The following is a 72,089-nucleotide window of genomic DNA, read 5'->3' as shown; positions in this document are numbered from 1 at the left end:
AATTATCTAAAAAAGTTTTCACATGTGAAAGTGTGCCAGACAGTTGGCAAATTAGTGTTAATGATAGCCATACATGTGTATACTTTTGCTAGGAGTGTGTTGGAAATTTGGTAATTGAGTGTTGTGCAGTGAATTGTGCCTACAGTTTTGCAAAGTGTGTGTTACAAAATTGCAAACTGAGTGCAAAGCAGTTTTTGTGCTTTTAGTTTTGCAAACTCAGTGAGTGGTTTTGCTATAAGTCTGAATAGTTTTAGAGATTGTGCTACAGGAATCACAGTTAGGGTTTAAGCATTCAGAAAAAACTGTAAAAAAAAACCTGTCTGTATTTGTTTTTCACTTCATAAAAAACGTAGACAGTAAATAAATATGGTGATTTTTGTGATTTTTTGTTATTTCAGTTCCAAATTTCCAAATAAAAAATATATTCTTTAGATCCTCATTTGGAAAATTGCCACCTCAGTATTGTAAATCTAAAGAGCCGGATTAGAACATAAACACCGTAAATAATCCAGTTTTCACTGGATTTTGTTTGTACGGGAATCAGTTGAGGGGAGGGCAGTCCGTTTGCTTTTAAGACACAGAAGTAGAAAAAAAGTTGTGTGGAGACACTAACACGATTGTTTGGTCACAGTCAGCACAGTTGTTGTTGTGTTTAGAAGCCATGAAAAGTGAACAGACAGGCAGGGACAACATTTTGTACTTACTGGATACAGAAGTTTAGGTCTTTCTTTCTACCAATGAGAAGCGGTGACGGTAAGGCTGTTTGTCATAACAATTAAGGTCAGGGTTATATAGACAGTGACTGAATGGAATGAATGCGCTCGTCACAGTGGGCCATTGAATGTTTGTGTCTGTGGATTTGCATGCCTCTTACCGTGGCGGTAGCCATGAATTCCACGTCTCACTCGCTTCACTTTTCCTTTAGAAAGTCTCGTCATGTTCTATTTGTCATTAACGTTAAGGTCAGCCCTGTGGAGTGTTCACTTCACATTTGACTACCACTGAAGTTAAAAGTAAAATGAATTTATGTTTGTGTTTGCTGTTTCGAGCCTGGATGTGATAAGTGAGTGATCGAGGCACATATAGGCTAGTCCTATCAGACTGGTTACACTGTAAAATATGGGGAAAATAACCATCATGTAAAAATACAGAAAATGTCCATATTTTTACAGGATAATAACATAAGACACAACTGCTTTAGCTTTACATGAAAGTTTCTGTTTTTTAATTGTAATGTATAGTTTTTTGTGACTGCTGTGAATGATCCTTTTCCCTCCCTCAAAATTAGTTTTTGATGTTTTTACAGTAATTTTCGAGTGTTCCTGTGTCCGCAGTGTTTGTCCAAAAGTAAACACTGGTTGGTCTTATAAGGTCCATTTTTCCATCATTCACCTGGTACAAACTTAGAAATATTTAATTTTCCTCCGCTGAATTTTCTCTTGTTGCTGGATATTTGAAAAAAAAGCTTCACCTTCTCCTCCAAAGGGTGGAAATTTGCATAACATGCCCACATATGCAAACACACAATACAAACCTAACAAATCATAACCAATTACATAATAACATAATAAAAATGTCCCATAATCCACAATGGCTCCATGTGCTAATGTGAGTGATAGCTGCTGTTGATATTGCTGTACCTTTGTTTCTGTTTAAAATAATGATTGATCTCCACCCACCACCACTTCCCCTGCCGGTGGCGGACTCCCTCAGGTGTCGGTGTGTTGGTGGTTCTTTGTGTCTGGGGGTGGGCGTCCGGGTACACACCGGCTCACTCCTTGGCGGCCGCTTGTCGGGGCCTGGGGCCTGGGGCTCGCTCGGGCCCCTTTGGAGGTGGGGTGCCCCCGGCCTCTCGGCCTGGGGCTCGGTCACTCAGGCACAGCTGGGGGCCGGCGGAGCTCACGGGCGCGTCACTGCAACCCCCCCTGGCTTCTGCTCCACGGCTGCTGAGTGAGCCCTCATCTGGGACTCTCCTCAGCTCTTACTGGAACAGTGGCGCGGCTGCCCCTCTGTTGGTCTTCCATGGTCTCTTGTGTTCTGGGGGCCTCTGGATGTCTGGAGTTTTGATCTCCTCCATACCCGCTTCACACCCTGGAGGACGGGGCTGTGGCCCCCCCACACTCCCTAGCAGATCATTACATGGAGAAACCTTTGGAATGCAAGCATGCTGATCCACACAGGTATGCACACATGGGTATTCACAGACGCGGACTAAAGCTTTCTTGGCTGCTGCCTCAAAGCACACTGTGCGCTGTCTATCTTGCGTGCTGCACAATATCGTTTATTATTTAGTAAATATTGATATCTATGACTAGCTAGTTTATTGTGATGGTGCTTTGTTTTCTCTATTATTATGTTACTCTTTGTTGTTTGCTGTCTCCTCTGTTTGTTTTTTTTGTTTGTTTTTTTTTTTTTCTCCATACAGGTGACCCAGGAGTTCTTTTTTTTTCTTCTCTCTCTTCCCCCCCCTTCTCACCGTCTCTTCTCCCCTTTGGTTTTCTTTCTTTCTCTCCCCCTCTTTCTCTCATTCATTCCCCCTGTCCTATTTATTAAAAAAAAAAAAAAAAAATGACAAAGGATGAACTGAAGCTCTGCCATCACGTAATGTCGCATACTGCTGTTTCTGATGTCATTTAAAAAAAAAAATAAAATAAATAAATAAATAAATAAATAAAATAAAATAAAATAATGATTGATCGCTAAAATAATTAACCGTTTCACTTTTTGCTAATTTATCTGTATTATAAAAACAGAATATTAAGCACTAAGTATTTACAAAACTATTTTGACATTGTGTAACAAACTATTTTTAAACTTATCTAAAAAAATGTACAATAATACTAACTACATTTGTTATGACAGAATCGTGTCATTTTCAGAGGCATTTTTGGATATAAGTATATGAATAATATATGTTATGTTATATTATATATATTATATTATTTCTATTTTTATTCTTTTTCTGTAAATTACTGTAAGCATACATTTTGACACAATACTTGAAGGTTGTATATTAAAAAGAAAAAAAAATCGTACAATAGTTTTCCATCACTTATGTAGTGACTTCTATAATTACACACCATCTTTGAATTAATAAACAAACCCATGTAAATTTACAGAAAATGTCTGTCTTTTAATGGCATTTTACCACTCAGTGCGACACATTTTAGATATATATTTATAGCTAAATATATATCTAAAAATAAAACTAGAATTTATTTTGTATAATTAATTAATTATTAAAAATAATACTTTTAAAAATGATTAATAATTAGTTAATTTAGACATTTTGTCATTTGATTGATGTTCCATGTATGTAAAAATAACAGGAAAACTTTGTAAAATTCATATATAAAATTCTGTTTAATTACACAGAAAAGATGGATAGTGATTTGTCAGTCGTAAACCCTGCTTTATCCTCTTTTTTGACTTCATTGAGGACCCTAATTTACAAACTGTACATTTGTTTGATTTACAAACAATTTGTAAATTGAATAATGTGTTAAATTTACAATTTAAAAATGTTCAGTAAGACCTGAAACTCGCACTTAAGGTCATAAACTATGGAGTGCCTTGAGGTGACTGTCCTTCTGTTTTGGTGCTACATAAGTAAAATTAAACTGAAACCGAATTGAACAAACTAATCGTAAAGTGTTAAATGAGATCACTTTAAATCCAACTTTTAGAAAATAAAAAAATACTCACAGAATGATCAACTTGAATAAAGGTTGGAGTACTTGTTGTGCTTTGTCAAAGTATGTTCCAATAAGTTAGGCATTTCTGTTTTTCGGGTATTTACTAGGACAGGAGTACTGGCATATAAATTGGCAGAGGATCATAAATATTCCTTACTTTAGGTGCAGGGTGGATTATGTCTGGGAATATTTTGCTTCAGAATTTTGTGGTCATGGGCAGCACTTTCTACGTCTACAGCTGTCAGTGTAGATCTCTTCAGCACAGAGCTCACTGTAGGCTCACACACACACACACACACACACACACACACACACACACACACACACACACACACACACACACACACACAGAAACACACACACACACACACACACACACACACACGAACAGAAACACACACACACACGAACAGAAACACACACACACACACACACACACACACGAACAGAAACACACACACACAGGTATGAATACCCTCTTTAGACATATGTGATCTCTCCAACCTTCTTGTTCCCTTGCCTGATGTTTTATTCCTACTTGTTCTTGTTCCATGGACAGCATTTCTTCCTGGACATACGAAGATTGATTACTGTTCCTGTCAGATGTGTGTGTGTGTATGTATGTGTGTGTGTAGCCATATTGTTGCTGTGATAACTGGTCAAAGGAGAATTCAAGGACATCAGTTCTTCTAGAGGTAATAAGGTGTGTGTTACGAGGACACTATTTTCCAAATAGCAAATTAATGAAATGAATACATACGATGCCCTATAAAAAAGAATAAGATAAGATAAGATTAACAATATGATTTAAATCTGAGCTATTTAGTGACTTTATTCAACAAGTTATAGAACTCTGATGCTGACTGTTCCAACCTCCCCCAACGTGGTTTCATAGTGTCAGTTTGTGATACTGAAACGAAAAAAGACTGGAAAGATTTTTTATTACATTTTCTTCCAGTATTTGTTAGAGTTTCTTACAAGAATTAGCATGGACCAGTTTACTAGTTTACTAATTAGGTTGGCGAACGCATCACATTCTCCTCTTGTGGTTGTAAGTGCTTTGAGTGGTGAAATAGAGTAGAAATCATTATCGATATTATCAAGATATATATATATATATATATATATATATATATATATATATATCGATAGATAGTTTCTACCAATGAGAAGCGACATAGATAGATAGATAGATAGATAGATAGATAGATAGATAGATAGACAGACACTATATTGCCAAAAGTATTTGCTTGTCTGCCTTTAAACGCATATGAACACAGACACATCACTGTCTGTAAGGTTAGACACTGATGTTGGATAAGAAGACCTGGCCCGGAGTCTCTGCACAAATTCATCCCAAAGATGTTCTGTTGGGTTGAGGTCAGAATTCTGTGCAGGCCAGACAAGTTCTTCCACACCAAACTCGTTCATGTCTTTATGGACCTTGCTTTGTGCACTGGTGGGCAATCATGTTGGAAGAGAAAGAGGCTGTTCCCACACAGTTGGGAGAGTGAAATCCCCCTGCACCAAACTTTACACTTAGCACAATGCAGTCAGACAAGTTTGATACTCCTAGCAACCACTAAACCCGGACTCGTCTATTGGATTACCCGACGGAAAAGTGTGATTTGTCACTCCAGGGAACCGGTCTCCACTGCGCTAGAGTCCAGTGGCGGTGTGCTTTACACCACTGGATCTAACACTTTGCATTGTACTTGGTGATGTAAGGCTTGGATGAAGCTGCTTGGCCATGAAAACCCACCTGCCTTTATACACCCATGGCCAGGGAAGTGATTCCAATGCCTGAATTCAATGATAGGGATGGATTAGTAAATATTTTTCAGCAATATAGTGTACATACTCAATTTACTTAGAATATGTTATGTCTCTGCTGGTGACATTTCAGCTTTTGCATCTAGACGAGTGCCCAGGGATCCTCCCATGACCAGTCCTTTCTTGCAGCTTTTGCAATTTGCTGTGTTTTACTTTTTATGCATCGCATGTTTTCTTCTCTTTTTTTGACTGTTTAGTGGGCCTGGCATAATCACAACGTTTAATTCCAGAGACCCAGTTTTAACTGTCAGCAGTAAGAGCTAAGCTCATGTCTGACTGCCTGGGCTACATATAATAAACAGTAAACAGTTATAAAATCAATGCATCTTATCTGGAAATGTATCTTAATTGGAAATAATAATTTGAATATGAAACTACATAAGTTAATACATGTGCATGCAATTAATCCATCTAAGAGTACTTGATGGACTACTGCAGCAGTTTCCATAAGAATGCTTAAACATACACTGTTTATATATAATTATTGAAAACCTGTATAGAATCTGTATTTAGCATTACTCCAAGACACAAACAAGATGTGTATAATATTGACTGTACCTCTATTAGCAGCAGATTGCAATATGAAAATGCTTGAAAATTCAAATTGTGTTGTACAGAACATCTTGGTTTCAGCCCTCAGACAGAAAATATGAATCCTACCTGAAGGACACCACAGATACTGCTGGGCTATCTCAGCTTCTTGGAAAAATGTCTCATGTCCTTCAAGGGGCAATCCGAAGGCTTATCAAGGCATTTGACAGACTTCTTTGTGTGATGGATGGAAGTGTAGTCCCTCCTAGAAAGAAACCAAAATTGTCAGCCCTCCTTCACTTTCACCCTCATTGCTTGTGACTCATATATCTGCAGCCTGAAGCACATCTGGGGACTGGCTATGAGCTCCTTGAGGCCCTGAAGGAACTATCAGACTGGTAGTACTAATGTACTTCACATCCATGGGAGTACTTTTGTCAGGGAGAAATACACCTAAATCAGGGGGTCATTGAATCCAGGGGCACATCTGAGTCAGAAACACTCTGATAAAATTAAAGGAGGTAAAGACTGTCAAAGTATAACCCTTGGGAGTAGATTCTTTTGCCCCATAATCTTAAAAAATCAGGAATCATCTTTCAGTCACAGAGTTGAAATATGTTCATAATTACCTAAGGGAAATGTAGTCACACTAATGACTGGAAGCAATGGCCAGCTATCACAGAGCCAATTATAATTAGAGAATTTCATCTTCTTATTAATAGGTGTGTGTGTGTGTGTGTGTGTGTGTGTGTGTGTGTGTGTGTGTGTGTGTGTGTGTGTGTGTGTGTGTGTGTGCACATGTAAATGTGACTGTCAGGATCCATCTGTATGTAGGTGCCTGCTGTATGTTGGCTTTCTATACTCATATAGAAGAATGTGTGTGTGTGTGTGTGTGTGTGTGTGTGTGTGTGTGTGTGTGTGTGTGTGTGTGTGTGTGTGTTGTCTATTATACCTAATAATTACCAGCCCCATTAACATTTAAATGGAAATGTATGTAAAAATAATTACATCATAAGTCCTGATTTTTATTACCATGACCCCTGGCAAAATGCTGATGGAAGGTGGAAAGGACAGATTGATGGATGGATGTAAAGAGTTTTTAGGGAAAAAAGAAGAGAAGATAATGTGAGTCAAGATGAAATAGGACCAGGTTAATGGCAATACAATTTATCATGAAAGTTTTCCCTCAGCAAAACCTTTACAAGCAATGACACCCATAAGGATATAAACAATAATTTACAAACATAATGTATAAAAAGGAAAAAAAAAACAGTTTAAGAAAAGTCCAGACTGAAAAAACAATGAATCATCAAACATTATGTTAAATTGATTAAACATTGTGTCCATTAAAGTAAATCCTTTCAAATCAAGATGTCAAACATCAGAACATTTTTGTATTTTAGCCTGCAATTTTGATATTGTGGCTTCAATTACTCGGTCCTACATAGACAGATGTATGCCTTTTCTAATCACGTCCACACCAATAACTTTACCACAGGTAGATTCCAGTCAAGCTGTAGAAACATGACAGACGATCAGTGAAAACAGGACGCACCTGCTGAGATTAATTTATTTTATTTTACTGGCAAAACCTTAGTTTTTATAAGCTGACAAATATTGTAAATATGGATTGAGATCTAGATGTGGTTAGTACTTTCAAATAAGACATAGTAAATTTATAATATTATTAATGATGTTTAGAGTATTCACCACTCCAGTTTCCATTGTTTATGCCACGGCTAAGGGGATGAGCCTTTTGGAGAAAATAAATGAGGATCCAAGCACAGGCACTCGCTGAGATGCGAAGGTGGTTTAATATACAGGGTGGGCCATTCATATGGATACACCGTAATAACATGGGAATGGTTGGTGATATTGAAGTCCTGTTTGTGGCACATTAGTATATGTGAGGGGGCAAACTCCTCAAGATGGGCGGTGGCCATTTAGAAGTCGGCCATCTTGTATACAACTTTTGTTTTTTCAATAGGAAGAGGGTCATGTGACACATCAAACTTATTGGTAATGTCACAAGAACAACAATGGTGTGCTTGGCTTCAACGTAACTTTATTCTTTCATGAGTTACTAACAAGTTTCTGACCACTTATAAAATGTGTTCAATGTGCTGTCCATTGTGTTGGATTGTCAATGCAACCCTCTTCTCTCACTCTTCACACACTGATAGTAACACCGCAGGAGAAATGCCAGCACAGGCATCCAGCATCCGTAGTTTCAGGTGCTGCACATCTCGTATCTTCACACCATAGACAATTTCCTTCAGATGACCAGAAACAATTCACAAGGACGCTGAACTAAACCTGCACTAAACACGAGGACACAACATCTGAGAACAAAACCCTAAACCAGAATAAACTGAAACATAGAATATGATATTCAAAACAGGATAAGAAAAGAATCAGAACATAAATCATAATACAGAAGAATACCAAAACATAAGAAACTGAAAATGCTGGTTAAAAAGGCCCCAGAACCGTGATAGTTTAGGTGAGGAGGTTTGAGGTTTGATAGGGATTAAAAATGTGTTTCAATGCGTTACCTTTGGAAGAGAAGGAAAACTATTAATTCATTATTTTACTTTATATACAAATTATAATGGTGGATTTTCTTTAAATAGGACAGTCCGTGTGAAATTGTTACATCATGCTTTCTTTAAAATTGTTCTTCTTCAAAACTTTGAATTTTTTAGTATCCAAGGCTTGGTGCTACTGGCTGCAGGCGAGACTGGATCTTCGGATGGTTAGAGGTCAATCGGTGATGAAGGCGGTGCAGGATGGTGCTGTTGTGCCCCCCACAAGTCTGAATATGACAAGAATATGACATTTTTAACATGTACTCCACGTTCTTGATAGCTGAAATATTTTTACCATATTATAAATTGTGTATTATGTAGTCATCTACACTCCTATGCAAATCTACTGTATTCATGTGTATTATTCTTTTAAAAGTTACTGTTATATTAGTAAATACAAACAGGCAGTCTTTGATTTTGCAGTCCTGTTTCCTACTTATTACACAGAAACTACCACAGGTAACTGAGTGGTAATAACATATTTGTTTCTGTACTTGTTTCTTGTATAAAGTAGTCATTACTTTGGTAATTTAATGGTAATAACCATGCACACCTTGTTTCCCTACTATTACTACTTTGTTACCAAGCTGTAATAGAAAGTGCAACCCTTTTTATTATTTTTGTCATATTATAATCATATTATAATGATTATAACTACCGATGCTGGAAAAGGTTCTAACACCAATAGTTTCTGGAACACAAATGATTACAGAATGATACTTTTCTGTCTTTTACACAAATAATGTTCTTTGTGACTGTGAAAGAGAAAGAACGAGACACAGGGGAAAAAAGATTTGTGTGAGAAAACTGAAGAGGTAATTTCTTGCCCTGCCCCTGGTTTTGCTCTTTGCTTTATAATGGCAGCCTGTGGAACCATACAAAACTTCATTCAAGGAGCATTAGATGAGAGGAAAATGTCAGGGTCAGCCCACTTTGGGTCAAACTGAGTGAGCTGTTTGTGAGTGAGAGACAGACCTGCAGCTTTTGCTTCAGTTTAATTACTTTAGCATCAATAGAGGGAGGCAAAACAGAGGAAACCAGTTTCATTAAAACCTTTTAGTTGGTAATATAGGTACTGAAAACAACTCACTAATAAGAGGGAGCTACACAGGGTTAAACACTAGAATTTTTTCAGGTTTCTATTAACAACAACCAGATGCAGAGGATGCTGATCACTGCAGTGTCATTACTACAAGGATCATTACGTTTCAACTCAACCACGTCTTCTGCTCGAGCATCTCTTATTTGCATAAAGGTTTTATGGTAGAGAATTTCAACATGATTGCTGTAAAATTGGGATGGCTGTAGCTCAGGAGGTAGAGCAGGTCACCTACTATTCAGAAGTATGGTGGTTCGATCCCTGACTCCTCCCTGCATTTCAAGTATCCTTGGGCAAGATACTAACCCCAAGTTGCTCTCCGATGCATCCATTGGAGTGTGAATGTAGTTAGAAAGTGCTTCTGAGAATGGGTGCAATTGGGTGCATGTTGTATAGAGCACTTTGAGTACTCTGGGAGAGTAGAAAAGCGCTATAAAAGAATCAGTCCATTTACCATAAAACTTCAGCTGCTTACTTTTGGACAGATGCATCAATAAATGTCCAATAACTGACCAGTTGACATATGAAAAACAAAACAAAGTAACAAAAAAACCCATCAAACACTCCTTTGCCATATTTGAGCACACATCATTAAAAAAATGTAATTGGAAAAGACAACAAATGACAATTGTTATTTAGTTGGATTAAAATCCTATAAAATGAAGCATTTAGAATTCTGTTCAATGTCCTTAAAAAACATGATAATGTAATAATAAAAATCCTCCATGAAGTCACAAAAATGAAGAAAATGCCATTTTCATTCAACTTTCATGTTAGATTCAGCAAATATAACAAGTTGTAACACAAAAGCACGACAATAGCTTGTTTCCACTCAATACTCTAATTATAACTCAGAAATAATTTAATAAGCCTTTGATCAATGATCAGTCAGTGGTTGGTGATCAATGGTCATGACAATTTGCATATTAATGATCAAGGATCTGACCTCTCAGCCCATTGTTCATTCAGTGGTGCTAGTTTCAGTCATTGTGCAGATGTACTGTTTATAAGGTTGGAAACCTGCAGTCAGCTGAGACTGAAGAAGTCACCTGGATGATTGTCCACTGAAAATGTCCAGATGGATAGAATCAACGTTTCGGGATTTCCTTACCTGGATGACTGAGCATGCATCGAAACACTTCCTGTCTTTCAGTCAGCACCACTGTTTCCAGCGTGTACATCATACCTGACTCGACTACAATCTTGAAAACCTTCCCTTTCACTTTTTCTGCTGTCCTTCTGTCACTGACATTGACACTCGCTTAATCCTGCATGAACTTTCTTCATCAACCCTCTCAAAGTCCATTGCTTTGGTTGTTTTTTTAAACTCACCTGCTTTGACTTTATCTGCATGTTCACCTTTAAACCTGTCTCCCTCTCACACATATATTCTGTCTTGCTTCTACTGACTATCATTATTCTTCATTCTAGAGCAGGGGTAACCCTGGGCAAAGGTTAACTGATGGCACGACCATGTGGGCCGAAGTTTTTTGTTTTGTTTTGTTTTTTGTAATGGTATAAACAATGAAAGGCGTTGGACTGGCCAGATGGTGGCAGATGTGTACAAATAACTCAGTTGTTTGGTGGTTTCTATGGCGGAGCTGCCACAAGAGGCCAGCAGGTGGATGAGGGAAAGGGGAGGCAGGAGGAGGAGAGCCCCGAGGCGGCCGCCAGTCCGAGTGTCAGGTGAACTGAACCTCAGGTAAGAAGTTATGACCTGCAGTCTCTCTGGGTCAGATATAAACCAAGTTCAGGTGGAGTTTATTTTCGTTGTGCTGACTTTTTACAGTCAGTTACAATAACTCGTACTGCTACTAGCTCGCATGACGGAGTTTCTTTACAGCTGGGTGGGTGCTATGATGTTACTGATAGTGAACTTTATTTTATTCATAAGGTTAGTTAGTAGAGTTGCCAACCGTCCCGTAAAAAACAGAATCGTCCTGCATTGAGAGAAAATATTACGCGTTTCATATTGAGCTGAAAAGGAACACAGTTTGTCCCGGACTTCAGCTACAATGAAAAAAGACACAAAGCTGGAGTTATTCTGCATCTTTACGCTGCAGCTGCCTCTTCTTCTCTCATTCAATCATGAAACTGATCAATGATCAGCTGATCTGCTTTTCTCTCTTCTTTGTTTATCGCCCACTTTGTGCCAGAAAGAGGAAACCAGCGATGTCACGCTAAACAACAGCAGCACGTTTAAGCTTGATCAGCTGTTGTTAGAATTTATTTAATATTAATTTCAAGTATCAGCTGATGTTTGCTGGAGCCACAGCTGTAAAGCTGCTGGTCACGATGTCGGTTTGGATATGTGGTGAGATGGAAACATGAAGATGAAACCATCTGAATCATCAGAGCTGAACAGTGATGGAGAAACAGGTTTACCTTTTAGGACATGGATGAGTTGAAGTTATGAACTGTTTCTGAGAGACAAATAACACCAGGATCCTTTTCTGTGTAGCTGACAGCTGGTAACTGTGCAGGGGCGGGTCTAGCAAAGTGTTGCCAGGAGGCAGGTAGGGCATTAACAGGGAGAGGGGGGCACAAAGAAACACTTTTCTTTCTTATTCTCATTTAAAATGTCTCACTTTTAATAAATAATTATGTGAATCTCGCAACCAACGTTTTTATCTGATGTACAATGTATAGAAATCTTACATATACCAACAAGACTGTACATCACTGTCACAACAGCATCTGCTTTCATTCAAAGGCTTTATGGCTTTAATACCTGGGGGGCCGGTCTCTAGTGAAAATGCCTGGGCCGTTTTTTTGTCCCTGGACACGACACGCAGTGAATTAATCTTAGAGGGTGCATTAAAAAATAAATGGCCGGGCCACCGGTGCACATCGCAAATTAGCTCGCATACACACATTAGTTGTGCTGCTTCTTAATGATGGTATCTTAGCTAACAACCCCAGCTACCAGATTCAACTTGTAATTGGCTAAAAATCACTTAGCCTACTGGTGAGAGGGATGTTGCTAGCTCTCAGTTTTTTCAAGTGATGTTGAAATTTCCACATTGCGACACTTCAAATGCTTCAGTAGCTCTCCGCTCAGCGCAGCAACTGTTAATATAGAGCATTATTAAATTTATTGCTAATGCAATTATATGGGACATTGACTTCTGAGGAAATTTTAGATAGCACTCGTAATCAAAAAGGTTGCCTACCCCTGGTCTAGAGCATACCTCCACCTCTTCAGGCTGCTCCCTACTCTCACTAACAATCACAGTGTCGTCACCCTTCTGTGGAGCGTCCACGGAAACTCCTGACATCATCAGTCAACCTGTCTGGGGCTCAGATCCCTGATGTAATCACATCCTCACCTTGAACCCATTTGTAACACACACCACCATACATCTCCTTCACCACCGTCATGTACTTCTTTAACACTTTTGACATTAATAAAAAAAATTTAAAGTCAGGAGTGGCAAAGCTGACTTCAGTTACACTTGTCAAACAGACTTTATTATCAGACCTGGTAAATAAAGAAATCAGAACTAGAAATAGAACCTGTCCGACAAAGCAAAGTAGGCTAAAAGATCTCAAACAGCAACACGGCATGGCACAAAAAAAAAAAATCAGCCGAGAAACAAAGAGAGCAAAATTTATGAGCGTACAAAGGGTTACAAAGCCATTTCTAAGGCTTTGTGCTATGAAACCAAGTCTGACCCATGAGTGGATGTCATGTGGCATCAGCTGCATATGCTGGATAGAGGCAGCTGCTGTTGGGAAATGTCATCCTATTATGTGGCTACTGTCCAAAAGTGTTTGGGTTAGAGAAACTAACAAAAATCGTATCCACATAAAGTGTAGTTATAGTATGTAACTAAGAGTATAAGCATGGTACTGGTTTAGCTCAGTGGGTGAGCAGGCTATCATATGCTGTCTGGGTGGAGACCAGTTGGCCTGGGTTTGAGTCTGACCTGCAGCCCTTTGCTGCACGTCTCTCTCTCTCCTGTCTCTCTACACTGTCTCTATCCAATAAAGGCCAAAAATGAAATACAATAACTGTGAGCAACAATCTCCTAAAAGTATGCTGCATTGTAAAGATTTGATTAATGTTCTTCACCTGCAGTAGTTTCAATGTTGTGTCCACATATTAATTATGAGACTCTGAATCTAATGATGGTCCTGAAGCTTGACTGCCTCCTAACCAAAACAAGAACCTCCCAAATGCCTCATCCTATATTTGGTCTCATATTAAAAACCGCTGTGGATGGCCAGTGGGGCAAGTGCAAACGTCTGATTTCCTTTGGGGGACATGTCATTGTCAAATGCACTGGTCCCTGTCTGTATACATGACAAATTATTAAATAACCAAACAAATAAATACATTGGCTAGTTCAAGTTATTTCAATGTGTCAGCACAAAAGAGCCAAAGTGGTCATGGAGTAACAATGTTTAGATGTCCCAAAATAAGAACAAAGAAGACTGTTTGCTGTATTTATCATCCGACTTGAAAGTACCAATGCTCATAAACCCATAATGAAATGTCTGACAACAACAATATGTAATAGGGCAGCTATGAAGGTTAAGTGAGTCATCTACCAATTGGAAGGTTGGTGAATTGATTACCCAGCAACTCCAGCCTGCATGCTGAAGTACATTGGAGCAGGATAGTCAACCCTGAGTTGCTTCCAATACATCCATCAGAGTGTGAGTTTGCACGTTAATGTTAAACAAGTCGCTTGTATGAAAGTATATGTGTCACTGGGTTAATGAGACTTGTAGTAAGACTGCTTTGAGAGTTCAGCATGGAAAAGCATGGTACCAGTTCATTTATTATAATACATAATTCACGCACTAAGATCTATGTAGTTAAGAAAAGAGTGTTGTTATGTTATAGGAAACCACGACCGAGTTTTGCAAGAGACGCTATTGTTAACAGCCTTGAACATTCATTTCACCCAATCACTTGTATTAGTAAGACTCAATAAGACTCAAGTGATCATAGAGAGGGAAAAAGTTAAGGATCTGTTGTTTGACAGGGTACAAGTAACACAGACTGCTTACTGTCATATAAATGAGCTGTTAGTGTGAATGATGAGGGATAGACAATGTAGTATCACAGCCCAGTTGACAAACAAAGCATAACAAAGCATAACAGGTTTAAATCTGGGACTCCCCACCATTTGACCTTAGAACTGAAGAAGCTTCTCGGATGAGAGGTGAAACGTCTTCAAGCAACTTAAAGAAGTCCAGACGCTTTTCTTTGCAAGCTCCTTTGACTACGATGACCTGGATGACTGAGAACCTTCACAGACAAAGCATAACGGGGGCGATCGTAGCTCAAGAGTTGGTCGTTCGCCTTGTAATCGGAAGGTTGCCGGTTCGAGCCCCAGCTTGGACAGTCTCGGTCGTTGTGTCCTTGGGCAAGACACTTCACCCGTTGCCTACTGGTGGTGGTCAGAGGGCCCGGTGGCGCCAGTGTCCGGCAGCCTCGCCTCTGTCAGTGCGCCCCAGGGTGGCTGTGGCTACAATGTAGCTGCCATCACCAGTGTGTGAATGGGTGGATGACTGGATATGTAAAGCGCTTTGGGGTCCTTAGGGACTAGTAAAGCGCTATATAAATACAGGCCATTACCATAACAAAGTAAACTGTCAATCAAAATGAGCAGTTAACAGTATTACCCTTTTTATTATTTAGCTTTTCAGTATATAGATTGTATATAGACATTTCATAAGTTTTCATTTATATATTTTTTATTTCATAAAAAATATGAAATACAATTGTTTAAGCCATTTTAAGTGGCTGTACCTATTCGAGTCCATCCTATTTGAGAAAGTAAAACTCTCCTTCTTGTTTGGAATGGTGACAGGTTGACTTATAGGTCAGGCAGCAGTCTCAGTACACTACACGGAGTGCAGAATTATTAGGCAAGTTGTATTTTTGAGGAATAATTTTATTATTGAACAACAACCATGTTCTCAATGAACCCAAAAAACTCATTAATATGAAAGCTGAATGTTTTTGGAAGTAGTTTTTAGTTTGTTTTTAGTTTTAGCTATTTTAGGGGGATATCTGTGTGTGCAGGTGACTATTACTGTGCATAATTATTAGGCAACTTAACAAAAAACAAATATATACCCATTTCAATTATTTATTTTTTACCAGTGAAACCAATATAACATCTCCACATTCACAAATATACATTTCTGACATTCAAAAACAAAACAAAAACAAATCAGCGACCAATATAGCCACCTTTCTTTGCAAGGACACTCAAAAGCCTGCCATCCATGGATTCTGTCAGTGTTTTGATCTGTTCACTATCAACATTGCGTGCAGCAGCAACCACAGCCTCCCAGACACTGTTCAGAGAGGTGTACTGTTTTCCCTCCTTGTAAATCTCACATTTGATGATGGACCGCAGGTTCTCAATGGGGTTCAGATCAGGTGAACAAGGAGGCCATGTCATTAGTTTTTCTTCTTTTATACCCTTTCTTGCCAGCCACGCTGTGGAGTACTTGGACGCGTGTGATGGAGCATTGTCCTGCATGAAAATCATGTTTTTCTTGAAGGATGCAGACTTCTTCCTGTACCACTGCTTGAAGAAGGTGTCTTCCAGAAACTGGCAGTAGGACTGGGAGTTGAGCTTGACTCCATCCTCAACCCGAAAAGGCCCCACAAGCTCATCTTTGATGATACCAGCCCAAACCAGTACTCCACCTCCACCTTGCTGGCGTCTGAGTGGGACTGGAGCTCTCTGCCCTTTACCAATCCAGCCACGGGCCCATCCATCTGGCCCATCAAGACTCACTCTCATTTCATCAGTCCATAAAACCTTAGAAAAACCAGTCTTGAGATATTTCTTGGCCCAGTCTTGACGTTTCAGCTTGTGTGTCTTCTTCAGTGGTGGTCGTCTTTCAGCCTTTCTTACCTTGGCCATGTCTCTGAGTATTGCACACCTTGTGCTTTTGGGCACTCCAGTGATGTTGCAGCTCTGAAATATGGCCAAACTGGTGGCAAGTGGCATCCTGGCAGCTGCACGCTTGACTTTTCTCAGTTCATGGGCAGTTATTTTGCGCCTTGGTTTTTCCACACGCTTCTTGCGACCCTGTTGACTATTTAGAATGAAACGCTTGATTGTTCGATGATCACGCTTCAGAAGCTTTGCAATTTTGAGACTGCTGCATCCCTCTGCAAGATATCTCACTATTTTTGACTTTTCTGAGCCTGTCAAGTCCTTCTTTTGACCCATTTTGCCAAAGGAAAGGACGTTGCCTAATAATTATGCACACCTGATATAGGGTGTTGATGTCATTAGACCACACCCCTTCTCATTACAGAGATGCACATCACCTAATATGCTTAATTGGTAGTAGACTTCCGAGCCTATACAGCTTGGAGTAAGACAACATGCATGAAGAGGATGATGTGGACAAAATACTCATTTGCCTAATAATTCTGCACTCCCTGTATAATGTTTGCAGATGACATTGTGATCTCTAGCGAGAGTAGCAAGCCAACCAAAGCAATGAAAAGTACATAAGAGAGGAAAAGAAGAGAGTACAGGCAGGATGGAGCTTGGGAGGTGAGTGTCAGTGGTTTGTCAAGAGAAAAGCTGGTGGTGGCAGAGTTGAAGATACTAAGCTTTTGTTGAAAGTGACCAGGACATACAAGATTAGTGTATCCAAGGGACAGATCAGGTTTGAGCTTGAAAACAAAATTAGAGAGGAAAGGCTGAAATGGTTTGGACATGTACAGAGGAGGGATAGTGGATATATTTGGCAAAAAATTTTGAAGATGGACTTTCAGGCAGGAACATAAGATACCTGGATGGAAGGACCACATGCAGAGGGTTGCTGTGACATGAGTGAGGTGGTGGCAGACGATCAACTGTAGTAACTGTTTTTCCCAGTGGTACACATGTTATTATACTAGATGTACAATATTCTGACTCACTGTTTATCAGTTTAACAGATAAGTATTCATTAACTACATTTTATTCATACCTTCAAAACTTCCTTTTATGAAATGATCTTTTCATTTTTATAGCACTGTACAAATAAAGTTAATATCCACATAGTAGTATACAGAATTAGTAGGTGCATCACAGATGAATAAAAGCCACATAATGTTATAATTAAAACTAATTATACATGTTCTAAAATACAGGCACTTGAAATGAATTTTAGGGTCATACATTAATTCCAACATAGACCCTTCCACACACTCAGAAACTATGTAAACTATGGGCCCAATATAATGGGGAAATCATTAACAGGTAGCTGAATAAATCACATAATCAGCCAGCCTGGTAGGCTGTGGAAAGCTGTTCCAAAGTCTGGTTTTAAAGTAAGAGCGTGGAACAGTTAGGAGACCTTGATCAGATGATCTGTTGGCTGTAGTGACGAGGTCTCAGTAGCTCTGATACATAAGTAGGGATCTGTCTCTGTAGAGCTTTTTATGTTAGTAATAGGATTTTAAAGTGGGAGCCAGAGAAGGGAAACATGATGATGTTACTGGGAATGGGGGCCGATGTACAGCCTGACCTTTGGAGCGCAGTACCACTGATGTCAAGCCAGTTCTGTAATCTGTTGTTGTGAATGGTACAATCAGTAATATCCAGGGCAGCAGATAAGTCAATCACGACAAAAACTGAATGTTCACCTTTATCCAAGCACATAAGAATATCATTATGCTGTTTGGCTGAGTTTCCCCTCTGCTTTCCATCCATCTTCACTGTACTTTCCAATAAAGCCAGAAAAAGGCTTAAAAAAAGTAATGTGCTTTTTTCTGTAACCAGATTTTATTTGTCATAAAGCTAGTTGAAGGGTTTGATGAGCGACGACATTTATATCACGTTAATAGTTAAGATGGTGTCACTATGCATGGCTTGTGTCTACAGCTGTTAGTTGTTCATGCTGTGTTTTTATAATGTTTGTATCACTTTTATTTGAACCTTGCTGACTCGACTGACCCACTATTGCAAAGCTCTCTTAAATATTCAACTTGCCACAGAGAAACTGAGAAGGAGTAACACTCGCACACAGGACCCTTTCCCACCTCTGTTCTCATATGAAGCATAGACCCTAACTACACCACACCTCAGCCCCAACTCACAGAGCTTTAAACCTCTGGGCAAACACAGTGGACTGCTAATGAAACACTGATAACACACCTGACACTATCATCTGGAAGTAACAGAACAGTTTCTTAAGGCATTATGGCTGAATTCAGTCTGTTGCACTGGCGTTTTTGTCTCGCGTCTCTCCTGTGACCTGTTGGCACCTGGCTGGTTGCCGGCATTGTTCCAAAAAGTAATTAATACAGTTGGCTACTCAAAGCATCTTTACATAACTGTTAGATCATAATTATTGCAGTGACTGTTGCCCTCTTGGCCCAATCTCTCTAGAAAAAAGATTTTAAGTCATTGAGAGTTTTTCATTTGAAATTAAAGGATACATAAAAGTCCTGCTGCCAAAAACTGATTGCAACTTCTACTTCATGACAGAAATGTTATTTCTGTCTTAAAATGTCTCGATATCAATTATGCGAGACATGTTTGACATATTTTTCACAGATGCTAGGCCAACAAATCATTTATAACTTTTTAAATATCCATAATAATGTTTTGGCAAATACCGGAAATCACTTTTGGGCATGTGCTCACTATTTGGCACAACACTGGCTCAGCTGAGAAGATCCAGCTTCCCCACTTTCTCTCACCTGGAGTTGGAGTGAACCCACAGAGCCTTTAGCCATTGAAACGAATTTCTTAAACAGCTGGGTCTAGGCAGGCGGATCCTACTAGGACTGCTCTAAATAATGGTAGATGGCTAACCAATTAAACCTTCATTATTCAATTCCTATATATTATATATATATATATATATTATATATTATATAGCGCTAAATCACAACAGCAGTCGCCTCAAAGTGCTTTATATTGTACAGTAGATCCTACACTAATAGATACAGAGCAAAACCCATCAATCATATGACCTCCTATGAGCAAGCACTTTGGCGACACTGGGAAGGAAAAACTCCCTTTTAAAAGGAAGAAACCTCCGGCAGAACCAGGCTCAGGGAGGGGCGGGGCCATCTGCTGCTGTTGGGGTGAGACAAGGAAGACAGGATAAAGACATGCTGTGGAAGAGAGACAGAGGTTAATAACAGATATGATTCAATGCAGAGAGGTCTGTTAATACATAGTGAGTGAGAAAGGTGACTGGAAAGGAAAAACTCAATGCATCATGGGAATCCCCCGGCAGCCTATGTCTATTGCAGCATAACTAAGGGAGGATTCAGGGTCACCTGGTCCAGCCCTAACTATATGCTTTAGCAAAAAGGAAAGTTTTAAGCCTAATCTTGAAAGTAGAGATAGTGTCTGTCTCCCGAATCCAAACTGGAAGCTGGTTCCACAGAAGAGGGGCCTGAAAACTGAAGGCTCTGCCTCCCATTCTACTTTTAAATACTCTAGGAACAACAAGTAGGCCTGCAGAGCGAGAGCGAAGTGCTCTAATAGGGTGATATGGTACTATAAGGTCATTAAGATAAGATGGGGCCTGATTATTTAAGACCTTGTATGTGAGGAGCAGGATTTTGAATTCTGGATTTAACAGGAAGCCAATGAAGGGAAGCCAAAACAGGAGAAATCTGCTCTCTCTTTCTAGTCCCTGTCAGGACTCTTGCTGCAGCATTTTGGATTAGCTGAAGGCTTTTCAGCGAGTTTTTTGGACATCCTGATAATAATGAATTACAGTCGTCCAGCCTGGAAGTAATAAATGCATGAACTAGTTTTTCAGCGTCACTCTGAGACAGAATATTTCTAACTTTAGAGATGTTGCACAAATGGAAGAAAGCAGTCTTACATATTTGTTTAATATGTGCGTTGAAGGACATGTCCTGGTCAAAAATGACTCCAGGGTTCCTCACAGTGTTACTGGAGGCCGAGGTAATGCCATCCAGAGTAAGAATCTGCTTAGATACCACATTTCTAGGCTTTTCAGGGCCGAGTACAATAACCTCAGTTTTATCTGAATTAAGAAGCAGAAAGTTAGCGGCCATCCAGGTCTTTATGTCTTTAAGACATTCCTGCAGTTTAACTCATTGGTGTGTGTTATCTGGCTTCATGGACAGATAGAGCTGGGTGTCATCTACATAGCAGTGTAAATGTATGCTATGTCTTCTAATGTTGCTGCCTAAGGGAAGCATGTATAATATAAACAGAATTGGTCCTAGCACTGAACCCTGTGGAACTCCATAATTAACCTCAGTGTGTGAAGAGGACTCTCCATTTACATGCACAAACTGGAGTCTATTAGATAGATATGATACAAACCACTGCAGTGCAGTACCTGTAATACCTACAGCATGTTTTAATCGCTCTAATAGGATATTAGGGTCGACAGTATCGAACGCTGCACTGAGGTCTAGCAGGACAAACACAGAGATGAGTCCACTGTCAGAGGCCAGAAGAAGATCATTTGTAACCTTCACTAAAGCTGTTTCTGTGCTGTGATGAGCTCTGAAACCTGACTGAAACTCTTCAAATAAGCCATTCCTCTGCAGATGATCTGTTAGCTGTTTGACAACTACTCTTTCAAGGATGTTTGATATGAAAGGAAGGTTGGAGATTGGCCTATAATTAGCTAAGACTGCTGGGTCTAGATATGCTTTTTAAGTAAAGGTTTAACTACAGCCACCTTGAAGGTCTGTGGTACATAGCTGATTATTAGAGATAGGTTGATCATATTTAAGATTGAAGCATTAATTAATGGCAGGACTTCTTTGAGCAGTTTTGTAGGAATGGGGTGTAAAAGACACGTTGATGGTTTGGAGCAGCGGTCTCCAACCTTTTTTGCGCCACGGACCGTTTTATGCCCGACAATATTTTCACGGACTGGCCTTTAAAAACCCTGAAAACCAGACATTTCACACCTGAGCCTCAACTCTCGCGGCCCGGTACCAAACGACTCACGGACCGGTACCGGTCCGAGGCCCGGGGGTTGGGGACTGCTGGTTTGAAGGAACTAATTATTGAAGTTAACTCAGAAAGATCAACTGGAGAACAAGAGTCTAAATGAATATCAATGGTACTAAGAGTAGCTGTAGATAATGTTACATCTGGGATAATTATTGGTAATTTTTCCTCTAATGATAAAAACTTTATTTGTGAAGAAGTTCATGAAGTCATTACTAGTTAACATTAAAGGGATGGTTGGCTCAACAGAGCTCTGACTGTTTGTCAGCCTGGCTACAGTGCTGAAGAGAAACCTGGGGTTGTTCTTATTTTCTTCAGTCAGTGATGAATAGTAAGATGTTCTGGCTTTGCGGAGGGCTTTCTTATAAAGCAGCAAACTATTTCTCCAGGCTAAATGATGATCTTCTAAATTTGTGACACGCCATTTCCTCTCCAGCTTACGAGTCATCTGCTTTAGGGTATGTGTTTGAGAATTATACCACGGAGTCAGGTACTTCTGATTTGAGACCTTAGTTTTCACAGGAGCTACAGTATCCAGAGTCGTACGTAGTGAGGAGGTGAAATTATTAACAAGATAATCGACCTCTGTTGGAGCAGCATTCAGGTAGGGCATTGAAGATGATAACATTGGGTGGATTATATTATTAAACTTAGTTACAGCACTTTCAGAAAGACGTCTACTGTGATGAAGTCTACTCTCCACTGCTGTGTAATCAATTATTGCAAATGTAAATGTAATCAGGAAATGATCAGAATTGAGGCTCATAGGCTGGATTTCCTCTGTGTGTTGATATTTTAGCTTACCAGTGACTGGTCGAGGGTGGGTGGCGGCTACAAATACATTTAACTGTTGTCACCTATCATGTATCTCTAGTTTTAAACTGAATATGTTTTAGCTTGGAAGCAATTGCTTTAGTCTGTGTGCCTTGATTTGCTGTCCACCTAAATACACTCAACAAAAATATAAACGCAACACCTTTGTTACTGCTCCCATTCCCTATGGGATGGACGTAGAGACCTAAAATTCATTCCAGATACACAATATAACCATCCCTCCCAAACAGTGGTCACAAATCAGTCCAAATGTGTGGTAGTGGGCACATCTGCTATATTGAGATAATCCATCCCACCTCACAGGTGTGCCACATCAGGATGCTGATCTGACATCATGAGTAGCGCACAGGTGTACCTCAGACTGCCCACAACAAAAGGCCACCCTGGAATGTGCAGTTTTTTGCGCTATTGGGGGTCTGGGGACCCAGAACCGGTCAGTATCTGGTGTGACCACCATTTGCCTTATGCAGTGCAACACATTGTCGCATGGAGTCTATCAGATTGTCAATTGTGGCCTGTGGAATGTTGGTCCACTCCACTTCAATGGCTGTGCGAGGTTGTTGGATATTCGTGGGAACTGGTACACGCTGTCGTAAACGCCGGTCAAGCACATCCCGAACATGCTCAATGGGTGACATGTCCGGTGAGTATGCTGGCCATGCAAGAACTGGGACATTCTCAGCTGCCATCTGCCCTGAACAATGTGAACCATGATTCATCCGTGAAGCGCACACCTCTCCAACGTGCCAGACGCCATCGAATGTGAGCATTTGCCCACACAAGTCTGTTACGGCGACGAGCTGGAGTCAGGTCAAGACCCCGATGAGGACGACGGGCATGCAGTTGAGCGTCCCTGAGACGGTTTCTGACAGTTTGTGCAGAAATTGTTTGGTTGTGCAAACCAATTGTTCCAGCAGCTGTCTGGGTGGCTGGTCTCAGACGATCTTGGAGGTGAACCTGCTGGATGTGGAGGTCCTGGGCTGGTGTGGTTACACGAGGTCTGCGGTTGTGAGGCCGGTTGGATGTGCTGCCATATTCTCTGAAACGCCTGTGGAGACGGCTTATGGTTGAGAAATGAACATTCAATGCACGGGCGACAGATCTGGTTGACATTCCTGCTGTCAGCATGCCAATTGCACGCTCCCTCATTGCTTGTGGCATCTGTGGCATTTTGCTGTGAGACAAAACTGCACATTCCAGGGTGGCCTTTTGTTGTGAGCAGTCTGAGGTACACCTGTGCACTACTCATGATGTCAGATCAGCATCCTGATGTGGCACACCTGTGAGGTGGGATGGATTATCTCAATATAGCAGATGTGCCCACTACCACACATTTGGACTGATTTGTGACCACTGTTTGGGAGGGATGGTTATATTGTGTATCTGGAATGAATTTTAGGTCTCTACGTCCATCCCATGGGGAATGGGAGCAAAAACAAAAGTGTTGCGTTTATATTTTTGTTGAGTGTATAACAGAGTTTATTACGGATGAGTTCTTAGCTGAAACAATTCCTGTATGACAAAGTTTTAATTATTAGCAATATGAATGTGTTTTCCTGTATGACTCCTGCAGTATTTAGCCAGTTTTAATCTCTCTCTCTCCTTTTAGCTATTAGAAAGTTATTACTCAAATCAAATCTGGCTCTCCCTATTTTATCCTCCCCTCTAAGTTACCATAAGTTTATGACACTAAATAAACTAACACTAATACAGACAACAAAACCAAAAACTAGAAACTAGAAATAAAAACTAGGAAACAAGGAAACTGCACTGGAAACAGAGAACGAAGAAAGACCAGGAGCTCGGAGCAATCACACACAGCACAGAGTGGGTACATGAGGGTTAACAACATGACAACAGACAGAGGAAAACACAGGGATTAAATACACAAGGGAGTAACGAAGGACTCAGACACAGGAGGAGCACAGCTGGGAATAATCAAGCATAAAGAGACAACGAGAAGCAAAACTCAGCATACTGAACACAGGACACGGACTATCAGAATAAAATCTGAAGCATGGAACAGACACAGACTTGACACTGAGACGTGGAAACATGACAGACTCGGGAGCAGAGGAAACATGAAACACAGAGACAAAAGTAACTAGATGTGGAACACAGGGAAGACACTGACAGAGAACAAAGACTCAGAACTAAGCACATAATACACTGAGAAAAATAAGGAGAACAAGAATACAGAATTACACTTTCACTAGAGACATGACACCAGGAACACAGGGGAGGCACAGAAACAGAACAAAACACTAGAAACTAACTACACTGAAGAATATTAGTAATAAAACAACACAAACATGGAGTCGCCAGACCACGACAGCCTTACCTCAGCTAATAGGGACACGCAGACGTGTGCACATTACTTTTGTCAGATTTACTTAACCATTAAAATACAATGACCCTAACCCCCTTAGCCCTACGTCAGGATGTCCCAAGGACATCACAGCATGGCTGTCTCTGAATTTTTTAAATTTGAATTACATTTGAATTAAATTTTAATAAACAGAGATCATTATGTTTGGACAGAATGGCCCAGGTGTCCGACCGTCTGACTAGTCCTCTCATATCCTGTGTCAAACCAGTTGTTACCAACCTTGCAGTGAAAATGGACACAGCTCTTAAAATAGACAAAGAAATAAATACAGTAGTGAAAGCTGGGGCAGCTCTCTACAGTTAAGCTTTTTATTTCTTTTCTTGGCTGCCCCCGAATTCTGGAATGAGTTATATCTGTATTATGTCAGCCCCAGCATTTTAAGTGCAGCCAGTAATACACAACAGTGTTAATATGTCTTATGTTAAAAAATTCTCTGATTGTACAGTTTGATTCAATTCAGTTCAACTTTTTTATATATACAGCACAAAATCACAACACCAGTCACCTCAAGGCACTTTATATCTTAAGGTAGACCCTACAATAATACATACAGGGAAACCCCAACAATCATATGACCCCCTATGAGCAAGCACTTTGGCAACAACTGCTGTGGGGGAGGGGAGGAAGGCAGTACAAAAGGCATGCTGTGGAACAGAGCCAGAGATTAATATTAAGTAATGATTAAATGCAGAGAGCTGTAGAAACACATAGTGAGTGGAAAAGGTGACTAAAGAAAAAAGAAAACCACTCAGTTCATCATCCCCCAGCAGCCTACACCTACTGCACTGTAAACCAAGGGATGATTCAGTTACCTAATCCAGCCCTAACTATATGCTTTAGCAAAAAGGAAAGTTTGAAGCCTAATCTTAAAAGTAGAGATAGTGTCTGTCTCCGAAATCTGTCTGCAGGGGATGTTGAAGGGATCATAAATTTAAATTAATTATTCAAATCAAAGTCACCTACAAAATTATCTTGTCAAATTTAACAACAGATGAGGGCTAATTAGAAAATTACTTAAGAAAATCATTGTAGGATTTTTAAAGAATTGTTAAGAATAAATAATTTATCAGATAAAACTTTCTACGATTACAAAGGGCAATGACTACAGGAGAAGCAGAGGCTTACACTGCACAGTAATTCGATTATTAAGTCTAGGTGAAGAAATATGGTCAGTATTTTTCTCCGGAAATGGTAGAGTGGAGGTGGCAGACCTTAAGACTGGGAAAGGAATGGTGGTGATGAAACAGTGGTTGTGCAGATTAACAGTAGTAAGAATAGCTAACAGGCATTAAGGCATTAAGCTGTAGAAATCCTAGAGGAGTGAAGGATGAGTTTACTATTTGTGGACAGAATATTTGAATCCCAGTGGTTTGGGCGAAGGTGATCTGTCTTTAAAAAGTTCAGGGTGGTTGAGGAATGATGTGAATTTGTCCACAAAAGGAATTTTATTCATAGTCCTATATCCAGATGGGCAGTTGACGCAGAATAAGCACTTTATCATCTCCAATCCGGTGTCATGCCTCTGTTTGGCGGTCAACAAGGTGCACAAAGTCTTGCTTGAGGCTGACTACCTTTTGATTCATTAGTGGTGCAGTTGCAGGAGCTTTGTGGTGTTTTATTTTCAACAGCTGCAGAACATTTGGAATAATGTATTTCTCAAAGGTACCTGGATAGCAGAAGGTACAGCTATCATGCACTTCCTTTGTCAGACCATAGAGGTGCCAACAACTAGCACCATTGGTAAACGCGGCCTTAAGATAGTGATAGATGATGAGCAGTTAGTGAGGATTGTAGCAAGTGAGCGCTGTGGTGCAACAGTTGGGGCAGTGACAGCAGGATCAGCAGTGGCGGCAGCAGTACCCAAACAAGAAAAGTGCCAACTGCTGCTTCTGCAGGAGCGAGCTGTGTAGCTGTCTCTGCTAAAGAAAGGCAGTCTGGAGGAGAATTGTTGAAGGACCCAAGTAGGGGGACACAGCAGTGTCCGGTGGAGAGCGGGCCATTATGAGAAGTGTCTTGGTGAGATCAGTTTTGGTGTCCAGTAGCTGTTGCTTCTTTGGTGAAACAACAGTCCTCAGTGTCACTGAGCTGACCGAGTAGCATCTCTCTGGTAGCGACCGAGGCAGTGCCTTAAACATCGTCTTGCACAGGAGCACATGGTCAGGAGAACTGAACTGGTCACTCAAGTGGTCCCACACCAGAAATAATACGTTTCTGTATCCATGTTTTTTTTTACAGTAAATAAAATTTGTTGACCAGCCAAATCGCCTCTGCTTGTAGACAAAGAATGTGTCTAGCACTAACCTTGCTGCTCTTTACCAGGACCCAGGGCATGTGCCACACTTGGGACTTTGGCTTAGCCCCAAGAATGGGCTACCTCTCATTGGCCAGAGGCTCCTCCAGTGGCTAAATCGGAGCAGGGGAGTGTGGTGTCGCTGGACTGAGCACTGAGTGGAGGGGCAGTAACTGCTGTTACCACAGCAGGAGGCCCACAGAGAAGCCATGAGCTTAGTTGGTCCACTCTGATAAAACTCCATGATAAGCTTTTTCTTGCTCCTATGGTCCGGTTTCAGATGGCAGATATCATCCTGTAACAGTGAATATGCCAGCAGGCAGGCAACATACTCATCCTTAGCTTGAAGATGTTCTGTTGCTGGAATAAGTCATTGATTAGGTGCAAAACGGTACTGCTTTTATAATTTGACTTATTGCTCTGCTTAATCGACTTGAAGATGTGTGGCTGTAGTATACACTGACCGACAAAAACCTTAAAAATTCCTGACTGTTATTATATTTTTAAAAAACAAACTCTGTATTAGGGCCTTGGCACAGGAGCTCCTGGGTCTCCGGTGCTGTCAGGCAGTCGGAGATCGGCTGCAGATCCTTTTTTTTAAAGGGTGTGGATCCATGGGCACCAGTCACACCTGTCATTTGGAGGATTATGGAAGAACCCCATGACACATTGGCGTTTGCTTTTTCAGCACGAGTGTTTAGGTTGTGTAGATGTCTTAAAATAACATCTATAAAAATGCCAGGAGCACATTTTATTGTAATGAAGTTGACTGGTTAATATCCAAATATTTGCTGCACACAGATTGTGCAGGATGTTACAGTAAAGAAGTGCCAGACAGACTAACATAAACAGACAAGCTGAGCTGGGTGACCAAGCAGAGATAATGTGAATGTCTCCAAAGAAATCCTTTTGTCAGTGATCACTTATTACTGTTTCTCCCCTGAGAAATTAAGCAGAGTCATTAAACAGTGCTCAAACACAGAATGGTGGAGAAAGAGAGGAATCATGTTGATTATCAACAGCTACTCCATGACTGCATTATGTCTCTGTCATGTGACCTTGGCTAAGAGAGACAGCAGGTGGAAGGGTGATTGAGGAAAATCATTTGTGAATATTTATATATCTACATGTATATATATCCTGGATGTCTTATCTAGTGTGGGTTTACTTCAGTTTATTAAATCTAAACCTAAAGTGGTTTGAAAATGGCGACACAAATGAAACAGACGGAGTTTACGATTGGAGTTTTTAACCTGCCCTTTTAGGAATTATAATTTGTAACATAGTCAGTGTTGTGTCATCACACAGACGAACTGACAAAGTGCTAGGCCCAGTATTCTACAGTTCTGAACACTTCTAACCATTTTCTGAGGACCAGCATCATGACCATGTCGAGCGTTTCCTTCATTGTGTATCACTTAAGGAACGTATCCTCCCAGTGTGCCTCTAGGTGGCAGTATGCTCACAACCATAGAAGGCCAAACGTCCAACCTCAGGCTGTGCTCACACTGTGCGAGAGGAAGCCACGCCTGTGTGGCTGTCACTGACGGTTTTTTTGTATTTTCTTTCTAGAATAAGCAGGACAGTAAAAGAAAATAAAGCTGTGAATTTTTCATTAGTGTGTGTGTTTTCATTTCAGTTCAGTCTCATGTACTTGGTCTGTTCTTTTCAGTTCTGTTTTTATTTATATAATAGGTGGTAGTGATAATGTCATATGAATGATATTGCTTTGTAACTTCTCTGAACTGCTGATTGGCTAGGTTCTTTTTCAAAATGTAAAACCTCTTTAAAAACATTTCTTTTTAAGGGAAGCTTACATTGTTGTTAAAGCAACCTCTGTTTGTGTTCATTTGCATAGGTACATTCATTCGCTCTTCTGTCTCTAATCTTTCATACCTGTATGTTTATTATTACCTTTCTTCTTGAACTGTACTGAAGACAAACTGGCAAACAGGACAACTGCCCAGAATTGCATCATCCTTACAGCTTGCTGTACTGCATCAGTTTGATGAAAATGGAAAATATTCTGCTGAGAAGATATGAAGCCTTCAAACTGTATTGTAATGAAATATTCTTGTAGAACTGCTGACTCTAACAGCTCAGCATTGTTTTATATATATGTAACATTTGGACTCTCTCAGTTCTGAAATGTTTACGTACTGTGTTCATGGTGTGTCCCTGCTAGCTTTAAAAACTCTCCCTGTGGGTGTATGAGTGACAGATGCTTCTTAATATCCATACGTGTCATAACTGTTCCACTGTCATCCATCAACCGACTACCACAGAACAGCAGTCTCTACATGTTTGCAGCATCACTTAACATTAGTATTGGTTGTGCAACGCTCTATCATTCAGTATGAATATAATTCCTGGGAAACTGGATTGGGGAAAAGAATTGATCGGCAGAAGGAGGCAGGTTTCACACCGGGATGTGGATTTAAATTCCATACAGCGGTGAAATGATTAGTTTTCTTGCCACAATATCTTATATAAAAATAATAAGAATGAAAGCACAAGCTATGGTCAGGCAGAAACCTCCATCATATCAGAGACGAACGACAGCAGCTGGACCCGACTGATTTTTTATCAAAGGCCAATATCAGCAGAGGGCTTACGCTGCTGCCTCTTAAAAACTTTCACAGCGGGGGAAAGCTGGTGCCAGAGGCTTTCTTCCTCCGTAGTATTTATTGGACAGAGGTTTTTATTTGACAGAAGTTCCAGTTGGGTAAAGACTTGAAAGAGTGGGTGTACTATGCTTCGACTCGCTTTCTTGTTTAAACTCAAACCCAGAAATCCAGAGGGATTAAACTTCTGTCATTGCAGCCATGTCCTGCTCTGAGGGACTCACACACACACACTTAGAACACACAACCCTTGCAAGTACAATGTGTTTTTCTCAAAGGAACTAAAACTCATACAGCTCTTCCATAGTTGTGCTTCACAAGAGGTGGCAGTCCCATGCATGTATAAACGTACATGTTGTCTTTCTTTGGGCTCAAACCGGCATTCCTGCACCTGTTTAGCAGAGTGAAACTGAGAATAGGACATGACTCCTGACTCTCTTCCTGTAGTTTTGATGCTTCGAGAGCAGCAGGAGTGAAGGGGCTGCTCCACACCATTAGGCCTGGGTTGGGGTGAGGGGAGCTCAGTGAAGCTCCCCCGACTCTGTCTCTTGCTTCTGTACAAGTCCAACCCCTCCCTCGTGATATCTAGGAGCTCACTAACAGGCCATACACTGAGCTGCCAGCTGCCAACAGCAAACTCTTAGTGGGCAGCGAAGAGTGTGGAAGACTGGTATTATAGGGGGAAGAGGAAATGTCAGGTTTTTGCTCTGACATTTTTTTCTTTAATGAGAAAAAATGCAGTAGATAGACATAGCACTGGTGCATGTGCTCGCTCCTACCACGATTAATATTAATCTGCTTGTTCTTTGGTTCATTTTGTTCTTTCTTTATGATACATTTCACAGATAAGATGGTGAAGAAAGGTTAATGAATGAGTTATTGGTAAATATGCTGAGACACCTATCTAAACGTATGTTTTTATTCATCTATCACCTTAGAAGCTGATACAATCTCCTTGAGATCAGAACAGATTACTCAGTGGGATTTTATAACAAGTTCTTTTTCTCCTGGGGCACCGTACTCCCTGATCCATAATCATTCTCAGGAATTAATTAATACAATTGCATTTTTTTTACTTAATATGTCATCAAGATTTGCCCCAAAAAAGGCAAAAATGTATTTATTTTTTTTAAATAAATAAATAAATAGGGTGAAAAATAGAATGAATTCAGGATGTTCTTTCTCTCTTGTCATGTTGATAAAGCCTTCTGTCAGTACTTCCAGTCATTTATCTGAACTTGGACAGCTGATCTGAAGCTTTCGGAATGTAGATAAGTCACGGGGACCTTGCTGCTTCAAATATTTGTAAAGACTGTCCTAATTCATAAGGAGATGTAACTTTGGTAGTGATTTTAATTTCATTGCCTACGAATCACAACTGTGCATTTATCTGGGTGGAACATGCATCCACCTGCTCAGCGTGGAATTTATTGATTTACCATGTAAATGGGTGATTATTTATTCCATGATCTCAAGCACTTCTGTAAAAATTGAGCTGAAATCTGAGAGCTGTAGTGTGCGTGAGCCTTGCTTTTCTAAGGTTAAGCTTCACTTTGAGAAGACATGCAGTAGATAGACAGCACTGGTGCATCTGCTCGGCCCTATTAATATTAATCTGCTTGTTCTTTGGTTCATTTTGTTCTTTCTTTTTTATACATTTCAGTATAAAAAAAGACTCCGCCATTAAGGGAAACGTTCTCAACCAAACAGATTGGAGTGAGATATGTCCAACATGTGGAACATTGTGATGTTTGGATGTGAAGATTTTGTGGAAATTCTGGACAGTAGGATGATGAGCATTTAGGACAAGCACAGGTGCAAAGTAAATGTTTTCTAAAAATGCTGCATAAATAATGAACAGTAGTTCTAATTTTCATCAAAGTGCTGTGCAGCATGACAAGACATATCGTAGAAAACACATGTAAGCCAGCAGTGTAAAAGCTGTGTGCAAACGACTAGAACAAAAATCAGTACCCGTGATCTCTGCGCCCTCGGGCAGCACTGCATAAAAAATAGGCATGATGCTGTCACTGGATGGAAATCAGTGCATAGGCTCCGAAACCTCACATTTTCTATGTTCCATAGAGAATATTTTGTGTTTATGAGAATCATTTTATGATTTCATTTTATTTTATTTCATAAGTTCATGAGATTTGCAAATCATTGCATTCGGTTTCCATGTAGAATGCTAAAAAATGTATAAAACCACTTGTTACAAAAACAAAAAGACACAAATACTTTAGAAATCTGTCAAAAACGTGTTTAGAATGAGACATGATATTCTTATTTACTAAACTAAAGTATACTCACAGTTGAGCATGAACACATAACATTCAAACACTAAAACACAGTTATATTCATGAATGTACATAAATGGCTATAATTTGGACTTTATTAAAAAACTTTGTTGTGTCTTTTTCCTTTACTATTTTTTTACATTTTTTTTGTAAAACTGTAAATTTGCAAAATAAAGAGAATAATAATATTTCAACCTTAAAAATGCGATTTCGATTTAAGGGTTTGTGCATGACGATTTAATCATTTCATAAAAATGATTTTGGTGATTATGGATACTATTAAATTATTTTATTTATTTATTAAATTATTTCTTAAGCACTTTACATTTTACACAGCATAACAACTTTATCACAGTTAGAGGTGTGTTTGTGTGTGTTTTTTCTTTGTCCTCTAAATTAAATCACGTGTGTGACAGTCACTAAACATTATAATTTCTATACTGCTGAATGCTATAGATGTTATTAAAGGCTCTGATATACGGCATCTTCTTCCTTTAAACTGTCATTTAATGATGAAGATGTGATATATTTTATGGGTCCAGTGGGTCATTTCTGAATCATTAACTTTATGAATGTTCAAAATGTTATAAAAATATTTTTATAAAATCCTTCATAATCAGTTCAATATATCCTCTATCTTTAAGCTGTCATTCCTAATAAGAAATATGTTTGATGAAAAAATTAAACTAAATAAAATATAAAAATCAAAGAAAAGAATAGAGTGTAAAGAACAATATACTCATGTTGACTGTTGTTCAGCGGCTCAGTTTTGACCCTCGTACACTGAGCACAGGCAGCTCGTGGAGACCTGGAGATGTGAATGCGTGTGTGAGAGACAGATCCTTTTTTCCTCATTTCTTTTCTTTTGTGTCTCCATATTTTTCCATGAAACACACAGATTTTTCCACTGGTGCCCTCCTTCCTTACATGATCCATGGAAACAAAGAACTCTATTTACTTGTTTTCTGTATATTTAAATAACACGCTGGCAGTGTTTGATAGGATTGGATTATTATTTACTTATTATTACTTTTTACTGCCTCGTATTTTGTACAAAAACCCCATTTAACCATTTCATAATGCATACTTCTGATAACGCAGAAACCTCCTCACACAGACATGATTCCTCGTTACCTCTCTGTCTTTCCCTGCCCCGTGTCTGTTCCTCTATCTTAACTAAAGCACCACTGAATTATTTGCTGAAGATCATTAGTTAGTTATAATAACTATATTATGTTAGCTATAATGTTACTTCATGTTCACATTTTTTAAACTGCTCCATCTCAGTATGTCGTTATTGAGCGGGTGGAGGTCTGTTAAGGTCGTGTCCCAGCACATGTATCTTAGTGTCCCTGTCAACAGATGGTGCTAGAGAGCTTTTATTTTGGAGGTGGATCATTGGTTTAATGTAATCCAAACTCACGCTTACAGTGTCATTATATGTGGTCATATACAGTTGAGCAGCATATAGACACACTGCTGAAAACTGTGACAGCACAAGATTATAATGACAGACTGTGTGCGTGTGTGTGCATTCAGTACTTATGGGAACAAATATGTTAGTGTCTATGTTGGTTGTGACGTTTTCTTTTGTAGTTCTTGTTTTTTAGAGCTCCACTGCCCTTCAGCATTTGTTTATCCTTGAATTATTGAATTATCTATTGCTATTTCACAGGCATTGTTACACTACAAAATAAAAATGGAAAAGTAAATAAATGATGGATGTATGTTTGCATTAATTCTATATTATATTTCCTTTTACCTTGAGAAACTAGTGACCTCAGCTGACTCCCCCCTCTCTCTCCCGCTCTCTTCTTTCCTGCAGCCACTTCCAGCTTTCAGTCAGTCGCTTTTAAAGGAGTGGAAAAACAGCACCTGTAAGTCTATTTGATTTTAATCCTTCCTTTTCCCCCGCTCTCTGTTCTCTTCCTGCTCGGCCTCTTGTTCTCCTGTGCTTTGTTTCTCTGCTCTGCCTTTTTCCTCGCCTCTTACACGTGTTTCTGGAGCCCTGTTCTCATATTCTAACTTTTTTGTTCTCCACTTCCACCTCTTCCTTAGTTATTTGCTTCCTATTCAACTTCATTTTTTTTCTTGTAAAGTGAAAAGTGAAAGCATTATTTGTTTTCATTTTTTTCTCGTTCCATTTTTTTGTTATTTTATTATATTTTATTCTATATTTTCTTTCTTCTTATTTGTTTCCTTGAATCACTCCCACCAGCCTCTCTTTTTTTCTTATTGCTATCCCATAATCCAAAGCTCCACAGAGGGGTTTGGCTCCCTACCCTCTGTACTCACTCTCCTGTTGTGTGCATCAAAGGCTGTGTGTGCTTGTGTATGTGAAATTCTGTGTACTTGTGTGAAGCAGTGTGTGTGTATTCATGTCCGAGTTTCCAGCAGAGGATAGTAGTGTTATTTAGCAAAAGAATGTCATGACTGCTTCCCTCTGAGGCGTGCAGGAGTGTGTGCGAGTCATCCACAGAGGACTGACAGCACAGATGTGACTGAAAGATGGTTTAGAACTGCCTGTGCAGGAGAGCGTTGGTTAGCAAATTACTTTACTAAACACAATCCATCAGTGATTGAATGCACAATACATAAAAGTGACTGCAGGCACTCATCAGTCCAATTACAACTCCAAATGATTACTATGTAGTCTGTAAAAGAGACCATAACATCCCTTCATCAGCACTTTAAAGGGACAAAGAACATTTCTGCAGCACATGTAACTCTGGCAATAATCTGAATTACCACATACATGTGTGAGCGTTCATTAGCAGTGAGCTGGATCAGTTTTCCTCTGCTTTAAACCTGTGCATGGATAATATCTGAGAATAGTACTCAGTAATGTGCCCATACTGATCTTTAAAATATTGTGCAGTTGGTATTTTCTATGGTTTGATAAGAAAACAAAATACAGAAAGAATGAATGTTTGTGTGGTTTAAACTGTGACATACGTTCATGCAACTGATGCAGGATGGGTCTAGAACAAGTTTGGTGATGGCGTGTACATTTTATGTCTCCTGTGTGTGTGTGTGTGTGTGTGTGTGTGTGTGTGTGTGCGTGCGTGCGTGCGTGCGTGCGTGCGTGCGTGCGTGTGTGTGTGTGTGTGTGTGAAATAGTTGTAAGAAGCATGTAAAGGGAGGGAGCGTAGAATTTTTGTGCCAGTCACCCCAGGGTGAGGGGATTAAGTGTGAGCCAATTCAGTAAAGGTTAGCGCTTGGTCTCTCACTGAGGCCTCTATCACACACACAAATCACAGAAACGTGTGAGTGAGGGGGGAGCTCCGTGATACTATTACAGGCCCACAGTCGCGCAACCCGAGGGATGAGTTTCCACAAAGCTCATCAAGTCACCAAGGAAATCTGATCAAATCACCAGACAAATCCCAAAAAGACAGAAAGAAATGTATCAATGAAAATTTGCCAGGGAACATTTCTTAAACAAGGTGCTGGATCACGGACTGCGCTGGTGAACTGTCGAGTTCATTTTGTGTGGCCGACGTTTCAGGATATATTTTCTCCTGTTCTGACATATCACAAAATGGCGGATGGCATCGAGATGAAGCACCAAGGAGGTATGAGCATCTACAAGTGTGTGTGTTTGTGTGTAGTTGTCTGTTCTGAGCACAGCACCTGGCTGTGTGCGTGCATGTAAAGAGAAAAGTTTCCGATATATCTGCAGACTCTGAACTGTGATCAGACTTTGGCTCGTTGAACGCACACCGAGGACTCCAGCACATCTTTATCGTTTCCATTCATAGAGAAATCGTACACAGAGCAGGCCCTCACACTTCTTCAGCAGCTTCTTTCTAGTCCTCCATGTTGAAATGTTGCGAGTCATTCTGTCTTCTTATTTCATTGTGCAGTTTTTGAAATCTCCCGTTTTTAAAGTGTCAGACTTTCAGAGCCTTTTAAAAACTGGTACATAAAAAAGCTCACACAGGCTTTAACTGACGCCAGTGATTAACAGCCACCATGGTCCTTTAGACTGCATGATTTGTTGTATAGAGTGACATTACATTAAAGATCACAAATCAAATTGTAGATCACATTTTCCAGCAAAGGTCCACATTCAATCAAAGCAGCAACACTGTACTTGTGTTGCTTTGGACTGGAAATTAAAGCAAATTAGGTTAATCCCACCGGCAACAACTGTTGCCGTTTTAACCCCCTGTGACATTAACAACAGTAAACACATTGTGTGTACAGACGTCTAAGGTGTAAAATGCATGCATTCATTTTGCAGGGAAAAAATTGGGTTTATTAAATGAGTTTGATTTTAATGTTTTATTGTTTCCTTTAAGTTGAATGAAACACTGAATTAATTCTGATGATGTTTTACAGAGTATCTGTTGTGTATCTGGAGCACAGTGGTGTAGAGATTAGCAGGGTGGTCCTATAGTAGGACGGCTCTCTGTGTGCATGCTGGCTGCAGGGGCAGATGTGACACTTGAAAAGCCTTGAGAGGCGTTGCACCGATGTTTCCAAGACTGTGATTCTAAATGAATACAAATGGGTAACTAGTCTGGTATTCTTTTAAAGGTCCAGCTTGTTTTCCTGTATGAAGCTGCAAAATTGTCATCAGAGTTGCAGGACTGCTCTCTACAAACCACCATTGTAAGGATAACCTTTGTGCTTCTAAAGATACTAAAGTGTCCAGTGATGAGTGAACGCTTGATGCTCAGTGCTTTGCCTTTTCTTGTTGCAACCCTGATCATGTGACTACAAAACCTTAACACTTCAGATGCATCTTAAACAGCTGTTTGTGTCTAGTTTTTGAGCTGACACCAGATTTATGATAAATTCCCAATGGTAAGACAAAGTACAAAGGGTTTCCTGACGCCTAAAGAAAGTTGAAGAGTTGCTACAATTATCTAGTCCACAGGGTCACAAATGTACCTGCTTGCCAGAGTTGGCCCTGATTCGATGCTCTGGTGCCAGGTATGCCAACATCCAACTACAACTGGTCCCAGTGGCTTAGCCTGCTGAATTCCTTTTGGTAAGATTTACTTTAAACCAGGCCACAATCATCAGCTGTTCAGCAGGTCTGAGTGCCAAAACAGAACCAAAGTGTTTGATGATTCAAAGATAATTTGATGTTTCACAAAATCTTCCATGAGCAGAAGTGTGGAGGAAAAATCTTGGTCTGAATTCTTCTGTGAATTACTGCAGAAATCAGTTTCACACAAAAACTGATGGACTCAGTCTGAACCTGCTCGTAGTGACCATCGTCTATGGCGTTATTTTTGTGCCACTCTTCTGAGCGCACGTAAAAGAAATTTGCAGGTGCAAGTGTTGTATTTTAAGGATAAATTTATTTTCAGCGAAGACAAACTAAATTTGAGTGAACAAAATTCATTCCTGCATGCAAAAAATGTATTTCAGTGTTTGCTATCATCCACACACAACAGCAGCCCCTCTCGCTCAGTTTTTGCATTTGCGCTTGCTCGCAATGTGCTTGTGCCCGTGCGTGTTCAACTTTCTGTACACCGTTATATTTGTGCCACAAAACCAGCCAATCACAGACTTGGATGCAAAAAAATCAGATTTTTGTCTCCAATCCGCTCAAAATGACGAAATGCAATATCCCAGAATGCATTTTGTCCAAAACTCAAACGAGGCAGTGGCGGAGGAACACAGAGTGGCAGAGTTTGAAATATTACTCTGTCTGGGTCACAAAATAAACTTTTAAGATATTTTCATGCGAGTATGGTGGCGTGTAAATTTCAAATATCTGCTCGATTTATCAAGATGTCACATATTTGCAGAAGTGCTCTAATGTTTTCGGAGTTGCCTGTTCCTTTTAGCAATACTAAAGGCTGACAGAGGAGCTCAAGAAGATGTGAAGTCAACAGGGCTCCCCATGGTAATCGGAGCACTTGGGGCAATGACCCCCAAACCTGAGATTGAAGGATTGAAGGATAAAAGTGGGGTAACATATATATATATATATATATATATATATATATATATTAGAGATAGCACAATACCACTTTTTAATGTCCGACACCAGTTTCATAAATTTGGATATCTGCCGATACCGACATGAATCCGATATAGTGTTTTTTAATCAATAAAACTGTTTTTTAAAATATTTTGCTGCATTTTTTATAAGTTCATAATCAATTTTTAGCAAAACTGATCAGATCTAACAAACTTAAACCTGCTCCATCCTCCCTGTTCTGGTATTTTAAAGAGTACTTAGCAGAAATATTAAACAACCTAACTAATATGGTTGCCAACTCCCAGCAAAAAAATAAATAAAAAATAGGGAATCACAATCCGCCTCATGATGCTTAATCGATTAGATCAACTTTAATTTAATGCATGATAAAAAAAATGCACAGAAAACAATAATTTGTCTACAATAATGAAATAATGAAAGATGAAAGATTCAACATCTGTCTTCAACAGAACTGCAGACTGCCCAGATGGTACAGTCCCAAAGGAAAAAGTACTATAGCTTACTAGGGTATTAGACTTAATAGTTCCGATATACAATAATGGACTTCCATACTTTTTACATCACATTAAAACTTTGGTTTAAGATTCAGATAGCAAAACTTTGCTAGATCCGCCCCTTCACAGTTAGAAGCCGTCAGCTACGTAGAAAAAGATCCTGGTGTAGAAGAACAGTTTATCAAGGTTAAACGTGCTGCTGTTGTTCAGCCGCTGGTTTCTTTCTGGTGCAAAGTGGGCCAAAAACAAACAAGAGAGACGGACTCGCGACAGAAAAGCCGATCAGCTGATCAGTGATCAGTTTCATGATTGAAGTAGCAGCAGGAGAGGGAGAGAGAGAGTCCACCTGCCCATGTATCTTTGACCACTATGTAAGTGAGCCAGTGGGTGAGAGACTCACAGCCAAAAGGCCATTTGGCTCCACACACTGAATTCCCTCTTCATTAGCAGCTACATTACTTTAGATTAGACTAAAGTGGACATTTTACAGGCAATACTGACGCCTGTAATTAAAATTAATTTAAAAAGAAAGACACAAAGAGAAGTAATTACTCCAAGTGTTAAAGGTTTTCTCCCCAGCAACTTCTGTTATCGTTTTATTGCTCCATTCTTACCGAAGGAAATAAAAATGCAAAAGAGAGAATGGACTTAGTGGGGGGAGGAATTAAGAGCTAGCGGTCGCTCATTAATGACTTCACCTGATTATTGGGAATGGGAAGTCGCCTGCAAAGGTTGATTGGTTTACAATGAAATTTTTTAATTAGAGTGGATTTGCTCTGATTGAAATGAAATATAAATGGCTTCTTAAATAGCTTATCACAACCTCGGGGACTTGCCAAACTCCCTCGGCTGGCTGGAAAGTTTTTTTACGTTGGACGGGGAGGTTGAAATTCCCAAAAACACGATTTTCCAAAATTTGAAAATAGGAGCTGGTGCTGTGTTTCAGTGCTGATTCTTGATATTCCATCCAACGGTTTGGTACTCTGGGAGCTGTGTGTTGTTTTCCTTTGTCATGCTTTGAAAGAAAAGAAAGCAACTGAACCAATGTCCTCAAGGATCCAAGTTCAGTTTAAAATAAATATTCTACAGTTTATCAGCAACCAATTAATAATGCAGTACCTTCACACAAACAAACACAAGTGAGTCAAAGTGCATACTCTTTCATAGCAGGACAACAGCCTTGGAGCTCACTGTTAATGTCTAAGGACAATTAAGTATCGCACTTAGCCCTGGATTGGAATTCGACCATCTCTAGTTTTTCTATCATGCCAGCATTTCCACAGAGAAAACTGACTTGCAGCTCAGCTGGACAGTGTGGGCACATGCCAATATGGTTTAAGTGCTTTCCAACCATGGAAAACATTTGGAATCATGTGTAGTGGGGTTTGTTGCAGGATAGAGAATGTGTAAGCTGCACTGAAAATGAAAAACCAGAGTGAGTCTTTTAGTCTTTTTACTTACAGATACAACAAAAGAAAGATAAAAGACTCAAACCTTCGGCAGAGCCACTTATCAACCAGACGAGTGATATTAAATGGTTTAGTAAAAACTCAGCAATCACAGTTTTTGTTTGCTGAAGGAGACTTTTGTTTGTGGAATCAACATCATCATCAGACTCAAGCATTTGAAAAAGCTCAATTCAGTTGGTTGGCAGAGCAAGGAATGCACTTGGACCAGGACAATGCAGGGTGCGTTCATATTTGACATACATTTCAAAATAAAAAGTAAGTGGAAAAAGGCCTTTGTACGTGAAACTGAATTGACACTGTTTATTATTTTAAAAGAAAAAAATGTGGAACATTAAGGGAAATATTGGACAATTATATCAGATAAATATTTCTTTCAGTATCTTTTATTAGTTTGAGTGGTCTTGGTGGTTTGTGGGAGTTGCTCACAATAAGATTGGCTGCAGTTACAGGACACATACGTGCTATTGTAAGCCTTCCTGTGAGGTGACAGCTTTTACATTGTTCTGTGCAGAATAAATACAATACAAAATCTAAATGTATATTTTTATAAATATACATTTATAGGTATAAATATGACATTTCATCAGCATAAGCTTTCATTATTTGAGTTGCTGACTGTCCATGCTTCAGTCTGTCTGGAGCCCAGAGCGTCCCTCCAGGATCAAAACAAGTATCCGTAAACATGTTTACACAGAAAATATCTTTACTATAAAAATGGCAACCATAAGCAGTATTCAGCATATTGAATGTCGCCAACAAAGGTTTTCCTGTTCCTGTTATTCTAAAATAACGCCCAGTCACTGTGTTGGATCATAGCCTTTCTTATTTGCAGCAGGTGTATTACGGTAGAGAAGGCACTCCAACTTCATATTTGCATGCCGATTTTTACTTACATTTTCTTTTCTTATCAACAAAATAACTTTAAACACACACACACACACGCACACACACACACACACACACACACACACACACACACACACACACACGCACACAAAGCCCTTGTAAGCAGGTAGCTGGAGTTTGGGAGGCCTTCAGCTACAGACTATCATGAGGAAATTGTGCTTTAACGGCCCTCTGGGGCTCTTATTTGATCATTTTTATATTATTTCTTGAGCTTTAAAGCTTTTAATTTCTCTTTGCTTCTAATTTCAAAAAACAAACAGAAGACACAAGATTCCCAAAATTTCCTATTTTAATTAAAAACATGCACTGTGTTGACTACAAATTTACAGAAAATGAATATATTCCAAAATGATGTAATGGAGAATTACGTTTAGTTTTATGGCCCAATCATTTTTAGGAGACTTAATAATACAGTAATACAATAATACAGATAATAATTATCTGTATTTGTAAGTAAATAATTGCAGGTATAGGAAAAATGATTTTTGTATTTACTTGTGTCGCATTTTCAATTTTACAGCAGCAAAAGTTCCTGCAAATACTTGAAATATGACATGCAAATTTGAAATACAATTTGACTTTTTGTAACTACAGCATCTGCATTGCTCAGTCGATAACTATGTCCTTAACTTCCTGAGTGTTTGTAACTGCAGTACTTTGTAGTCATTTTTTTTAATCTTCTTGTATGTTTGTTCACAGTCGATGAAAATTCATTGACATACGTCAGACGTTAAGTCTGTGCTTTTGTGAATTTTAGTAGACATGCTCACCCACCATTTAATACATAAGAGAGAATGATCTTCAAACAAAAATACACACATTAGAACTGGAACTGTACATTCATCCCTACACATACTAACCCTTTAGCCAATGATATAGCTCCATCTTTCATGAGGGGAACTTTTTTAAGTGGAAAATTGTAGATAAAAATCTGTTTAGTGCTGGTGCCAAACCTTAACCAACCAGCAGCATCCTCTGCACCACTGTTATGTACCACTACTGTACATACACTTTGTCTGTTTCATTTGCATGCGAGGGGATAGACCAGTTTGTCCCAAAAAACAAAGTTATCAAACCTTGCTGCCCAAAAGCTGCTACTCTCGCTGTATCTGCTAACACATACACACATGCACACAGAGAGTGACTGACTATGCAGCCTGTTCTGTGAAGATAAGCAGTTCACTTCTGTAGTCAGTGAAGTATAAATAAAAGCAGAAAGAGAGCACGAGGGAGAGATTGATATAAGCATGTATATTTACCCAGAGAGAATAAAGAGAGGGACTAACAAGGGAGAAAGAGGCAAAAGAAAAAGAGGAAGGTGCTTATGATGTTATCTATGAGTGAATATTTACCTCTCAGTGTGAAATAGTCACCCGTTGCCTCCGACTTTGACAGCACACATACAACTCACTTTCTGCCAGTAATACTCGAACGTGGGTGCAGCTGATTTCACACCCTTTCTACTTGATCAAAGTCCGAAACGATCGTGGTGAAATGTTTTGCGATCATTAATAAATGATGATGATTTTCTTTATCAGGAAGTGACCATCAAATATGAATATGGGGTCTTTGTAGATGAAGCCAAAGGTGAAAAGCAGCAGCTTAAACAACCATTTTTATTTCACATTACAGAGATGTCTGCGTTCAAGTGATAATGATCTGAGATCATTATTTTAATATTTAACTGGCATTCACTGGGTTATGCAGAAGTTGGATTTCTAGAAGTAATTTCCCTTGTTAAGTAGGTCATATGATTGGCTTGGCTGTGTGTTATAATAACAGTTAACCCTAACACAGTTTAAATGGAACTTCAAAATGATTGTGTGTGTGTGTGTGTGTGTGTGTGTGTGTGTGTGTGTGTGTGTGTGTGTGTGTGTACTTGTTTTCGTGACATCTTAGGACAATTTTATGATAACACACTCACAAAATGAGGACGCTCAGAAAAATGAGGACATTTTTGAGGTCCTCATTTTTCTGAGCCTTCTAAAGTGTTCTAGAGGCTCCCAACATGCTCCCAAACCAAAAATCTCGAAAGTCCTGAAACATCACAATTTTATGAAAAAGTGTGTTTAAGTGTGTTTAGCGTTTTTGCTCACTTTCAGTTTCGCCGCCTACTGGCCAGTTTTGGAACTTAACACACTTTAAACACACTTTCAGTGACGTCACTCTGCGAGTCCTCATATTGTAGGTGTGTCAGACACAATAACACATTTGACCCAGGTTATACCCTTCTGGGGCTTAGCGGACACATGCGTGGACAGCACCTTTTAGTTCTTATGTCCAAAGTCGTATTCAATGTTGAAATGGAGGTGAACTTTATTTCAATCATTCGTGGAATAGTAACAGATGAATTTTGAGGCTTCTGAAAATTGTTCGTTCAAACCTTGCCAATTAAACAATCATTCTAACACACATCAAAAACTTTTCACATTTTTATACATATTAAAGTGAGCTATAAGCAAGGGTAACAACAGTTAAATCAGGCAAATCTTGACAAAAATGAAGGTCTTTAGATTCAGTTATCAGTACCTGCACAGCTTGGTTTCTTTTGTTGTTGACAAAATGTATCGAAATATAAAGTTTCAACATTTGTCTAATTATATTACTATTAATTAATGAGTCTTACTTCTCAAGATCAATGCACAAATTGTCTGACCTTCACTATGCAGAATGATGTGTGTGCAGATTTTGACCCTTGAAGAGTTTATATTAATCTACATTAATATAATTGCATCTGCAATCTGCAGTTGAACTTGGAGATTCCTGCCGCTGTCATCTGATTCAGTATGATCATCAGGCTCAGTCTCGACTCTGTGTATCTACAAGAATTGATGAAAAAAGTCAACACTTTATTAATTATATTTTAAATTCAACTTACCTTATACTTTTTACAATATAGTATAAAATGCATATTGTTTCTTTAAAAACTAATAACACACTATTAAAAACTGCAGAATGCACAATTCCAGCTTCATTTAGTAATTCAATTAGTAAATAAAAGTGAGTAATTAAGTCACTTAATTAACTAAGCAACTGTAAATGTCACAGAAGTACAATTCAATTTCAATTCAATTTTATTTATATAGCACCAAATCACAAAAAAAGTCGCCTCAAGGCGCTTCATAGATACAGAGAAAAACCCAACAATCATATGACCACCTATGAGCAAGCGCTTTGGCGACAGTGGGAAGGAAAAACTCCCTTTTAACAGGAAGAAACCTCTGGCAGAACCAGGCTCAGGGAGGGGCGGCCATCTGTTGCGACTGGTTGGGGTGAGAGAAGGAAAACAGGATGAAAGACATGCTGTGGAAGAGAGACAGAGGTTAATAACAGATATGATTCAATGCAGAGAGGTCTATTAACACATACTGAGTGAGAAAGGTGACTGGAAAGGAAAAACTCAATGCATCATGGGAATCCCCGGCTGCCTACGTCTATTGCAGCATAACTAAGGGAGGATTCAGGGTCACCTGGTCCAGCCCTAACTATATGCTTCAGCTAAAAGGAACGTTTTAAGCCTAATCTTGAAAGTAGAGATAGTGTCTGTCTCCCGAATCCAAACTGGAAGCTGGTTCCACAGAAAAGGGGCCTGAAAACTGAAGGCTCTGCCTCCCATTCTACTTTTAAATACTCTAGGAACAACAAGTAAGCCTGCAGTGTGAGAGCGAAGTGCTCTAATAGGGTGATATGGTACTACAAGGTCATTAAGATAAGATGGGGCCTGATTATTTAAGACCTTGTATGTGAGGAGCAGGATTTTGAATTTAATTCTGGATTTAACAGGAAGCCAATGAAGGGAAGCCAAAATAGGAGAAATCTGCTCTCTTTCTAGTCCCTGTCAGTACTCTTGCTGCAGCATTTTTCGATTAGCTGAAGGCTTTTCAGGGAGTTTTTAGGACATTCTGATAATAATGAATTACAGTAGTCCAGCCTGGAAGTAACAAATGCATGAACTAGTTTTTCAGCGTCACTAAGAGACAGGATATTTCTAACTTTAGAGATGTTGCACAAATGAAAGAAAGCAGTCTTACATATTTGTTTAATATGTGCATTGAAGGACATGTCTTGGTCAAAAATGACTCCAAGGTTCCTCACAGTATAACTGGAGGCCAAGGTAATGCCATCCAGAGTAAGAATCTGGTTAGATACCATATTTCTAAGATTTTCAGGGCCGAGTACAATAACCTCAGTTTGATCTGAATTAAGAAGCAGAAAGTTAGCGGCCATCCAGGTCTTTATGTCTTTAAGACATTCCTGCACTTTAACTAATTGGTGTGTGTTATCTGGCTTCATGGACAGATAGAGCTGGGTGTCATCTGCATAGCAGTGAAAATGTATGCTATGTCTTCTAATGATACTGCCTAGGGGAAGCATGTATAATGTAAACAGAATTGGTCCTAGCACTGAACCCTGTGGAACTCCATAATTGACCTTAGTGGGTGAAGAGGACTCTCCATTTACATGAACAAATTGTAGTCTATTAGATAGATATGATACAAACCACTGGAGTGCAGTACCTGTAATACCTACAGCATGCTCTAATCGCTCTAATAGGATATTATGGTCAACAGTATCGAACGCTGCACTAAGGCCTAGCAGGACAAGCACAGAGATGAGTCCACTGTCAGAGGCCATAAGAAGATCATTTGTAACCTTCGCTAAAGCGGTTTCTGTGCTGTGATGAACTCTGAAACCTGACTGAAACTCTTCAAATAAGCCATTCCTCTGCAGATGATCTGTTAGCTGTTTGACAACTACTCTTTCAAGGATTTTTGATATGAAAGGAAGGTTGGAGATTGGCCTATAATTAGCTAAGACTGCTGGGTCTAGAGATGGCTTTTTGAGTAAAGGTTTAACTACAGCCAGCTTGAAGGCCTGTGGTACATAGCCGATTATTAGAGATAGGTTGATCATATTTAAGATTGAAGCATTAATTAATGGCAGGACTTCTTTGAGCAGTTTTGTAGGAATGGGGTCTAAAAGACACGGAGGATTGGAGGAAGTAATTATAGAAGTTAACTCAGAAAGATCAATTGGAGAAAAAGAGTCTAACTTAACATCAACGGTACTAAAAGTAGCTGTAGATAATGTTACATCTGTGGGATGATTATTGGTAATTTTTTTCTCTAATGATAAGAATTTTATTTGTGAAGAAGTTCATGAAGTCATTACTAGTTAACGATGGTTGGCTCAAAAGAGCTCTGACTGTTTGTCAGCCTGGCTACAGTGCTGAAGAGAAACCTGGGGTTGTTCTTATTGTCTTCAATCAGTGACAAATAGTAAGATGTTCTGGCTTTGCGGGGGGCTTTCTTATAAATCAGCAAAATATTTCTCCAATTATGATGATCCTCTAAATTTGTGACACGCCATTTCCTCTCCAGCTTACGAGTCATCTGCTTTAGGCTACATGTTTGAGAATTATACCACAGAGTCAGGTACTTCTGATCTGAGACCTTAGTTTTCACAGGAGCTACAGTATCCAGAGTCATATGTAGTGAGGAGGTAAAATTATTATTAACAAGATAATTGACCTCTGTTGGGGTAGCGTTCAGATAGCTGCTCTGCTCTGTGTTGGTACAGGTCATTGAAGATGATAACAGTGGGTGGATTACATTCTTAAACATAGTTACAGCGCTTTCAGAAAGACATCTGTGATAAAGTCTACTCTCCACTGCTGTGTAATCAATTATTGTAAATGTAAATGTTATCAGGAAATGATCAGACAGGAGAGGGTTTTCAGGAAACACTGTTAAATGTTCAGTTTCTATGCCATATGTTAAAAACAAGATCTAGAGTGTGATTAAAGTGGTGGGTGGGTTCTTTTACATGTTGAGAGAAGCCAATTGAGTCTAATAACAGATTAAATGCCATGTTGAGGCTGTCATTCTTAGCATCTACATGGATGTTAAAATCACCCACAATAATTATTTTATCTGAGCTGAGCACTAAATCAGATAAAAAGTCTGAGAAATCAGAGAGAAACTCTGTGTAAGGCCCAGGTGGACAATTAGATGATAACAAATAAGACTGGTTTCTAAAATTTTTCAGCTGGGGTGGACAATGCTAAGCATCAGGCTTTCAAATGAATTAAAAGTCTGTCTTGGTCTTTCATTAATTAATAGGCTGGTGTGAAAAATTGCTGCCACACCGCCCCCTCGGCCTGTGCTTCGAGGTTTCTGGTAGTTAGAATGACTCGGGGGTGTTGATTCATTTAAACTAACATAATCATCCTGCTAAAACCAGGTTTCTGTAAGGCAGAGTAAATCGATTTGTTGATCAATTATTAAGTCATGTACTAACAGAGACTTGGAGGAGAGAGACCTAATATTTAATAATCCACATTTCACTGTTTTACTCTTTAGTTAGGATGTGGATACTGTATTGTTCTTTCTTTGTAATTGTTTATGTTTAAGTTGTTTGTTGCTGGTTTTTAGATTGTTTTTTGTCTTTTTGGAAGCTGACACAGTCTCTATGGAGATGGGTTTTTGGGGGGGTAGCAGGAGGAGAGAAGCTGCAGAGAGGCGTGTAAGACTGCAACTCTGCTTCCTGGTCCCAACTCTGGATAGTCATATTATGGGGGGTTTAATTAATTTGTCCATATTTCTAGAAATGAGAGCTGCCGTCTCTCCTTATAAGACCAGGTTTCCTCCAGAAGGTTTGCCAATTATCTATGAAGCCCACATCGTTTCTGGGACACCACTCAGACAGCCAGCAATTTAAGGAGAACATGCGGCTAAACATGTCACTCCTGGTCTGATTGGGGAGGGGACCAGAGAAAACTACAGAGTCCCACATTGTTTTGGCAAAGTTACACACCGATTCAATATTGATTTTAGTGACCTCCGATTGGCGTAACCGGGTGTCATTACTGCCGACGTGAATTATGATTTTACTGAATTTACGTTTACCCTTAGCCAGTAGTTTTAAATTTCCTTCAATGTTGCCTGTTCTGGCCCCTGGAAGACAATTGACTATGGTTTCCGGTGTCTCTAGCTTCACATGTCTGAGAACAGAATTGCCAATTACCAGAGTTTGACCCCCGACGGGTGTGTCGCCGAGTGGGGAAAAACGGTTAGACATATGTATGAATTTGAGGAGTGGACCCAAAATGCTGACACAAAGGAACGTGAAAGAAAATTTGAATATTAACAGAAAGCAAGCCGTTTATTAATCTCTACTTTTAAGATTAGGCTTCAAACTTTCCTTTTTGCTAAAGCATATAGTTAGGGCTGGATCAGGTGACCCTGGATCCTCCCTTAGTTGTGCTGCAATAGACGTAGGCAGCCGGGGGATTCCCATGAAGCACTGAGTTTTTTCCTTTCCAGTCACCTTTCTCACTCACTGTGTGTTAATAGACCTCTCTGCACTGAATCATACTTGTTATTAATCCACAGCATGTCTTTGTCCTGTCTTCCTTTTCTCACCCCAACTGGTCACAGCAGATGCCCGCCGCTCCCTGAGCCTGGTTCTGCTGGAGGTTTCTTCCTGTTAAAAGGGAGTTTTTCCTTCCCACTGTCGCCAAAGCGCTTGCTCATAGGTGGTCATATGATTGTTGGGTTTTTCTCTGTATCTATTATTGTGCGATCTACTGTACAATATAAAGCGCCTTCAGGCGATTGTTGTTGTGATTTGGCGCTATATAAATAAAATTTAATTAAATTAAAAGATTACAAAACAAAAGGCAGAGGTGAAGCTAAACAATAACCTAACCTGGGGAAAATATTTTTTATTAAAAAAAACAAACAAACCATGAAACCTGACATGGATACAAAGATACCTGGAACATGGAAACGTGGCACCAAAGACAACAGATGACCTGACACTGAACAAATGAGGACAGGACTTACAGTGGCTTGCAAAAGTATTCGGCCCCCTTTAACTTTCCCACATTTTGGCACATTACAGCCACAAACATGAATCAATTTTATTGGAATTCCACGTGAAAGACCAATACAAAGTGGTGTACACGTGAGAAGTGGAACAAAAATCATACATGATTCCAAACATTTTTTACAAATAAATAACTGAAAAGTGGGGTGTGCGCAATTATTCAGCCCCCTGAGTCAATACTTTGTAGAACCACCTTTTGCTGCAATTGGATTCCATTAAAATTGATTTGTGTCACGGCTGGGAAGGCGAGCCGTGTGGTGTGGAGGAAGGAGGACCCAAGATGCAAGCAGTGGATGAAAATGCTAGTGAAGTTTATTTACAAGGTGTAGTGGCAAACAAGCAGTGGGGCATGACAAATAACTGAAGACACCTAAACTGGGAAGAACTAAAATAACAGACCTGGGTGCATACAACAAAGGGATGCGCGGCAGCCGCCGAGCAGGACACCGAGTAACAGGCAGGAGAACACACAGGGCTTAAATACACACACCAGTAATCAGGGGATGAGAGACAGGAGGGCAACACGGCTGGGAGGAATCAGAGCTGACGGGACAGGGGAAACGTAAACTGAACACACTCACATCAGACAGAGACCTTCACAATAAAACAGGAAACTCAGACACGGGGAACCAAACAAGACACAGAACTAAACAGACAGATTCACAAACAGACGGGGTGACAGCATAGACAGAGACACAGACGCAGACTCAGAGGCAGACCAAATATAACACATAGAAATCAAACAATAATAATCATCATCATCATCATCATCATCATCATAATAATAATAATAAACTAAAAGCGCTGGGTCACCGACCCAGGACCATGACAATTTGTGTTTGTGGCAGTAATGTGACAAAATGTGGAAAAGAGGGACGAATACTTTTGCAAGCCACTGCAAGTACACAGAGAGATAATGAGGGGATGAGGAACAGCTGGGACAAGGGGAAACAAAACTAGACTCACTGCATATAGGACAAAGACTTTCCCAATAAAACAGACATCACAAGGGTAATCTAATAAACAAATGAACTTAGCAAACCTAAAGAACTTATAAATAAACATCGACATCTAAACAAACTAAAACTTAAAACGCTGGGTCAACAGACCCAGGAAAGTGACAGTAAAATCATTTATTATACACATTATACTTATTTTCTTAAATTGCTTATCTATTATCTGTATTTTAACTTGGGGGTCTAGGGGTGCTGCATGTTTATGATAACACACTGACAATATCAGGACAATTTTAGCCTTACTCTATCAGTGAACAGCATGCCCATGCTAACTTAAACTAGACCAGCAAGCTAACCCCATGTGTATTAAGTGTTACTTCAGAATAGGAACCAAACAAATTAACGGAACGAAATTAACTGTAACAGCAGTTTGCAAAACATTGTGACAGTTCTCAAGTGTTCCTACCTCAAATCCAGCACGTGTTGCTGTGTTTTTGTTGTTAAATGGACGAGGAGAGACCGGTGGCTGGTGAGAGGATGCAGCATTTCGTCAGTGGAGCATAGAACAACGTCTCTGATTGGTCAAAAAGTGAGTAAAGATGCATCTGATTGTTCGAAAGCGTCAACCAAAGAGCTGCTGGTCACGGCAAGATACAAACTCGCCGGAGCTCTGCGTGAACGGCACATCCGGGACCTTCAGCACTCAGGAGAGATTTATCTTGAGGTATGTATTTACCTTTGATATCCATGCGTCGACGCAAGCTCCGCGAGGTAAAGTTGTATGTTTAACAAGCTAATTAAGGTTAGTTAAACGGAATTAAAACAATACACAACCGATTTGAACAAATTGAAAGTGGTGAATGATGATAAATGCTAAAAAATTACTTAAGATTTATCTTTAACAATAGATATTAGAAGTTAAATTTAACTGTTTTTAAATTCCCACCGGAGTTAAAGGGACCTGCGGCCTTGCATGTGCTCTGCATCTTCAACTGCAGAGACAGTCAGTCTAAGCTCAGTGTAGCTAACTGCAACACACTTCTTTTTTTTTCAACACAAGATATGCTTGGGGGGATTTAAATGATAATATTAATGTTTTCTTATTCAGCACAAATCAATAATATTATAGTTATTTGCTCACGGTCTGGGTCTCTGGCCCAGCGTTTCTGATGTTATTCTAAGGTTTTTGAGTTTCTTATGTTTAATGGCGGGTTAGTTGAGTTTGGCTTAACGTTATTAATATCGTTTTAAGGAGTTTATGTTAGGGCTGTATATTACCACGTTTGTATTTTCATGCCATGTTTCCTGTTTTATTTTGAAAGAGTCTGTTGCGTTCAGTTCATTAATCTCACTTCCCTGTTGTGTCAATAGAATCATTTGTGCAAGCTACTACCCTGCTGTCCCTCTGTCGTGTCTCAACCTCCAACAGGAAAGTAGAAGTCCTCATATGGTAGGACCAGTGATTGTAGTGTGTGTTACACTGTCCTCATATTGTTTTAAGCTGTGAAGGACAGGAGTGTGTTTCAGTTGCCTTCCTCATGTGGTAGGACCAACAACTCTAGTGTGTGTTACACTGTCCTCATATCATTGGGTAGCAGAACCGTACAGTGTTAAGTTTCTATAGAATCTGGTATAAGGAAGTCAGATCCTTCTGTAATAATATTCACTGATACAAATATGATCTGTAGTTAATTAAATAGTCGGGATTTATACTAGAGAATGTTTCTGACGTTATATTGTTGTCTTTTGTTGCAGACACCAAGTGCCGAGGTCCTGTCTCAACCTCCTTCAGACCAATTGGTGAGTGACACACCCACTTCATTCTTCCAACAGGTGAAGATGGATGTTGCAGACAGGACATATCCTAACTTTTGCAGCCGTTACGATAATAACGCGCTGTTTGCACGATGAGCACAGCTTCCAAGCTCCCCTAAATTGACCGTGCGCTTCGTGTTGTGTGTGCGCGAGTCTGTGCATTTAGTGGCGTCTGTGCAGAAATGACTAGTAAGACAAGGCTGCAAACTATTCTCACAGACTTCAAGTGTGCACTTGAATCCAAAACGATCTCTCTCTCTCCCTCTGGCTCTGTTGAGATGCCACTGGGAGAGTAACGACTGCCCCTCCCCCCCTCTGCTCAGCAAACAGGTGGCTGTTTTTGCACCCCTCCCCCTCTGCTCTGCAAACACGTGGCTGCTTTTGCACCCCTCCCCCCTCTGCTCAACAAACACGTGGCTGCTTTTGCACCCCTCCCCTCTCTGCTGAGGGCAAAAACAAGGCTCATGTGCAAAGTGAAGCAAAATAACATTGACAGAGGTTCAGAGAAAGGAGAAAAAAACGGAGCAGGCTCCCGTTGTTCACTTCAAGGAGGCGGCTCTACGGGCCGTTTTGTTTGTGACCGACACACACAGTATATATATATATTCTCAATCACATTCACACCACTCTCTTATATCAGTTCCACTACATCAAGACTATTTTATGGTGGTCAGCTGTTTTATTGTCATGTATTTTGCATAGTAAGATAACCATGTCCTCCATTCAAAAGCACTGAAAATGTCTATGGTGGTGCTGTACCTAATATTGTGCTCATTTGATCCAAAACCTATTTTTCCTTTATTTTGAAGGCTGAGGCTTAGATCCATTAGGTATTCACGAGAAAGGCATTATCGCATGTCAGGATTACAGTATATCGAAAATATGTGATTATAATGGGAGTCAATGGGGCCCAAACGGATACAAGGGTAAAAGGAGGTAGTACATATGTGAATCTTCTTTACTATACACCACACCATAGAGGGGATCATTGAATTTCAAAAATAATCCTAAAACACACATCCTGGCCAAGTTTCATGCAACTAGTCTTTAAAATGACTGATATATTGAGAATCAAAAATCCAAAGTTACCCAAGCGGGTCCCTTTTTTCGCTAGGGTAAAACGAGGGTTAAATAGTCGGGATTTATACTAGAGAATGTTTCTGACGTTATATTGTTGTCTTTTGTTGCAGACACCAAGTGCCGAGGTCCTGCCTCAACCTCCTTCAGACCAATTGGTGAGTGACACACCCACTTCATTCTTCCAACAGGTTACACATTATTTTTTTGTATTTGGCATCAAGTATATGTGTCAGTTGGGCCTAGTGCATAAATGAAATGCACTTTAATTGTACTAAAACAATCAGTTTTAGTCGAAGTTAACCAAAACCAACATTAGCATTAGGATAAAGTAATTGTCTATACCATTTGTTAGTCCAAACTTTCCCTTAAAGCATCAGCTTGATCTTTATTCTGACAAAATTTGATATTTTTGTCGTTTTACACATGTTTTTGTCAAAATAAGCTCCCGCTGATCAGTTTACATGATTTAATTTCTGGGGAAATAGATGGCTGTACATCAGTGTTGGGTTTAGAGCTTTTATTGACAACAGCAGGAGAAGTTAGAAGTCAGGAATGTGAACTCTACATGTGTTCAGTCGTCATGTCCTCATATTGTTTTAAGCTGTGAAGGACAGGAGTGTGTTTAAGTAGAAGTCCTCATATGGTAGGACCAGTGATTGTAGTGTGTGTGTTACACTGTCCTCATATTGTTTTAAGCTGTGAAGGACAGGAGTGTGTTTCAGTTGCCTTCCTCATGTGGTAGGACCAACAACTCTAGTGTGTGTTACACTGTCCTCATATCGTTGGGTAGCAGAACCGTACAGTGTTAAGTTTCTATAGAATCTGGTATAAGGAAGTCAGATCCTTCTGTAATAATATTCACTGATACAAATATGATCTGTAGTTAATTAAATAGTCGGGATTTATACTAGAGAATGTTTCTGACGTTATATTGTTGTCTTTTGTTGCAGACACCAAGTGCCGAGGTCCTGTCTCAACCTCCTTCAGACCAATTGGTGAGTGACACACCCACTTCATTCTTCCAACAGGTGAAGATGGATGTTGCAGACAGGACATATCCTAACTTTTGCAGCCGTTACGATAATAACGCGCTGTTTGCACGATGAGCACAGCTTCCAAGCTCCCCTAAATTGACCGTGCGCTTCGTGTTGTGTGTGCGCGAGTCTGTGCATTTAGTGGCGTCTGTGCAGAAATGACTAGTAAGACAAGGCTGCAAACTATTCTCACAGACTTCAAGTGTGCACTTGAATCCAAAACGATCTCTCTCTCTCCCTCCGGCTCTGTTGAGATGCCACTGGGAGAGTAACGACTGCCCCTCCCCCCCTCTGCTCAGCAAACAGGTGGCTGTTTTTGCACCCCTCCCCCTCTGCTCTGCAAACACGTGGCTGCTTTTGCACCCCTCCCCTCTCTGCTGAGGGCAAAAACAAGGTTCATGTGCAAAGTGAAGCAAAATAACATTGACAGAGGTTCAGAGAAAGGAGAAAAAAACGGAGCAGGCTCCCGTTGTTCACTTCAAGGAGGCGGCTCTACGGGCCGTTTTGTTTGTGACCGACACACACAGTATATATATATATATATTCTCAATCACATTCACACCACTCTCTTATATCAGTTCCACTACATCAAGACTATTTTATGGTGGTCAGCTGTTTTATTGTCATGTATTTTGCATAGTAAGATAACCATGTCCTCCATTCAAAAGCACTGAAAATGTCTATGGTGGTGCTGTACCTAATATTGTGCTCATTTGATCCAAAACCTATTTTTCCTTTATTTTGAAGGCTGAGGCTTAGATCCATTAGGTATTCACGAGAAAGGCATTATCGCATGTCAGGATTACAGTATATCGAAAATATGTGATTATAATGGGAGTCAATGGGGCCCAAACGGATACAAGGGTAAAAGGAGGTAGTACATATGTGAATCTTCTTTACTATACACCACACCATAGAGGGGATCATTGAATTTCAAAAATAATCCTAAAACACACATCCTGGCCAAGTTTCATGCAACTAGTCTTTAAAATGACTGATATATTGAGAATCAAAAATCCAAAGTTACCCAAGCGGGTCCCTTTTTTCGCTAGGGTAAAACGAGGGTTAAATAGTCGGGATTTATACTAGAGAATGTTTCTGACGTTATATTGTTGTCTTTTGTTGCAGACACCAGGTGCCGAGGTCCTGCCTCAACCTCCTTCAGACCAATTGGTGAGTGACACACCCACTTCATTCTTCCAACAGGTTACACATTATTTTTTTGTATTTGGCATCAAGTATATGTGTCAGTTGGGCCTAGTGCATAAATGAAATGCACTTTAATTGTACTAAAACAATCAGTTTTAGTCGAAGTTAACCAAAACCAACATTAGCATTAGGATAAAGTAATTGTCTATACCATTTGTTAGTCCAAACTTTCCCTTAAAGCATCAGCTTGATCTTTATTCTGACAAAATTTGATATTTTTGTCGTTTTACACATGTTTTTGTCAAAATAAGCTCCCGCTGATCAGTTTACATGATTTAATTTCTGGGGAAATAGATGGCTGTACATCAGTGTTGGGTTTAGAGCTTTTATTGACAACAGCAGGAGAAGTTAGAAGTCAGGAATGTGAACTCTACATGTGTTCAGTCGTCATGTCCTCATATTGTTTTAAGCTGTGAAGGACAGGAGTGTGTTTCAGTTGCCTTCCTCATGTGGTAGGACCAACAACTCTAGTGTGTGTTACACTGTCCTCATATCGTTGGGTAGCAGAACCGTACAGTGTTAAGTTTCTATAGAATCTGGTATAAGGAAGTCAGATCCTTCTGTAATAATATTCACTGATACAAATATGATCTGTAGTTAATTAAATAGTCGGGATTTATACTAGAGAATGTTTCTGACGTTATATTGTTGTCTTTTGTTGCAGACACCAGGTGCCGAGGTCCTGCCTCAACCTCCTTCAGACCAATTGGTGAGTGACACACCCACTTCATTCTTCCAACAGGTTACACATTATTTTTTTGTATTTGGCATCAAGTATATGTGTCAGTTGGGCCTAGTGCATAAATGAAATGCACTTTAATTGTACTAAAACAATCAGTTTTAGTCGAAGTTAACCAAAACCAACATTAGCATTAGGATAAAGTAATTGTCTATACCATTTGTTAGTCCAAACTTTCCCTTAAAGCATCAGCTTGATCTTTATTCTGACAAAATTTGATATTTTTGTCGTTTTACACATGTTTTTGTCAAAATAAGCTCCCGCTGATCAGTTTACATGATTTAATTTCTGGGGAAATAGATGGCTGTACATCAGTGTTGGGTTTAGAGCTTTTATTGACAACAGCAGGAGAAGTTAGAAGTCAGGAATGTGAACTCTACATGTGTTCAGTCGTCATGTCCTCATATTGTTTTAAGCTGTGAAGGACAGGAGTGTGTTTAAGTAGAAGTCCTCATATGGTAGGACCAGTGATTGTAGTGTGTGTGTTACACTGTCCTCATATTGTTTTAAGCTGTGAAGGACAGGAGTGTGTTTCAGTTGCCTTCCTCATGTGGTAGGACCAACAACTCTAGTGTGTGTTACACTGTCCTCATATCGTTGGGTAGCAGAACCGTACAGTGTTAAGTTTCTATAGAATCTGGTATAAGGAAGTCAGATCCTTCTGTAATAATATTCACTGATACAAATATGATCTGTAGTTAATTAAATAGTCGGGATTTATACTAGAGAATGTTTCTGACGTTATATTGTTGTCTTTTGTTGCAGACACCAGGTGCCGAGGTCCTGCCTCAACCTCCTTCAGACCAATTGGTGAGTGACACACCCACTTCATTCTTCCAACAGGTTACACATTATTTTTTTGTATTTGGCATCAAGTATATGTGTCAGTTGGGCCTAGTGCATGAATGAAATGCACTTTAATTGTACTAAAACAATCAGTTTTAGTCGAAGTTAACCAAAACCAACATTAGCATTAGGATAAAGTAATTGTCTATACCATTTGTTAGTCCAAACTTTCCCTTAAAGCATCAGCTTGATCTTTATTCTGACAAAATTTGATATTTTTGTCGTTTTACACATGTTTTTGTCAAAATAAGCTTCCGCTGATCAGTTTACATGATTTAATTTCTGGGGAAATAGATGGCTGTACATCAGTGTTGGGTTTAGAGCTTTTATTGACAACAGCAGGAGAAGTTAGAAGTCAGGAATGTGAACTCTACATGTGTTCAGTCGTCATGTCCTCATATTGTTTTAAGCTGTGAAGGACAGGAGTGTGTTTAAGTAGAAGTCCTCATATGGTAGGACCAGTGATTGTAGTGTGTGTGTTACACTGTCCTCATATTGTTTTAAGCTGTGAAGGACAGGAGTGTGTTTCAGTTGCCTTCCTCATGTGGTAGGACCAACAACTCTAGTGTGTGTTACACTGTCCTCATATCGTTGGGTAGCAGAACCGTACAGTGTTAAGTTTCTATAGAATCTGGTATAAGGAAGTCAGATCCTTCTGTAATAATATTCACTGATACAAATATGATCTGTAGTTAATTAAATAGTCGGGATTTATACTAGAGAATGTTTCTGACGTTATATTGTTGTCTTTTGTTGCAGACACCAGGTGCCGAGGTCCTGCCTCAACCTCCTTCAGACCAATTGGTGAGTGACACACCCACTTCATTCTTCCAACAGGTTACACATTATTTTTTTGTATTTGGCATCAAGTATATGTGTCAGTTGGGCCTAGTGCATGAATGAAATGCACTTTAATTGTACTAAAACAATCAGTTTTAGTCGAAGTTAACCAAAACCAACATTAGCATTAGGATAAAGTAATTGTCTATACCATTTGTTAGTCCAAACTTTCCCTTAAAGCATCAGCTTGATCTTTATTCTGACAAAATTTGATATTTTTGTCGTTTTACACATGTTTTTGTCAAAATAAGCTTCCGCTGATCAGTTTACATGATTTAATTTCTGGGGAAATAGATGGCTGTACATCAGTGTTGGGTTTAGAGCTTTTATTGACAACAGCAGGAGAAGTTAGAAGTCAGGAATGTGAACTCTACATGTGTTCAGTCGTCATGTCCTCATATTGTTTTAAGCTGTGAAGGACAGGAGTGTGTTTAAGTAGAAGTCCTCATATGGTAGGACCAGTGATTGTAGTGTGTGTGTTACACTGTCCTCATATTGTTTTAAGCTGTGAAGGACAGGAGTGTGTTTCAGTTGCCTTCCTCATGTGGTAGGACCAACAACTCTAGTGTGTGTTACACTGTCCTCATATCGTTGGGTAGCAGAACCGTACAGTGTTAAGTTTCTATAGAATCTGGTATAAGGAAGTCAGATCCTTCTGTAATAATATTCACTGATACAAATATGATCTGTAGTTAATTAAATAGTCGGGATTTATACTAGAGAATGTTTCTGACGTTATATTGTTGTCTTTTGTTGCAGACACCAGGTGCCGAGGTCCTGCCTCAACCTCCTTCAGACCAATTGGTGAGTGACACACCCACTTCATTCTTCCAACAGGTTACACATTATTTTTTTGTATTTGGCATCAAGTATATGTGTCAGTTGGGCCTAGTGCATGAATGAAATGCACTTTAATTGTACTAAAACAATCAGTTTTAGTCGAAGTTAACCAAAACCAACATTAGCATTAGGATAAAGTAATTGTCTATACCATTTGTTAGTCCAAACTTTCCCTTAAAGCATCAGCTTGATCTTTATTCTGACAAAATTTGATATTTTTGTCGTTTTACACATGTTTTTGTCAAAATAAGCTCCCGCTGATCAGTTTACATGATTTAATTTCTGGGGAAATAGATGGCTGTACATCAGTGTTGGGTTTAGAGCTTTTATTGACAACAGCAGGAGAAGTTAGAAGTCAGGAATGTGAACTCTACATGTGTTCAGTCGTCATGTCCTCATATTGTTTTAAGCTGTGAAGGACAGGAGTGTGTTTAAGTAGAAGTCCTCATATGGTAGGACCAGTGATTGTAGTGTGTGTGTTACACTGTCCTCATATTGTTTTAAGCTGTGAAGGACAGGAGTGTGTTTCAGTTGCCTTCCTCATGTGGTAGGACCAACAACTCTAGTGTGTGTTACACTGTCCTCATATCGTTGGGTAGCAGAACCGTACAGTGTTAAGTTTCTATAGAATCTGGTATAAGGAAGTCAGATCCTTCTGTAATAATATTCACTGATACAAATATGATCTGTAGTTAATTAAATAGTCGGGATTTATACTAGAGAATGTTTCTGACGTTATATTGTTGTCTTTTGTTGCAGACACCAAGTGCCGAGGTCCTGCCTCAACCTCCTTCAGACCAATTGGTGAGTGACACACCCACTTCATTCTTCCAACAGGTTACACATTATTTTTTTGTATTTGGCATCAAGTATATGTGTCAGTTGGGCCTAGTGCATGAATGAAATGCACTTTAATTGTACTAAAACAATCAGTTTTAGTCGAAGTTAACCAAAACCAACATTAGCATTAGGATAAAGTAATTGTCTATACCATTTGTTAGTCCAAACTTTCCCTTAAAGCATCAGCTTGATCTTTATTCTGACAAAATTTGATATTTTTGTCGTTTTACACATGTTTTTGTCAAAATAAGCTCCCGCTGATCAGTTTACATGATTTAATTTCTGGGGAAATAGATGGCTGTACATCAGTGTTGGGTTTAGAGCTTTTATTGACAACAGCAGGAGAAGTTAGAAGTCAGGAATGTGAACTCTACATGTGTTCAGTCGTCATGTCCTCATATTGTTTTAAGCTGTGAAGGACAGGAGTGTGTTTCAGTTGCCTTCCTCATGTGGTAGGACCAACAACTCTAGTGTGTGTTACACTGTCCTCATATCGTTGGGTAGCAGAACCGTACAGTGTTAAGTTTCTATAGAATCTGGTATAAGGAAGTCAGATCCTTCTGTAATAATATTCACTGATACAAATATGATCTGTAGTTAATTAAATAGTCGGGATTTATACTAGAGAATGTTTCTGACGTTATATTGTTGTCTTTTGTTGCAGACACCAAGTGCCGAGGTCCTGCCTCAACCTCCTTCAGACCAATTGGTGAGTGACACACCCACTTCATTCTTCCAACAGGTTACACATTATTTTTTTGTATTTGGCATCAAGTATATGTGTCAGTTGGGCCTAGTGCATAAATGAAATGCACTTTAATTGTACTAAAACAATCAGTTTTAGTCGAAGTTAACCAAAACCAACATTAGCATTAGGATAAAGTAATTGTCTATACCATTTGTTAGTCCAAACTTTCCCTTTAAAGCATCAGCTTGATCTTTATTCCTACTAAATTTGATATTTCTGTGTTACATTGTCCTCAGATTGTTTTAAGCTGTGAAGGACATGAATTTGGGTTTTTTTAGCCTTTCTCAATTGGTAGAACCAACAACTCTAGTTTGTGTTACATTGAAACTGAACAGCAGGGATGTTTGTCATGAAGATAATAACACTCTATCCGATTTCAAACAATCACACTGTGATGAGTATTATTAGTAGATTATGTTCACATGTAAAATATTCATATCAAATGGTAAATATTCTATATTTATATAGCGCTTTACTAGTCCCTAAGGACCCCAAAGCGCTTTACACATCCAGTCATCCACCCATTCACACAGACATTCACACACTGGTGATGGCAGCTACATTGTAGCCACAGCCACCCTGGGGCGCACTGACAGAGGCGAGGCTGCCGGACACTTGCGCCACCGGGCCCTCTGACCACCACCAGTAGGCAACAGGTGAAGTGTCTTTCCCAAGGACACAACGACCGAGACTGTCGGAGCTGGGGCTCGAACCGGCAACCTTCTGATTACAACTCTTGAGCCACGACCGCCCCTTAGCCCCTTAATGTAGAATTACACACTGCCCAACGCTGACTTTGCCTACAATGCAGAGAAAAAAGCAAACAGACCTATTGCATGCATTGATTCTCATATTTCACTGTTACTTTTCAAAGGCTCAAGGACCAAGTATTCCGGGGGTTCCAAGCCACACGCTTTACTCAGCTGCCCTGGACAACATGAAGGGCACCTCTGCCTCAATCACCCTGGACAACAAAAACATTAGCAACACTTCACCAAGAAGGGGTAAAGGCACCAAAATACAAAATGTTTTAGGTTAATATACTTGTGATCAAAGAACAAGTTTGTTTTCAGACATGACACTATTCAGAGCTTTTATCATAAATCATTTCATCTTATTTGATTCCCAGCAGAACACAGCACTTCAAATGGTTCATTCCAAGCATCCTTAAAGGAGCAATAAGCAATATCTTTTCACTGCTAGGTGTGCTGTTTTGCACTGCCTGTGAACCAAACCAAAGTCTATGGCTGGAGATCAACACAGAGAGAGGGATTGTGACTTCATGCTGTACTCCAGATGTAATTACACCTCTAGTTCTTCACATAGTCATTTTTAATTCCTTCAACCTAAGTATGATGAATTGTGCTTATTGCTCCTTTAAAGTGCTCCAGTAGAAAGCAAGGTTTAAGAACATTTTGTATTCACATTATAAACTAGAATATTTTCTATCTTTTCTTGCATTCACATTAAGATATTTTCTTTTGTTTCCATTTATGACAGCTGGGACGGTGAGAAGCAAGTGGACAAATGATGAAGTGAAGGTTGCTGAGCGGCATGTTTCACTTCATAAAAAGCTGCAAAGTACCAGGTAAAAAGGAATGTGACTGCTGCCTCCAAGCAGAGCCGGCAGCTCTGAAAGGCAGAGACTGGGTTGTCATAAGGTACTACAGCCACAACAGGATCATAGCATTAAAAGAAAGATGCAAGAAAAAAAGAAACAAGCAAGAGAGATACTTTGTTACTTCCACAGTTATGTCAGTATTGCAGTTTTCTGTATTGCATTGTTCTTACTCATAAATCTGTGGTTTATGCTGGGTGCTTTTTGCAATTAAATGATAAAAAAGGCAGATAATGTTCCACGTTTTTATTCACATGAACATTCACTACAAAATGAATTAATGCATTACAATATCAAGACTTAAAAAGTAGACTGACCACATTTGACCCATGTCTTTTTTTTTTTTTAAAGTCTTTACACAGCTCAGATTTACTGTTTTATTAACACATAAATGTCTGATATTTCTGTCAGAAGTTACCCAACTGATGAGCATTACTATTGTGCATCCATGTCTATTATATTGTAATCTCAAAAGGAGCCAAGCTAAAAATGCAGAACCTACCGTTACCTGGTCCTTATAAGTCATGTATACTTGAAAATTATGTGTTTCCATGGGCTTCACAATTCACCTAAACATGAAATATCTGTGTGTGACCTTATGGTACTCATAAGTCACATAAACCTGACAGTGTCCTCACAAGTAGCATTAAATTCAGGTTTGACCAAAATTTAGCCCTAGCCAAAATCTCAACAGATGGGTGTGTTCCTGGAAGCATGGGTCAAATTTTTTGAGATTCCCATGCCTCTAGGACCTTCGGAAAGGCACGTTCCCATTTGTCACATTTTTGTCATATGTACTGATATATCACGAAAACACGTATGTGTGTGTGTGTGTGTGTGTGTGTGTGTGTGTGTGTGTGTGTATGAAGGTTTAATTTAATGTGCCAGTTGTGACTTTGCACGTTAAACTCCCAAACTTCTTCTATTAACGTTTTTTTATTTGTGAAGGTCAGATCGAAAACATCTCCTCTTGTGGGTGTGACATTGAAAAAAATGATTTTTTTAACTGGATGCCAGTTGGAAAGTTGCCCAAACAACTTACAGATTGTCTCTAACAAAGACAAGTATTTCTATTTTATGTTTCCTTTCTTAAGGAATGTCAGTAAAAATTGTAGATGCTTTTTTCTTTTACTATCACTGTCACAAATTGAAATATTATTTTGGAAAAACTGTTTAGTTCAGGAAAATTTTCTCACCATAAACATTTGTTTTCCTAATAAAAGAAAACGTTAGATTTATCATATAGCGCAGACATACGTGTTTAGATGGTTTCCACTGGGTTTTTTGTAGATTATATCATTTGTGCATGTCATATCCTATCTGATAGTAACAGTAACACATTTCTCTAAGTTGGATGTTTTGTCAGTCGAACTTTGTGATAAGAGTAAAGTTTGCCTTATTTAAGGCAGGTCTGCTATTTTTGTACTTTATGTTAGTAAGTAAGTAAGAAAGACACATGTTTGGTGATATTTCCATTTTACCAGTGACAGCACGTTGTTGACATGGCAAAACCAGTGTGCTAACTACATGAATGGAACAATGTGAACACAGCAAAGTTGTCTTTGATGCTGGAATCAGCTTTAAAGGGTTGACATCTTTGTGGTTATATATCACCAAATCAACAGGTTCCAGAGCAGCCTATTTGTCTGTACTACAAAGGTGGTTCACTTGTCTTTGTGTTTCCCAGATTGAGCATTACTATTAAATATATAGGTCATTAGATCATTATGAGAAGACGTTATACTTCATTCTAATCTGCCGCTATGTTTCTTTCTGCTGAAACATAGCGGCAGACCTGGCTACTACACACATCAAGAACCTGTCAATTATTAAATAATTAATTACAGTTCACCCATCCATCTGCTTATTATTATCAGGGTCACTAGGGGCTGGAGACTATCCCAGCTACCACAGGGTGAGAGGCAGGGTACACCCTGTTGCCAATCTGTCATAGGGCTAACAGAGAGACACAAAAAAACATTCACACCTATGGGCAATTTAGAATCACCAATTTACCTAACAGTCCATGTCCTAGGACTGTGGGGGAAAGCAGACTACCTGGAGAGAACCTACGCAAACACGGGGAGAACATGCAAACTCCACACCATGCCACCATGCTGTCTCATTAATTTAAAAACTCAGTTTGTTCATTTTAGTTTGATCTGCCACAAAGTGACTTCCACATCTGCTTCATTAGGGTGTGAGACAGAAAACTTTAATGTTTAAAATGATCCAGTGTAAATTTTAGAGCTCTAACCCATATCAGTCACCTTAGGAATAACAGCAGCACTGAGAGCACAGTCAGCATAAAATAATTAACTGGAATTAAAATGCTTATTTTACCTCTCTGTGCACTAAATCCCCAGATTAGAAAATTTGCTGCAGCGTTAAGTGTCCTTTTTACAACAGTCTTGCTTGTTTTATTTTTATGTTCTTTACAGATTTTTATTCACCATTTGACAAAAAGTCTGGAGTAGGTGGCACTCATAGGGATCGCTTTCTAACCCCAAACCTAACCCCAAATCTATCTATTGATTTTCTGAAGGAGTAATTACGTGAGACGAAACCTTGATGATGCTTTCATATGCTAGATTGTATGTTACCAATGAATGTTTGCCCATTACTAACAATAACCCTGGGTTCCATGCTACAAATCAACTTTAGTACAAAAGTTGTGCAAAAGTCTCAAATCTGTGAGTCACCCGATATTACTTCATATTTTTCATCCAGCCAAACTTGACTTTATGGAGAGGATATAGCTGACGAGGTAGTGCCGGCCACTTACTAATCAGGAAAAAAGTGTCTTTCTACAGCTATCTGTACAGTGAAGGATCTGCCATGGTTTGGGGCTGGATTTGACCCAGTGATTTTGGGGATCTTGTCAAAACTGATGAAATTATGAACACAGAAAAATACTGTCATATTTTGATCCATCACAGAATACCAACTGTAAATCATCTGATTGGCAATGTCTTCATTTTTAAGCATGACAATGATCCCAAACACACTGGCAATCACTCAAAGCATACCTGGATGTGTTAGTAGCATTTAATCTTGTATAAGATAAGATAAGATAAGATAAGATAAGATAAGATAAGATAGAACTTTATTAATCCCTCGGGTGGGTTCCTCTGGGAAATTCGACTTCCAAAAAAAGCACAGCAACGACCGAAGTTAGTTACAGAACTGTTATATATATATATATACACACACACACACACACACACACACACACACACACATATATAAATACAGAGACAAATATAAATAAAATATACAAAGGGGATAAATAGAATAAATAGGAATAAAAAATAAAAATACAAGTGAATTGCACATTTCAAGTATTGAGTCTATTGCACTGTTGACTATTTACAAAAAGTATTGCACAAGGTATTGTACAGTGAGGTGAAGAGGCACTACAGCTTAGTTGTTCCCCCCTCCTTTGTCCTCCTGTTTCCCCTCCCTCTCCCCTCCAGAGAGGAGTTAAACAGTCTGATGGCGTGTGGGACAAAGGAGTTTTTTATAATCTAGAAGCGAAGGTGTTCTTCAGTATATCTTTGTTACTAGACATATATGATTTAAGGATTTCCAACAATAGCAACATGGAAGTAAAATATGCAAATATACCAAATATACAAACATAAAAGAACCAACTTCCTCATACTTAGCGCAGTATGCTTTAAATCCAATTATGCAACATAGCCGTTCTATCACTTGTCAGATTTCCCAAATTGTGTCACGGTAGACCTCTCCTGAATCTATCAAAGATTCCTGTCATTTATTCCAGTACAGCTGTTCACTTCAAAGCTCTGATTGCACTGTATCTCACGTTCCTCCCTCAAGGGTTGATGAATTCATTACATATAGGCTCCATCAGGATCAAAATACTACATTTAAAAGTGGCTGCATTAATTTTAGTTCAGTGGAATAAAATGTAGAAAACAAAACATGTCTGCAGTAGAGTGATCTTAACTTTTTTTCTGTCTATTGGTATTCAGGACAGTTGATGCCTCAAAATAGGGATCTGAGAGAGTGAGGCATCACTTATATGGACCTGAATTGCACATAACTTGTCAAGGCTAGGAGTGCGGGCAGGCAGAGATGAGGATCCAAACGCAGGACTCAGGAGACTGAATACAACTCAAAACCTCAGCTTTGTTGCTGGTGACAAAACAAAAACCTAAACCAGAATAAGCTGAAACAGAATTATAATGATCAAAACAGGATAAGTAAAGAATCAGAATGCAAACCATAATACAATGGAATATAAGAAACTTAAATTGCTGGGTCAAAACCCAGAACCGTGACAGTACCCCCCATCTAAGGGCTGGCTCCCGACAGCCCTAAATAAAAACAGAAGGACAAAAACAAGATCACCAGACCAGGGCGGGTGGAGGGGGTCCAGGATGGGTGGACAGAAACAAAACAAAAGACAAGGAGCAGGATTCCAGACACACATGAAAACAGTTCAAAACAAAACAAAACTGGGTCTAACATGAGTCCATGAAAAGTTCAGGGGTTCAACCCGGAGGTCAACAGCACATGAGCCACATCCAAAACAGTTCAGGGGGCCGGCCGTGCGGACAGCAGCGGCGGAGGTGATGCAGGCGAAGCAAATCAGGAGGCCGGCCACACGGAAGGCAGCGGCGGCGACAGAACAGTTCCGGAGGCCGACCACTAAGCCAGCGGCGGCAACGAAATCGTTCAGGAGGCCGCACTTGACGATAATGATGTCCAGCTAGGGGCCTCGAGAGCAGCCAGCGAAGGCGAGATGGTACAGGCCAAGATGGATCTGACAGCGGTGTAGCAACCGCGGGACCAGACGAGGCGGGAGTATACGAGGCGGGACCAGACAAGGAGGGGACCAGAGGGGACCAGATGGGACCAGACGGCAGTGTGGCAGCTGTGGAACCAGATGGTGCAGGCCACTTGTGGAAGCTGCAGGTGGTGATGCAGCAGGCGACGGTGTGGAAGCTGCAGGTGGTGATGCTGCAGGTGGTGATGCTGCAGGCGACGGTGTGGAAGCTGGAGGTGGTGATGCAGGTGGTGGTTGAATGGGCTCCCCAGAGATGTCAGCGGACACGAGGATGTGCCGGCTTGGTCCTCTGAGATCCCCAGCTGACGAGGTGTGATGCTGGACAGGCTCCTCGGACCCACCAGGTGACGAAGCTTGATGCTGGCCAGGCACTCCGGACCCCCAGCTGACATGGCTTGATACTGCCCGGGCTCTCCGGAACCCCTAGCTGAAGTGGCTTTATGCTGGCCGGGCTCTCCAGAACCCCACAGCTGACTTGACACAATGCTGGCTGGCTTCTCCTGAACCCCCAGCTAACTTGACACAAGGCTGGCTGGGTTCTCCTGAACCCCCAGCTAACTTGACACAAGGCTAGCTGGGCTCTCCTGAAGATGACTGGATGGGACCCCGGGACTCTCCAGCGGAGGCAGGCGGCTGAACGGGCCCCTCGAACCCTCAAGCAGAGGCAGACGGTTTTAACAGTTCTTCTGAACTGCCAGCGGAGACAGACAGTGGCATGGGAGCCGCGGAGTACTGGATTGGCTCTCTAGAGCTTCCAGCAGGAGTTGATGCAGGACCAGAAGGTGTTGAGACCGCTGGCTGAGGGTGTAGATGAGTGGCTGACTGGATGGGTGACAACACTTGAGCCTGAACTGGGGACGAAGCTAACGACTGAGCTACCAACAAAGCTACTGACTGCGCTATGGACTGCAATAAAGGTTGTAGTGAGGCTGGTTGTGATGGTGGCTGAATGGCTGACAGAACTGAAGCCTGAGCTACAGGTAGCGGGGCTGAAGCCTGAGCTACAGGTAGCGGGGCTGAAGACTGAGCTACAGGTTGTGGCAGATTGTGGTGGAGTAATAGGTGGTGGAGTGGTAGACTGAGCTAATGGCAACTGAACAGGGGACGGAGCTAGCGGCAACTGAACAGGGGACTGAGCTAGCGGCAACTGAACAGAGGGCAACTGAAGTTGAGGTGAAAACGGTAGTGGAGTTGGCGACTGAGCTACAGGCCGGGTGGCTAACTGGGCTACAGGTAGCGGGGACACTGGAAACAGGGCTAGTGGCTGCTAGCCGAGCTGGTGGCTGCTGGGCAGCTAACTGAGCTGGTGGCTGCTAGGCAGCTAGCGGAACTGAGGATGGCTGGGCTGTTGACTGAACTGAGGACTGAAGCCCACCAGGTTCTACTTTCTCCAGGGGTCCAGAGGTGGCAACAGTCACAAACTCAGCCTCTGGGGAAGCCCTGTGGAGAATCTCCATCTCTGTGTAGCCTGACTGGGCTGACAGGTTCACTAACTGTGCTGCAGGTCCCATGACAGCCACTTCAACCGAAGCCACAAGAAAGAGTGGAGGTGTGGTGGGGTGAAGATAGCGAGGATGCAGTTTCTTCCTTAAGGGAGGATCAAGCGATTTGGCAATAAATAATGATCGGAAAGGCCGCTGATGCCGAGAATACCAAGCGGTGAGAGCTTCCAGGAGGGCAGCTAAATTGTCCTTCCCCGGACCACCCATGCCAAATAATTGAAAGCTGAGCCTCGCTCTCAGATCAATTATTATTTGTTTTAATCCTTTTATGTCCATAAAACTGACAGTGGAGGTAGTGGACAACAAATAGCGATCAAAAAACACTACCTCCAGTTGCCTCTTTAAGCGATCCACAGAGTGAAGTATGCGCCGGCAATAATCCTTCAGCTGCCCGAGATACTCCCCCTCTGAGGCAAAACCTTTGGCCATAGTGCCTGTGACGGGAGGAACAAACAGTTCATATACTTGTGTCTTTGTTTTGGGATCAAAAATAACACCTTTTTCCCCAACCCGATTTTCTAGCCAAGTGTTGTACAATCACGTCAGCAGGTGAAGTTTTCATCACTCACAAGAGGGTTGGATTAGGTAGTTAGTGCTTGAAATGTAGAAGTATCCTTTCTCCTTTCCATGTGTAGTATGACCAGGGCATGCCCCAACTGTCTCAGGTAGATCTAATGGCATCACCAACATTGTAATAACTTCCATTCTGGAAAATGCAGAGGATGAATGCAGAAACAAAGTCTTTCTCCTTTAAAGTAACTGAGAGAGTAACCCCAGCACCTTTGATACTGTATGATATCCACCTCTGATCTAAAACTTTGTTAATGTCCCTTATACATCACTGTGTTAATCAGGTTGATGGTCATCAGAAACAAAGCCAGACAAAATAAAGCATACAAGATAGGATATTTAAATCTCACTCCCACATGTTCGAGTCTCTCTATCATCCCCTGCCATATCTCTGTCATCCCCTTCATGAAGTCACTGGCTGGTATGGCAGGGCTGAATGACTGATTACAGTAGAGGACAGAGGTGGCTATTCATCATATCACCATTTCTTATATCCAGTCAACTCAGCAGTGCCCAATTTTACTTGCTTCCTTTCCTCTAAGTCTCAATATTAAATATCTCCAGCAGTAATACAGACCCAACACTGCAGAATGAATACCTTTATTTTGATATTTTAAGATAACTTAAAATAATGGTTCTAAAATGAATTCCATCTTCTTCTTTCTTTATTCTGTTTTGTAGTTTAATAGTTTAAGTAGAAGAAGAGTACAAAGTTACAGGCTGTCAATTTAAATCAAGAAAGGGACAAATGAATAAATACAATTCTGTGTCAGATAATGTTGATAGGACAAATCATCCCATCAAAAGAAAAAAAAACCTAATGGGTTAACTGAAAAAGTTATGATTTTCAGTTGCAAGGAACAGGGTCCAACTATTTTAAAAAAAATTGCATCATAAATAATATTATTAGGGAACTAGGCTTTATAGATCCATGGAGAGATTATACATATATATTGTAGGATAGAATTTAACCAAGTGACAATGGCACTGTTTAATGAACTGTGGATTTGAACAAAGATTGCCTTTTTAAAATACTGGTGACTAACAAATAATCCCCTAAATGATTAGGGATATAAGACAAAATGTAAAGGAATATTTTTCAAAGAAATGACAGTGGAGAAGTATCACCATGAGTTGTATAGTAGGGTAGGAAAGCAGTTATAAGAAGGAAAATAATACAAGTATCAGACAGGATAGAATATTTGTTCTGAACAAAGAATGTTAGAAAAGAAAATTAAAGAATTGGAATTAAAGAAAAAAGAAAAAACTTTAGCTAATTCTGCATTACTTCAATTGAAAAAGGCAGATAGAAACTGGACTGCACTAAATTATTCACCAATGAAGCAGAAGCAGCCTTACATTTAACAAAATACAGATTTAGGATAGGAACTCGTCCCTGACTCAGAGCACTCCACCTTTTTCTTTTTGAGGACCATGGCCTCAGTTTTGGAGGTGCTGATTCTCATTCCTGCTTCTTCACACTCCGCTCTGAACCGCTCTAGTGCAAGCCTGAACCATCACCTGATGAACCCAGTGGAACCACATCATCTGTGAAAAGTGGAGATGAGATTCTGAGACCACCCAAGTGGAAACTTTCCCGCACCCTGGCTAAGCATAAAAATTCTGTCCAAAAAAAATTCTGTACAGAATTGGTGACAAAAGGCAGACCTGGTGGAGTCCAACACCCATCAGAAATTAGTCAGACTTATTGCTGGCTATGTAGACGAAGTTCTTCCTTCTGATTAGCATATAGTCTCAGGCTGCTGGACTTGGAGTGAGACCATCCATGCTATCAGGAGCTTCCTCGTCTTAATGTTAGTGGCTTCTATCTCCTCCTTTGGTCCGCTTATTATTCCAGCAGGGTACCTGATCACAGGTCAAGAGTGATCAGGTGTTGATAGCCTGGATCTTGTTCTTCCCATTCACCGTTGCCATTTCCATTCTTCAGGACTTGCCTGACCCTCTGCAGTACTTGGTGGTTGCAGCTTACCTAGTGGCTTCTTCGTGATTCCCATTTGCCTGTGGGATTCCCAGGTGTGAATCAGTGAATCAATGCCCTTGTTCACTCTTGGCATATAGCTTGATGTCATCCATGTAGAGGAGGTAGCTGATGATTCCGTAGTCGGTATCCGTACCTACGCTTGTCAGTGATCTCACTGACGGGGTTTAGGCCTATGCAGAACAGCAGTGATAACAGAGCATCTCTATGGTAGATGGCGACCTGTGCTATTGGCTTGAAGTTGGCCTCTAGTGTTTTGATGCATGCTCAATAATCCAGGTAAGTAAATCCCCAAAAGTTGATTCTGTTCATCTGGACATTTTCAGTGGGAGAAACGTTTCGTCATTCATCAAAGTGACTTCTTCAGTGTCAGCAGACTGCAGGTTTCCCCAATCTTATAAACAGTACATTTGCATAATGACTGAAACTAGCACCACTGATGGAACAATAGGCTGGGAGGTCAGTTCCTTCACAATTCTTCATAATTATGCAAATTCTCATGACCATTGATCAACAACCGCTGATCAATGGCCATGAATACCATTCACAGAGAATTAGGGAATGGCTGCAACCACAGCATGTCCAGGATGTGTATATCCTCATCCTTGAAAGAGTGTCCACTGGCCTGTAGGTGTGAATAGAATAGTCCTGGCCTGACAAGGTAGCTCTTCTGTGTGGTGCAATCCGCTTCGCCAGAGGTTGTTTGGTTTCCCCGATGTATAAATCCTGGAAATCCTCATGGCAAATTTGCGTAACTTTCCTAAACCCAACACCCCCTAGAATTACTGGTTTTTTTATTTTCTGGTGCAAGTTCCGAGGTGTTAAGCACCCCTGCTGAGATTTTCACAGGTCGTCCGCTCGTTTATCCTCCAGCTTTTGTTGTGCAAACCACCCATTATCCTTGAGACCTGGTACATTTGCATTTGCTCACTCAGAGTTGCTCAGATCCAAGTCAGGCCAAACCTCTGTGTTACAACTTTCAGAAATGCCTGCCGTACCTATACAAAATATCCCACACGTTGACTGACCTGCAAATATAAAAGACACACATTCACAGCTTCCTTGACTCTCAGCACAGATCTTCCATTGTTCCACTGTTCCATTGTGACTGTGCATGTGAGGAAGTGGCATTGCTTGACTACAGCACAGTGCTGTGCATAAAAGCAGACCGACCCAGGCGGGAGAATGATTTCTTGTTTGCATTTCTGAGAACGCACATCAGGATGGCCTCCGTATCACTGCCACGCAGGAAGAACCTCTCCGCGCAACAGGCTTTGGCCTTGCTTCAGGAAATGGACGAAGCAGATTCTGATGGAGGAGAGGTTTCATTTGTCCAGCAGGCCACTGATACCGCCTCAGAAGAATCTGAAAAGGAGACGGAACAAGAACCCAACATGCCTCCACGGAAGAGGCCCCGTGGTACTGGGAAGCCCAGCCAGAGCCACACGGCAAAAGACGGCACTGTGTGGGTTGAGGGGGACATTGGATTGCCCAGTGCTCGTGCTTCCCTGCGCAAGCTGGACCCACAGAGTCTGCTAAGGTTTGTCACTGCCATAGTAGATATGATATTTATATAAACCCATTTAGAGTGAGGTTTATGTAAATTTACCACAGAGACGCTGTGTTTAGAAAAAACACATCAGTTACTCATGTCATGGGTAGCATAGAGCACAAATACAAATGCTACAATGTATCACTAACTGCTGCACCTGTAAGACAAATCAAAGAAAGAGAATTTATAAAGAGTATAATACAACTATAAACAACTATTTAAAAACATCTAGGATAATATTGTTA

General features: G+C 40.1%; 1 protein-coding gene across 37 annotated transcripts; it reads left to right on the top strand.

Moving 5' to 3' along the window:
• The first annotated feature begins 46,364 nt into the window (after positions 1–46,364).
• On the top strand, positions 46,365–62,233 carry LOC146667321 (uncharacterized). 37 transcript variants are annotated; one of them, XM_085408973.1, is made up of 15 exons: positions 49,624–50,520; positions 51,168–51,246; positions 51,552–51,596; positions 52,802–52,846; positions 53,642–53,686; positions 54,854–54,898; positions 55,599–55,643; positions 56,439–56,483; positions 57,279–57,323; positions 58,119–58,163; positions 58,959–59,003; positions 59,704–59,748; positions 60,662–60,791; positions 60,991–61,085; positions 61,288–62,229. In XM_085408973.1, the coding sequence occupies exons 1-15, from the start codon at positions 50,396–50,398 to the stop codon at positions 61,297–61,299; spliced, it is 891 nt and encodes a 296-aa protein (XP_085265099.1). In that variant the 5' UTR covers positions 49,624–50,395; the 3' UTR covers positions 61,300–62,229. The 37 variants fall into 37 exon arrangements, with proteins under 37 accessions (XP_085265121.1, XP_085265133.1, XP_085265108.1 ...); XM_085408975.1 differs by having other exon boundaries at positions 49,626–50,520; positions 51,168–51,225; positions 61,288–62,228; XM_085409010.1 differs by lacking the exon at positions 49,624–50,520 and adding an exon at positions 50,543–50,598 and having other exon boundaries at positions 61,288–62,226.
• The last annotated feature ends 9,856 nt before the right edge of the window (positions 62,234–72,089 follow it).

The sequence above is a fragment of the Rhamphochromis longiceps genome, linkage group LG6 (assembly GCF_057381845.1).
Source record: "Rhamphochromis longiceps isolate RC_006_pf linkage group LG6, R_longiceps_female_GT1.1, whole genome shotgun sequence".
Classification (NCBI taxonomy): Eukaryota; Metazoa; Chordata; class Actinopteri; order Cichliformes; family Cichlidae; genus Rhamphochromis; species Rhamphochromis longiceps.
This window is presented reverse-complemented; position numbering and strand designations above follow the sequence as displayed.

Coding starts and splice junctions, on each gene's coding strand:
- LOC146667321 (XM_085408973.1), top strand. CDS start 50,396: ATGCATCTGATTGTTCGAAAGCGTCAACCAAAGAGCTGCTGGTCACGG. Junction 51,247..51,551: donor AAAGTAGAAGTCCTCATATG/GTAGGACCAGTG, acceptor CTTTTGTTGCAG/ACACCAAGTGCCGAGGTCCT. Junction 57,324..58,118: donor AACCTCCTTCAGACCAATTG/GTGAGTGACACA, acceptor CTTTTGTTGCAG/ACACCAGGTGCCGAGGTCCT.